Here is a 72,089-nt window from a genome sequence, read left to right on the forward strand (position 1 = left end):
GGCTAAATGATACTCCCAAGGCATTTATTATTAAAAGTATTTACCACTCCATTCATATTCTTTTACATGTCATTCATTTTATTGGCACAATTGGCCATAACGCAATATTATTCTTGCCAAATTGGTCGTACTTCATAATTCATGTTCACTATTCCACTTTCAAACATTAACACGGATTGTCAACAACAAACATTTCTATTCAAGACTATAAGCACACATTTAGGCAATTTAAGGTCTTAAGCACATGTGATTTCTTACACGATTTGATATGATTACTTTCATTTGGGCTTGACTTGAAGCCTCAACATTTTAATACATTCTCATATGTTGAACACGCTCCCGGAGAATAACATAACATGATAATAATACTCTGGAACATATTTTGAGCATATTCATATAAATACATCTTTCGACACCAAACTTATTCATAAAAGTCAATTCATAATGGACAACTCGAGACTTACAAGAACAACGTGGGAATTCAATTCTAAGAGAGAAGTTTAGCCAACATACCTTGCCTCGAGCTTTTTAAATAACTACAATGTTCCGAAAATCTTAGCCATTTTGATCTATTTAGAGATATAGCAAAATTGAACACAAATTAGGAAGAAGTTCATAGTTCCAACTCACTTGAGCACTTTATCAAACACTAGGTGTGTATTAAGGTTTCAAGATCCTCTTATGGTGAATTCTTTCAGCCCACTACCCAAAGTTTACCCAAAAGAGTTCAACAATCCTCCCACTACCCTTTATGGTACATGCAAGTTAAAATAAACAACTCCCACATCCAAGAATTGCTTGGCTTATTACCTATTTTCAATTAGAATCACGAAATGGAGGGTTATGGGGTAGAAACTTACCTATAGGATGAAGACCTTGTGAATTGTTCTTGAAATTTCTTCAACTTTGAGAAAGAATTGGTGGATGATGAGATTAGTAACTTCCCCTATCACTCCTTGGCACCCCCACTCTCTAGAATGTATGTTTTTAATCTTCTAAAATGATCCCCAAGTCTCTTTTATAAGAATGGGGTCAGGTCCACAAATTAGAAAAAATGAAGCCCCGACGCAGGTCTGCGGTCGCATATGCGACCGCATAACGTTTCTGTGGTCTGCAAAATGGGCCGCATAATGGCCCTCCAAAATTAGGCAAGGTTGCCCTACTCTGCGACCCGTCTATGGTCTGTAGACATGTTCTGCGGTCGCATAATGTGCCGCAGAACATCCCTCCGGAAATGTTCATGCTGGGTCTGTGATGAGTTATGCGGCCCGCAAAGCAATTGTGCGGCCCCATAATGGTCCAAAATATTTGCTAAGTTCTCTGCTTCCTCAACTTTTGGACTTGCCTATCAAGGATGGCAACTGGAATTTCTCCATAAGTCAATTCTTCATTAACCTCAATGGTCTCAACTGAAACAATAAACGACGGATCTCCAACCACCTTCTTCAACATGGACACGTGGAACACTGAGTACATTAAAGATATTTCTATAGGTAGTTCTAGCCTGTAAGCCACCTGACCAATCCTCTAAATGATTCTGTACGGTCCGACATACCTCGGACTCAATTTCCCTTTCTTACCGAACCGCATTATACCCTTCATAGGGGAAACCTTTGAGAATACCCAATCATCTTCTTTAAACTCCCAATCCCTACGACGAACATCTGAATAGGACTTCTGATGACTCTAAGCAGTTTTCAACCGCTCCTTAATGATCTTGACCTTTTTCATAGCATGATGCACGAGGTCTGGCCCTATCAACTCCGCCTCCCCAATCTCGAACCATCCAACGGAAGATATACATCTCCTACCATATAAAGCCTCAAACGGTGCCATCTGAATGCTAGCATGATAATTGTTATTGTAGGCAAACTCTATGAGCGACAAATGATTATCCCAACTACCTTTGAGGTCAAGAACACAAGAGCGCAACATATCCTTAAGCGTTTGAATAGTCCGCTTTGTCTGCCCATTAGTCTGCGGGTGAAAGTTTGAACTAAGATTTACCTAGGTACCCAAACTGTCACACCCCGAACCTGGGGGGCTAGACCGACACCCGGTGCCTCGTCTATCTTTGCGTACCAACTTGCAACTAAGGGACTCTGAACATATAATGTCATACTTTGGTCATGGGGCCACATTGCAAGACAATTTGTGAAGCAAAATATAAAACCGAATGGAAACTACCGCTAACTAAACATCAATATAAAGCTGGGCCGACAAGGCCGTCATAGATACTACGGCTGACAAACCAACAAAATATACATACAAGGCCTACAAGCCCAACATATTGCACTAACTAACAGGATATGTCTATAAGCCTCTACTACTGGATATACTGTGATCGGAACAGAGCCCCGAACTACCCATAACCTATATACATGTATATATAGGATGTACACAAAACTCTAGACTCGGCAACTTTGAAGGACGTGGAGCTTATCAATAAAGCTGAACTCAGGCAACACCTAATGAGGAGGTCTACCCGTCTGTCTGTCTGAACCTGCACGCATGAAATACAGCGTCCCCACAAAAAGGGACGCCAGTACGAAATGATGTACTGAGTATACAAGGCAATAAAATATTTAAAAACTGAAATTGAACTGATAATATGATACTGAAGTAACTGGTAGTCAAAAATTATCTGAAGATATGCTTACCTGTTGATAGTGACTCAACTCTCTCAATATAGTAAGTAAAATAGTTGTCTGGCACTATAAGGCTCGGTATATATATATAACTGCTCTGCCGTAGTAGGCTCGCTCGTAGGCGCTCGGCCATATTAGGCTTTGTATCTCGACCAACTAGGCTCACTCATAGGCACTCGGCCACAGCAAGCTCGGTATATAACTTACCATCTGATCAGAGGTTGCCCAATAAGGGCCTGCCCATCGATTATAGCTTGATGGTAATGAAAATACTATAATCTGCTCTCTGCTCTCTTGACTGAAAGAAGACAATGCTCAATTAAATATGAAGTCCCGATAAGGAAAATACTGTAATTTATGAGACTAGGATAATGTATATAAATTCGGGAGTATGAACTTCTCTTTATGCGTCGTTATCAAACACATGTAATTACGAGATCATGCCAACATGAAGGAAGGGCTTAGCCTTAACATACCTGGAATAGGGGAAAATCCGTATGATATTCTTAAAAAGGATTGCACCGTACTCCCTTAAAATTACAAAATCTCTTTGTTATTGCACAGTGCAATTTCGTATGAATTCCTTTACTAATCCAAGAATTGTCGTTGCTATTGTAATACGAAGTTTCATATAAATTTCAAAATTCCCTCACATTCGTTCCTTGTTTTGCCTTTCTGTATAATTCCCTCACCAAAATGAATTTGATATCCGGTGAAGAAAAGTTAGAGATGACTAATATAAACTCCACTTCTTACGTGTTGGCAAGGGATGGCTTAAGAATGTTGTCCATGTGCCTCCTAATTTAGTTGTCTAAAGGCAAGAGTCACTTAAATCTTCTTCCACTTGCTGCCACGTGGGAGGGTGCTTTGTCCCCACCTACAATTATCCATAAATCCTTAATTACATGGTTAATCTCCCGTTAAACCAATAATTAACTAATTACTCACATAATTAAAAATTATCTCAGATTACTTAAAATACTACTCATTTTAATACACTTTATACATTATACTATCATGGTCATATGATACTTTGTATGGTACTAGTCCATAAATATCGGGTATTATAGCTTGGACCCTATTTTATCCCAAATCGACAACCTTCAACGAAACTCATTTTCTTTGATTCGTTTACCCTTTTTTCTTTCACGGCACTTACTTATTGCTTGTTATAAATAGCATAAATTCTTATAATCTCAAGAAAATCTCATCTCCGAGTCTATGTTAATTAACTGAAGATGAAACTTTAACGTACGAAAACGCGAGATGTAACACAAACCTTGTTGAAATTTCTTGCAAAAATTAGTCGTGAACTGTGCCCCCCGATCTGAGATAATAGAAACTGGAGTGCCATGTAACCTGACTATTTCCTTGATGTACAACTGAGCATATTGTTCTGTTGTGTTGGTAGCCTTAATAGGTAAGAAGTGTGCTGATTTCGTGAGTCGATCCACAATCACCCAAATCGAGTCGAATTTGCTAGGAGTGCGAGGTAGCCCTACCACAAAGTCCATATTGATCATCTCCCACTTCCACATCGGAATCTCTATGTTTTGTGCCAACCCATCGGGCCTTTGGTGTTCGGCCTTCACTTGCTGACAATTTGGACATCTTGCCACAAAATCCTCTACATTCCTCTTTATATCGTTCCGCCAATAGAATTCCCTAAGATCATGATATAAGTTTGTAGAGCCCGGGTGCACGAAATACATAGAAGTGTGAGCCTCGGTCATGATTCTTTCCCGAAGACTATCCACATTTGGAACACATAGACGCCCTTGGTACCTTAGGGTACCCTCATCCACGCCAAGAGAAAAGGCCATGGTCTTATGTTTATGAATCCCCTCATTTAGTTGTACCAATAATGGATCGTTGAATTGCTTCTCCTTGACTTCCACCACAAGCGACGATTCAGCCCTATTTTGCACAATCACCCCTCCTTCACTAGAGTTCGCAAGACGAACTCCCAAACTAGCTAACCGATGAACCTCCTTGGCCAACGGCCTTTGATATGCCTCCAAGTGAGCCAAACTACCCATATATTTCTGGCTAAGAGCATCCGCCACAACATTGGCCTTCCCCGGATGATACAGAATATCGATGTCGTAATCTTTGAGTAACTCAAGCCATCTCCTCTGCCTCAAATTCAATTCCTTCTATTTGAAAATGTATTGTAGGCACTTATGGTCCGTGAATATATCTACATGGACCCCATACAGATAATGACGCCAAATCTTCAATACAAATACCACCACCGCAAGCTCTTAGTCATATGTCGGATAGTCCTTTTCATGATTCTTGAGTTGTCTAGAATCATAAGCTATCACCTTACCATGTTGCATTAATACACACCCAAGACCGATCTTTGAAGCATCACAATATACCACAAATCCATTTGTACCCTCTGGTAGATTCAACACCAATGTTGTAGTTAATCTTGATTTTAACTCTTGGAAGCTCCTTTCACAAGCATCTGACCATTGGAACTTAACAGTCTTCTGCGTCAATTTAGTCAACGGAGAGGCAAGAGTGGAGAATCCCTCCACAAACTTCCTATAACATCCAGGTAAGCCTAAGAAACTGCGAATCTCTGTTGTGGTAGTAGGTCTAGGCCAATTTTTCACAGCTGAAATTTTCTGTGGGTCAACCTCAATTCCTTCTCTAAAGACAACATGACCCAAGAACGTGATAGATCCAAGCCAAAATTCATATTTTGAAAATTTCATATATAACTGGTGCTGATATAGAGTTTGTAAAACTGCTCTGAGATGATCGACATGGTCCTCCCGACTCCGCGAATAAACAAGAATATCGTCAATAAACACTATTACGAAGGAGTCGAGGAAAGGTTTGAAGACCCGATTCATAAAATCCATGAAAGTTGTGGGGGCATTTGTTAGCCCAAAAGACATTACCAGAAATTCAAAGTACCCATACCGGGTCCTGAAAGCTGTTCTCGGAATATCCTGCTCCATGATCTTCAACTGGTGATACCCCGATCTCAAATCGATCTTAGAGAAGTACTTAGCACCCTGCAATTGATCAAATAAGTCATACATCCTTGGCAGTGGGTACCTATTTTTGATTGTAACCTTATTGAGCTACCGATAATCAATACACATTCTTAGCGACCCATCATTCTTTCTTACAAACAGAATTGGTGCGCCCCAAGGCGACACACTGGGCCCGATGAAACTCTTCTCTAATAATTTTTTCAATTTTTCTTTTAGCTCCTTCAATTCTGCTAGTGCCATTCTGTAGGGTAGAATAGATATAGGTTGCGTGTCTAGCATCATATCAATCCCAAAATTAATCTCCCTGTCTGGCGGGATCCTAGGGAGATCATCCGGAAAGACCTCCAAAAATTCATTCACAATAGGCACAGACTCAAGTGTAGGTGCCTCCGCATCGGTGTCCGTAACCTGAACCAAATGGAAGATACACCCCTTGTTAATCATCTTTGTGGCCTTAAGGTAAGAAATAAACCTACCCTTCGGCACCACATCATCCCCCTTCCATTCAATCAATGACTCGGTTGGAAATTCAAACCTAACGGTTTTGGTTCGATAGTCAAGCTTAGCGAAACATGAATAAAGCCAATCCATCCACATTATTACATCAAAATCAACTATCCCCAATTCAATGAGATCAGCCATGGTGTCCCGACCACGCATCGTGACAACACAATCCCTATAAACCTGCACGGACATAATAGACTCACCAACCGGAGTATATACAAAGAACGACTCATGGAGTTGTTCTGGTTCTATCCCAAATTCCATAGCAACATAGGGAGTAACATAGGACAAAGTGGAACCGGGATCAATAAGAGCATATACATCATGAGATTGGACAGTCAATATACATGTGACAACATCTGGATAAGCCTCTGAATTCTGGCGACCCCTCATAAGATAGAAACGGCTAGGTCCTCCCAAACTCTATGCGCCACCCCTAGCTGTACCACGCCTTGCGGTTGTTAGGGTGCCTCGATCTGGAGGAGGTGTTGCGGATGTATTAGCTGTAGAACTGGCTAGCTGAGTTGCACCCCTGCCCATGCTCTAGTGAGACGAACAATAATCTCTTTGAATGTGACCCCTCATTCCACACCCTTGGCATATGGGCTGGTCCATGTAGCAGATCCCAAAGCGCATATTCCCGCACCTAGGGCATGGGGGCCTCCGCTGCTGCTGAAATCTCCCACCAGACCGACCCTGCTGGTAGGATCCCCTGTTGCCCTGGCTGGGCCTAAAATGGTTCCCATGTTGCTAACTGGGCCCTGATGGCGGTGAACTGACTGAATACTGAACAAAAGACTAGGATGGCCCTGATGAACCTCCCCTGAAAGTTGACTTACCACCACCACCAAAAGTACCACTGAAGTTGCCCGCTGACCGGGCCTTGTTGCTACTCTCTCGCTCCATTCTATTCTTTAGTTTGCGGGTCTCAATGGCTTGAGCAAATGCCACCATCTTACCAAAGTTCATATTAGAATTCAAGGCAGCTATAGCGGCCTCATTAATAACCAAGGGGCTAAGGCCCTGCACAAACCGGCGCACTCTAGCCTCCAAAGTAGGCAACAAGTAGATGGAATATTTGGACATGTGCGTGAATCTTATATGATACTCCCACACACTCATGCTACCTTGTTTTAGGTTCTCAAACTCAGTGGCATGGGATGCCTTAGTCTCGGCAGGAAAAAAATGATCAATGAATACATCGGCAAACTCACTCCACTTCACCAGAGGGCTCCCCTCCTCATGGGAGTCCTCCCATATCTCAAACCAAGAATAGGCCACCCCTTTCAGGTGGTAGGGGGCCAACTCTGCTCCCCCTGTCTTAGTAGCCCGCATAACTCGGAGGGTCTTGTACATCTCGTCAATAAACTCCTGGGGGTCCTCCTGAGGATCAATACCAGTGAACATTGGAGGGTCCAACTGGAGAAATTTGTTCACCCTGGAACTAGTGGAATCCCCTGGCTGACTAGAAGAAGTGGGTGCAACATTTGATCTCTAGGCCTGGGAAGCCATTATCTGAGCCAACATCTGTATAGCTTCTCTAAAATCCCCATCAGATACACCGTGATCGGAAGCTAGGGATAAGGGTGGAACTGGAATATCAATTGGAGGGATCATTACACCCTCAGTAGGTGCAGGAACTATTGCGGTCTACTCAAGTTTAGTGGAATCAGGCAGTGTAGTAGTCGGGGGAATATTCTCACCCCTCGGGTGCTCCCCCGCATCATAGAGTAAAGGATCAACTGCCACTCCTGGGGTGGGATTGGCTCCTTGGCCAGTTCTTGTTTTTTTCCTAGGCGCCATATACTGAAAACTAGAGCAATGCGAGAGTTAAAGGAGGAACAATCTTACAATCAGCTTTATCGCACGATCTGGAGTGTTGAAGAAGGGTAACATTCCTAAATGTCCATGTAGCCTCCAACTGATAGATGTGGTCGACAACACACTGATAAGAAGGACTCTACTAGACACGGCTCCGAGACATCCTAGGATACTTTAAAACCTTAGGCTCTGATACCATGTTTGTCACGCCCCAATACCGAGGGGCGCGACCGGCGCTTGACAGAGTTACCCCGGTCAAGCAAGCCTGCACAGTGCCATCTACCCAACTCACCCATGAATAAAGAGAAGAATACATTTCATTAATTAGACATTAAGAGGTCATGTGAATAACACCAGTTCATTTCCATTAGTTACGTCATTAACAAGTCTTCAAAATAGTACATTAAACAATCATAGTTGAAGTGGAATAGATGATACAATTACAACATTTTTAGTTAACCTTCCAAAAAAATAGATACAACCCACACTATATCTATGTATCCTCTAACAGGACCTAAAGATGGCTCAGACAGTGCCGGCAACAAGGCCCCGGCTATACCCCAAAATGCTATGTACAAAGGATAAGAGATACATGATCCCAAAATAAAGTGGGGCTCACCAAATCAACTGAGGAGAGAGTTTGCTGCTATCACTGATCAATACTACCTGCTATGGAACCACCTGCATCTATTAAAGAAGCAGCGCCCCTTCAAAAAGGGGCGTTAGTACATATGCAATAGTACTAGTATGTAAAACTAAACACCCTCTCAATAGGATGAATAGCAGTAAATGGAGAATAAACACATGAAAGCAATAATAAACACAGACGGTAACAAGGCGTCAAGTTAGGGGAAAGGTAAATGTCAAGTAAATCTTAGTAATTTAAGTTGGGAGATCTTAGCACTGATACACCACCATGTTTTAGTACGGAGTCCGATCTCACCCCGAGACATATACTCACGATACCATCATGTGCGCGGCATGGCGTCCGATCTCAGCCCGATCGACTAAGTCGTCTCACCATAATGTCGTGTGGGTCGACATTATATCACAACTCGCTAGCAACAATCTCATCCCATTTAAGAGGAAATTTCTCAACACTCCAATCTCATCCCATACAAGGGGGAACAATCTCATCACATTAACACATGGATTTACCCCTGAATCACTCCTACACCGGCACATGTAGTTTCGGGGTTAGGTTGTTCCGACCTACCCTTTCTCGTTGGCTAAACAATACTCCCAAGGCATTTATTATTAAAAGTGTTTACCACTCCATTCATATTCTTTTACATTTCATTCATTTTATTTTCACCATTGGCCATAACGCAATAATATTCTTGCCACATTGGCCGTACTTCATAATTCATGCTCATTATTCCACTTTCAAACATTAACACGGATTGTCAACAACAAACATTTCTATTCAAGACTTTAAGTACACATTTGAGAAATTTAGGGTCTTAAGCACATGTGATTTCTTACACAATTTGATATGATTACTTTCATTTGGGCTTGACTTGAAGCCTCAACATTTTAATACATTTTCATACGTTGAACACGCTCCCGAAAAATAACATAACATGGTAATAATACTCTGGAACATATTTTGAGCATATTCATATAAATACATCGTTCGACACCAAACTTATTCATAAAATCCAATTCATAATGGACAACTCGAGACTTACAAGAACATCGTGGGAATTCAATTCTAAGAGAGAAGTTTAGCCAACATACCTTGCCTCGAGCTTTTTAAATTACTACAATATTCCGAAAATCTTAGCCACTTTGATCAATTTAGAGATATAGCAAAATTGAACACAAATTAGGAAAAAGTTCATTGTTCCAGCTCACTTGAACATTTTATCAAACACTAGGTGTGCATTAAGGTTTCAAGGTCCTTCTATGGTGGATTCTTTCACCCCTTTTATCCAAAGTTCACCCAAAAGAGTTCAACAATCCTCCCACTACCCTAGATAGTACATACATGTGAAAATAAATAACTCTCATGCCCAAGAATTGCTTGGCTTATTACCTATTTTCAATTAGAATCACAAAATTAAGGACTATGGAGTAGAAACTTACCTCAAGGATGAAGACCTAATGAATTCTTCTTGAAATTTCTTCAAATTTGAGCAATAATTGGTGGATGATGAGCTTATGAACTTTCCCTCTCACTCCTTGGCACTCCCTATCTCTAGAATGTATGTTTTTAATCTTCTAAAATGATCCACAAGGTTGTTTTATAAGAATGGGGTCGGGTCCATAAATTAGAAAAAATGAAGCCCCGACGCAGGTCTATGGTCGTATATGCGACCGCATAACGCTTCTGCGATCCGTAAAATGGGACGCATATTGGCCCTCCAAAACTGGGCAAGTCTACCCCACTCTGTGACCCATCTGCAGCCGCATAATGCACCGCAGAACTTCCCTCTGGAAATTTTCATGCTAGGTCTGCGATGAGTTATGTGGACCGCAAAACGATTGGGCGGCCGCATAATGGTCCGAAATTTTTGCCCAGTTCTCTACTTCAGTCTGCAGCCGATATGCGGTCCGTAGTCCAGTTCTGTGACCGCAGAATAGACCATAGAATTGCCCTGTATTTCTAAAAATATTATTTCAACTTCCCAACACACTGTTCAACCCAAAAAGTCCAAACCATTTCAACAATCAACAGCGCATAAGTCTACCCAGGCATTACAAAACCTCGGGTTTTAGGTAAAATTCTACGGGGCCTTACATGGTGACACTCGTTATATAGTGAGGGATTGCCCTAGACTCAGGCAGGGTGCACCTCCACAGACCACTCAGGCACCACGTGCTCCACCGGGTCCTCAGGCTATGGTTACAGCACCAGCTACCACTCCACTTGTACAACCAGCTCAAGGTGGAGGTAGAGCAAGTAGAGGTCGCCCTAGAGGGAGAGGCCAGGCCAGATATTATGCCATTCATGATAGGACGGAGGTAGTTACATCCGACTCTATCATCACAGGTATTGTTCCGATCTGTCGTAGAGATGCATCAGTCTTATTTGATCCATGCTCCACTTATTCCTATGTGTCATCTTATTTTGCTCTGTATTTTGGTGTATCCTATGATTCTTTGAGTTCTCCTGTCTATGTGTCTACACCCGTGGGAGATTCTATTGTTGTTGACCGTGTGTAGCGGTCGTGTTTGGTTGTTCTTAGTGGTTTTGAGACCATAGCCGATTTACTGTTGCTCAGTATTGGATGTTCAGGCCTTGGTCAACCAGTTTGTTAGATTGGATATTTCTGAGCTGAGTCGAGTTTTGGCTTGTGTAGTTTCTCAGTCTTTTATTTATGATCGTATTAGAGAATGTCAGTATGATGACCCCCATCTGCTTGTCCTTAAGGACACGGTTCAGCACGGTGATGCCAAGGAGGTCACTATTGGAGATGACGGTGTATTACGGATGCAGGGTAGGCTATGTGTGCCCAATGTACATGGTTTGCGTGAGTTCATTCTCCAAGAGGCTCACAGTTCGTGGTACTCCATTCATCCAGGTGCCGCGAAGACATATAAGGACCTGAGGAAGCATTATTGGTGGAGGAGAATGAAAAAGGACATAGTGGAGTTTGTAGCTCAGTGCCTAAATTTTCAGTAGGTGAAGTATGAGCATCAGCAGCCAGGTGGATTGCTTCAGAAGCTAGATATTCCGGAGTGGAAATGGGAGTGGATCACTATGGATTTTGTTATTGTGCTTCCACGGACTCAGAGGAAGTTTGATGTAGTTTGGGTGATTGTGGATAGATTGACCAAGTCAGCTTATTTCATTCCAGTGGTGACTACTTACTCTTCGGAGCAGCTGGCTTAGGTTTATATTCGCGAGATTGTCATGCTTTATGGCGTGCCGGTATCTATCATCTCTGACTGGGGTACGCAATTTACATCACAATTCTAGAGAGCTGTATAGCATGAGTTGGGTACTCGGGTGGAGTTAAGTTCAGCATTTCACCCTCAGACGGACGGAGAGCCCGAGCACACTATTCAGATATTGGAGGATATGCTCCGTGTATATGTGATGGAGTTTGGGGGGTCTTTGGATTAGTTCTTTCCACTTGTGGAGTTTGCCTACAACAAGAGTTATCAGTCGAGCATTCACATGGCCCGTACAAGGCTTTGTATGGTAGGCGGTGTCGGTCCCCGGTGGGTTGGCTTAAGCCGTGAGGTAAGACTATTGGGTACATACTTGGTTTAGGATGCTTTGGAAAAGGTTAAATTGATTCAGGATCGAATTCGTACAGCCCAATCCAGACAGAAGAGTTATGCGAATCCAGATTGTGAATTGGAGGTCCGTAGTAGAATTAGGCTTGAAATGGCAAAAGTTAGAATTTTAGAAGTTTGACCGACAGTGGACTTTATGGATACCGGGCTCATATTGGGGTTTCAGGAGTTGGATTAGGTCTGTGGTGTCATTTGTGACTTGTGTGCAAAATGTGAGGTCAATCGGACGTGATTTGATAGGTTTCGGCATCGAATGTGGAAATTAGAAGTTCAAGTTTATTAGGCTTAAATCGACGCGTGATTCATGGTTTTAGCACTGTTTGATATGATTTGAAGGCTCGACTAAGTTCGTATCATGTTTTAAGACTTGTTGGTATATTTGGTTCAGGTCCCGAGGGCCTCGTATGAATTCGGACGATTATCGGATGAAGGTTGGGAGTTTAAAATTGCTGAAGTGCACCAGTTCTGGTGCACCTGCGTAATTTTGATCGCAGGTGCGAGCTCGCAGAAGCGAGCACTAGAGCGTAGAAGCGACCTAGGATGGGGGTGTGCAGTGGTCGCAGGTGTGAGGAAATTTCCGCACCTGCGTAGTCACAGATGCGGCGTGATGAGCACAGAAGCGGAGTTGGCCAGTTGGGGAGTTTGTGTAGGAGCGATGGAAATCCCACACCTGCGATTGCGCAGATGTGGAGGTAGGATCGTAGTAGTGAAGGAAGCCTTGAGGCATGTCCGTAGAAGTGGAGGATTTTTTGCAAAAGCGGAACCGCATGTGCGGTTAAGTTTTCGCAAGAGCGAAAAGGCTGTACAGAACCTTAAATTCGAGGGTTATGCGATTTTTCTTCATTTTTTAATATTCCAAGCTCGGATTAAGGCGATATTTTGAGGGATTTTCAAAGGTATTGTTGGGGTAATAGTTCCTAACTCGTTTTTGATTAATTTCCTCTAATCTATCTTTGATTTTTTCATTTAATTAAGGATTTGGGTTGGAAATTTTGGAGAAAAAGGTGTAGAGTTCTTAGACCAAATTCTTGAGATTGGAAAGGCGAAATGGGATCGAATTTGAATAATTTTTGTATGGTTGGACTCGATATCAAATGGGTGTTCGAATTTTATAATTTTAGTCGAGTTTCGAGACGTGGGCCTGGGTCAACTTTTTGGGGTGATTTTTCCAATTCTTGCTAAAATCATAATTTCATTATTTAGATTAGTTTCCATAGTTATATATATAGTATGTAATTGTTTTTTGCTAGATTTGAGTCCTTCAGAGTCGGAAAGTCAAGGGAAAGGCCTTCTTATTGATTGGTTGAGCGAGGTTTGAGGTAAGTGACGTGTCTAACCTTATGTGGGAAAAATTCCCCTTAGGTTTTGGTACTGTGATGGTAATTTGCAATATGTGAAGGCCGTGTACGCGAGGTGACGAGTGCGTACACGGGCTAAATGTTGAAAATCCGATTTTGCTAAGTAGTTTCCTTTTATTTCCTTAATTGAGTTACTTTAGCATGTGTAGTCATCATGTTTAGCCTAATTTCACATGTTTATGTGTCTTATCTCTTATTTGCAACTTGTACAACATGCTTAGTTGAATTACTTGCTTCCTTGATTCCATATTCATTATTTAACTGTGGGATTCTTTGCTTGAAATACCATTGTTTCAATTGTTATGTTTTGGTTTTCGTGATTATTGTTGAGGTGATTGTTTGGTTGTGGCACAAGGTTTTTGCTGTGCGGATTGTTATTGTGGCACGAGGTTTCTGCCGTGCAGATTGTTATTGTGGCATGAGGTTTATACCATGCGGTTGTTATTGTTTGCATGAGGTTTCTGCCGTGCCGTTGTGATTATTGATACACATGGGTGGTATACGGAAATTTGTGAGACATTTACATTTAGGACTGCGAGGTGGTACCTCGGGAGTTCCCCTGTTGATTTCCTCTATTTGCTATATTGTTTGTTGTTGTTGTTCCTTAACTTGTAAGATTCTTGTTTCCGTACGTGTTGTATTCGTCTTCTTTGATTTCGTGTTGTTACCTTTTGTAAATTTTTATTGTTATACTTCCCTGTCATTTTAATATATTATTATATCTTCTGCCTTGTTTCTTATTATTCTCAGTAGGGCCCTCACCTGACCACGTCACTATTCTATCGAGGTTAAGCTTGACATTTACTAGGTACCGTTGTGGTGTACTCATACTATGCTTCTGCACATATTTTTGTGCAGATCCAGGTACATCTTATCAGCCTCGTTATTAGAGTGTTGTGCTATTGCTTGGAAACTTCAAGTGTTTAGGATATTTGCAACATTGTATCTAGAGTTTGTGACTTATATCTACCGGGTTTTCAGTACTTATCTGTCACGCCCCGAACCTAGGAGCGAGACAAGCACCCCGTGCCTCACCTAACCTGGCGTACCAAATTGCGACTAAGGGACTCTGAACACATAATGTCATACTTTGGCCATGGGGCCACCTTGCAAGACAATTTGCGAAGCAAAATATAAAACTGAATGGAAACTAGCGCTAACTAAATATCAATATAAAGCTAGGCCGACAAGGCCGTCATAGCTACTACAGCTGACAAACCACCAATTTATACAAGCCCAACATACTGCACTAACCAACAGGATATGCCTACAAGCCTCTACTGATAGATGTACTGTGATCGCAACAGGGTCCCGACCTACCCATAACATATATACAGATATACATAAGATGTACATAAAACTCTAGACCTGGCAACTCCGAAAGACGTGGAGATTACCGATCAGGCGGAACTCGGGAAACACCTACTGAGGAGGTCTACCCGTCTGTCTGTCTGAACCTGCACGCATGAAATGCAGCGCCCCCAAAAAAGGGACGTCAGTAAGAAATAATGTACCGAGTATGTAAGGCAATAAAATAACTGAAATCTGAAACTGAACTGATAATATGATAACTGAAATTAACTGGGAGTCAAAGATGATCTGGAGATATACTTACATGCTGATACTGACTCAACTCCTTCAATATAGTAAGTAAAATAATTGTACGGTCTTATAAGGCTCGGTATATATAACTGCTCTACTATAGTAGGCTCGCTCATAGGCGCTCGGCCACAGTAGGCTCGGTATATAACTTTCCATCTGATCAGCGGTTGCCCAATAGGGGCCTGCCCACCGATTATAGCTCGATGGTGGTGAAAATAGTGTAATACTGTATATATATATATAGACCCTCTGCTCTCTTGACTGAATAAAGACAAAACTAAACTGAATATGAAGTCCCGATAAGGAATAATATTGTAACTTATGAGACTAGAATAATGTGAATAAATTCATGAATACGAACTTCTCTTTATATCTCATTATTAACACATGTAGCTACGAGATCATGCCAAAATGAAGGAAGGCTTAGCCTTAACATACCTTATCACAATCTTTCCAATCACCAAGTTGAACTCACCTCTTCACACCTTAATCTACAAGAATGATAAAAATACTATCGTTAAGTTACGAAAGGTACAACTATCGCACAACGAACGACATACCTATTTTGTATTAAAACGGGCAGCATCTCCCCTATAATATGCCCTTCCTCCAAATTCAAGATAACACCAACAATACAAGAACAGAACAATAACAACATATATACATCATTTTCCAGCCCTATATACACCATCAAATACTACAAAACAGCCCAACACACCCCAATCTCTTCATACACAAAACGACCACCGTAGTAGTGTCAAACGACCCGAAAATGTTATGACGAACGACCAGCCAACCACCCTACATTTATATGGTGTTTATAAACCCCCTTCCTCCTCCAAAACTCCACAAAATAGTAGTAAAACACGCAGCCCAACAGCAACACAAAACAGTCCACAAAACAGTCTGCTACAAGTGAATAACTCGAACTCACGGCTTCCGATCACCGTCCCGTGAGTTCTTACAAGTATAGAACGACTTACCATGAATTTACAGCAGAAAAAATGGATGAAAGAGAGCAGTAAACTCACCTTATTTGTTGGATAACTCAGCTCCTATCTTGGTTCTTCAAACTCTAAGTTTTACCTCCAATTGGAACTTGAAAGGGAGAGAAAATCAATTAGGGTTTCTGGAAAATTTTTGGGAGGATTCTTTGCAGAGCTTATGTCTGGTTATTATGATCTATTTTAAGTCTAATATATGAAGAAAATAGGCCCTTAAAAGGCCTCTTTGGACGACCAGAAATGGCCCATTTTTGGGCTTTCATTTAAGCAAGTAGGTGACACACCTACTTGTCACCTAGCAGCTTGCGCAGTGTTGCAAAAATGCCCATATCTCTCTACTCCGATGTCGTATTGACAAACGGTTTAATGCGTTGGAAAATAGACTCATAGATCTTTAATTTTATGGGTGGAACACCCCATAACCCTAAGTATATTGGGAGAAAATCGCAGTTACATTTGACCCAAAGTTTCAGTAAAACTTATGAATGTAACTTGTGATGACTTTCATCGACTTTTGTTCCACAACTCTCTTGACTTCAAAACATAACAAACGGATGTCATACGACTAATATAAATCATAACATAATCTCCTTATCATGTTAATCACCCTAGTCTCACCCCAAAGGTACATGTTATAACATTCCCAACTTGTCGACTTTCGACGAAACATTGTTTTATTCAATTGCTTTAGCTTCTGAACTGTCCAACCCTCTTTGTACTTGTTGTTCATGATCTTCAATATTTGTAACCTCAGAGGTAACATTATTAACTTACTTTATATACTTTTAAATATTATCTCATTTTTGGTCCTACATTAGTTTGCTTACGAAGCATTTTTATGTACGAAAATATAGGGTGTAACATCATTCCCCCCTTGGAAACATTCGTCCTCGAATGTTTACTCTTAGAGACTTTGGAAACTTTTGCCAGAGTATCCTTCGTACACTAGGTTAAAACCAACCTGCACGTAGCCAGAAACATACTATGCATCCACACATGGCCAATCTTTATAAATAGCAGCAATTTGCCTCACCAACCGTAAATCATAAATATTGAAAGTGAAAAATAAAAGCTTACCTGATGACCTGCTAGCCTACATAGAGCTATGTTGTAGCGTCCCATCTCGAACCATATCTTCAGTTTGAAATAGGTGGGGGATTTAGACTTCATTTCTTCCTCCGATTCCCACGTCATCTCTTCTACATTCTTGCTCCTCCATAAAACCTTTACGGAAGCTACCTCCTTATTTCGTAGATTGCGGATTTGTCGGTCTAGGATGGCAACTGGAATTTCCTCGTATGACAAGTCCTCTGTAATCTGTACATCATCTGTGGGCACCACTCGGGTAGGATCGCCAATGCACTTCCGTATCATAAATACGTGAAAAACCGGATGGACAGACTCCAATTCTTAGGGCAACTCTAACTCATAAGCTACTTGGCCCACTCTCTGAATGATCCTATAAGGCCCAATATACCGTGGGCTAAGCTTTCCTTTCTTGCCAAACCTCACCACGCCCCTCATAGGTGATACCTTTAAGAATACCCAGTCATTAATCCTGAACTCTAAGTCTCGTCGTCGCACGTCAGAATATGACTTCTGACGACTCTAAGCTATCAACAGTCGCTCCCGGATAACCTTTACTTTCTCTATGGCCTGCTGAACCAGGTCTGGCCCATGTAACCCAGATTCTCCAACATCAAACCACCCTATAGGAGATCTGCAGTTACGCCCATACAAAGCCTCGTACGGAGCCATCTGGATACTGGAGTGGTAACTGTTATTATATGCAAACTCGATAAGAGGTAGATGTTCATCCCAACTGCTTTTAAAATCCAACACACATACTCGTAACATATCCTCGAGCATCTGAATTGTGCGCTCGGCTTGTCCATCAGTCTGTGGATGAAAAGCTGTGCTGAGATTCACCTGAGTCCCTAGATCTCTCTGAAATGACCTCCAAAAATGTGCTGTAAACTGAGCCCCACGGTCAGATATAATAGAAACTGGTACTCCGTGTAGCCGCACTATCTCCTTAATATATAACTTTGCATAATCTTCTGTTGTATATGTAGATCTGACCTGTAGGAAGTGAGCTGATTTCGTGAGCCTATCGACTATCACCCATATGGAATCGAACTTACGATTAGAACGAGGTAAACCCGTGATAAAGTCCATGTTTATCGCCTCCCATTTCCATGTCGGGATCTTTATAGTCTGCATTAGCCCTCCAGGCTTCTGGTGCTCTATCTTCACTTGCTGGCAACTAGTACATTGGGCGACAAACTCAGCAATGTTCTTCTTCATATCATTCCACCAGTACACATCCTTAATGTCATGATACATCTTTGTCGATCCAGGATGGATGGAATACCATGAATAATGTGCCTCTGACATAATCTTGTCTCGTAGCCCTGCTACATCTGGAACACACAAACGACCCCTGTATCTGAGAACCCCATCTCCCTTGAGCTCTAACAATGGCTTCTTCTACTGCGGAACTCGCTCTCTCAACTCGACCAACTCTGGGTCCTCGTACTGCCTTTCCTTGACTTCAGCTATGAGGGATGATTTTGCAGTGTTTTGGATTACAACTCCACCATCCTCAGAATCTACTAACCGAACCCCCAATGAAGCCAATTGATGAATATCTCTAGCTAATTGTCTTTTCTTGGGCTCTACATGTGCTAAGCTACCCATAGATCGGCAACTTAAGGCATCTGCTACAACATTAGCTTTCCCTGGATGGTAGAGAATGTTAACATCGTAATCTTTCAATAACTCAAGCCATCGCCTCTGTCGCAAATTCAACTCTTTCTGCTTGAAAATATATTGTAGGCTTTTATGATCAGTAAATACATCAACATGAACACCATATAAATAATGCCGCCATATCTTAAGTGCATGGACAACCGCAGCTAACTCGAGGTCGTGGGTCGGATAATTCCTCTCGTGCTTCCTCAACTGCCTTGAAGCATACGCAATTACCTTCCCATGTTGCATCAGGACACATCCTAACCCGACACCTGATGCATCACAATACACGGCATAACCCTCTAGACCCTCTGGAAGTGTTAGAACTGGAGCTGAGGTCAACCTGTTCTTAAGCTCTTGGAAACTCCGCTCACAAGCCTCTGTCCATTGAAACTTAGTTTCTTTCTGTGTCAACTTCGTCAATGATGCCGAAAGGGAAGAAAAACCCTCTACGAACCTCCGATAGTATCCTGCTAAGCCTAGAAAGCTACGAACCTCTGTCGGAGTGGTAGGTCTAGGCCAAGATTTCACGACCTCAATCTTCTGAGTGTCCACCTTTATCCCTTCATCTGATACAATATGCCCCAAGAATGCTACAGACTTCAACCAGAACTCACATTTAGAAAACTTAGCATACAACTTACGATCACGGAGGGTTTGGAGTACCGCTCGCAGGTGGTCCGCATGCTCATCCTCTGAACGGGAATAAACCAGAATATCATCAATAAATACTATCACGAACAGATCTAAAAATGGTCGGAATAGGCTATTCATCAAGTCCATAAATACAGCGGGTGCATTAGTCAACCCGAAGGACATGACAAGGAACTCGAAGTGGCCATATCGGGTCCTGAAGGCTGTCTTCGGAATATCTTTTTCCCGAACTCTGACTTGGTGGTACCCCGACCTCAAATCTATCTTTGAAAAGCATCTAGCCCCTTGCAACTGATCAAACAAGTCATCGATCCTTGGAAGTGGATACTTATTCTTAATAGTTACCTTATTCAGCTGCCTATAATCGATACACATCCTCAGCGAGCCGTCTTTCTTCCGCACAAATAGTACTGGTGCACCCCAAGGTGAGGTACTTGGCCTAATGTAACCTTTCTCCAGCAAATCTTTTAACTGCTCCTTCAACTCCTTCAATTCGGCAGGTGCCATTCTATACGGAGGGACGGATATTGGTTGAGTTCCTGGAAGCAAATCGATACTAAAATCAATCTCTCGCTCTGGAGGAATACCTGGAAGCTCATCTGGAAACACATCTGCATACTCTTTGACTATGGGAATAGACTGAAGTGTAGGTATCTCAGCATCTGCATCTCTAACTCGCACAATATGATAAATGCACCCTTTTGCGATCATTTTCCTCGCCTTCAGATAGGAAATAAACCTACCTCTGGGTGTTGGTGTATTACCTACCCATTCAAGGACTGGCTTACCCGAAAAATGAAATTTGGCTGCCTTTGCTCGGCAATCAACTGTGGCATAGCAAGCTGCCAACCAGTCCATGCCCATGATAGCATCAAAATCCATCATCTCTAGCTCAACTAGGTCAGCTGAGGTCTGACGACTACAAATTGTCACCGTACAACCTCGGTAAACCCGTCTAGCAATAATCGATTCTCCGACCGGTGTAGATACCGCAAAAGGATCACTTAGTATTTCAGGAACTATACCAAACTTCCTCGCGACAAATGGGGTAATATACGATAAAGTAGATCCTGGGTCTATCAAAGCATAAGCATCATGAGAGCAAATGGTTAATATACCTGTCACAACGTCTGGTAAAGACTCCTGGTCCTGTCGACCCGCTAAAGCATAGATACGATTTTGATTACCACCTGAACTGGAACCTCTACCTCTACCTCGACCTCTACCAGCTGAAGACTGAGACTCGCGCCTTGAAGGATGCACGGACATAGATGATCCTGTTGCTGAACTCGCTGGTTGTGCCATTCCCCTGAATCTCTATTTGGGCAATCTCGCATCATATGCCCCGGACGCCCACATATATAACAAGCATCAGAACCAGCTCGGCATTGGCCCAAGTGTCCTCTACCACAGATGTCACACCATGGAGGAAATGACCATGTCTGCGCAGATCCTCGCTGTCGCTGCAAACCCGATACCCGTGAGCTCTCACCTGGTCCTGACTGAGTATAGCGGTCATACCTGTAACCCTGTAACCGAGGTGGCGGAGGCCTAGGTGGCCGTCCGAAGTACTGGGTCCTATAACTACCCTGAGATTGCTCCTGAGACCTGGGAAATCTCATCCTCTTACGTTGCCCTTGCTCAGCCCTCTCTGTACCCTGCTGCCGACGCCTACCCCTTTCTATATTCTGGGCGAATGCCTGAATCCGGGAGATATCCATACTATCCTGCAATGCAGCGGTGGCACATGCCTCGGTTAACTCTGGGGCTAACCCTGCTATAAACCTGTGAATCATGTCCCGCATAGTAGAAACTATGGATGGTGCATATCTGGCCAATGAGTCAAAACAGAGACTATACTCTCGAACACTCATATTACCCTGCTTGAGGGATAGAAACTGATCGACTCGAGCCTGTCGGATCTCCCGCGGTAAGTACTGGTCAAGGAAAGCATCTGAAAAATTCTCCCAAATAGCTGGAGGTGTATCACGTCCCCTGGACCTCTCCCATCCCTCATACCAAAGGATGGCTATATCTCGGAGTCGAAAAGCTGCTAGCTCAACTGCCTCTTTCTCCGTGGCATGCATAACACGAAAGATCCTGTGAAGTTGATCTATGAAATCCTGCGGGTCCTCCCTCTGATTTGTCCCCGTGAACTCTGGGGGACTCAAAGCAATAAACTCTCGGACCCTTGAACTCCCAGACCCCTCAGAAGTTCCTGCACTAGCTGATGCCCTAGCATGTTGCTGGGTAGCTACCAACTGTGTCAACAAATGCACCGCACTCCTTAAGTCCTGATCTAATGGAAGTGGAGGGGGAACTGGATGTGCGGTTTCCCTAGGAATCTCTGTAGTTGGTGGAGGAGCCGGTAATGGCTGAGTAGGGGTCTCCCCTTGAGCCTCAGACTGGGCCCCATCTACTGGGGGTACCCTGCTGGTCCCCTCACCTACTACTGTATCTCTCCTCTGGCTAGCCGTAGTCTTCCTAGTCACCGTCATCTGTGCATGCAAACACCAACACATAAGTTTAATTCAAATTTCCTATAACTCAGTTCTATAGCACGATTTAGATTTCAAAGAAGTGTAACCAACTCCTAAATGCCCTGTAGTTCCTTGCTTATATAATGTGGTGCACAACACATCTATAAACAAGACCCTACTAGACACGGCTTGTAGACTCCCTGGGACAGAACTGCTCTGATACCAAGTTTGTCACGCCCCGAACCTAGGAGCGAGACAAGCACCCGGTGCCTCACCTAACCTGGCGTACCAAATTGCGACTAAGGGACTCTGAACACATAATGTCATACTTTGTCCATGGGGCCACCTTGCAAGACAATTTGCGAAGCAAAATATAAAACTGAATGGAAACTAGCGCTAACTAAATATCAATATAAAGCTAGGCCGACAAGGCCGTCATAGCTACTACAGCTCACAAACCACCAATTTATACAAACCCAACATACTGCACTAACCAACAGGATATGCCTACAAGCCTCTACTGATAGATGTACTGTGATCGCAACAGGGTCCCGACCTACCCATAACATATATACAGATATACATAAGATGTACACAAAACTCTAGACCTGGCAACTCCGAAAGACGTGGAGCTTACCGATCAGGCGGAACTCGGGAAACACCTACTGAGGAGGTCTACCCGTCTGTCTGTCTGAACCTGCACGCATGAAATGCAGCGCCCCCAAAAAAGGGACGTCAGTACGAAATAATGTACCGAGTATGTAAGGCAATAAAATAACTGAAATCTGAAACTGAACTGATAATATGATAACTGAAATTAACTGGGAGTCAAAGATGATCTGGAGATATACTTACCTGCTGATACTGACTCAACTCCTTCAATATAGTAAGTAAAATAATTGTACGGCCTTATAAGGCTCGGTATATATAACTGCTCTGCCATAGTAGGCTCGCTCATAGGCTCTCGGCCATACTAGGCTATGTATCTCGACCATGCTGGGCTCGCTCATAGGCGCTCGGCCACAGTAGGCTCGGTATATAACTTTCCATCTGATCAGAGGTTGCCCAATAGGGGCCTGCCCACCGATTATAGCTCGATGGTGGTGAAAATAGTGTAATACTGTATATATATATATAGACCCTCTGCTCTCTTGACTGAATAAAGACAAAACTAAACTGAATATGAAGTCCCGATAAGGAATAATATTGTAACTTATGAGACTAGAATAATGTGAATAAATTCATGAATACGAACTTCTCTTTATATCTCATTATTAACACATGTAGCTACGAGATCATGCCAAAATGAAGGAAGGCTTAGCCTTAACATACCTTATCACAATCTTTCCAATCACCAAGTTGAACTCACCTCTTCACACCTTAATCTACAAGAATGATAATAATACTATCGTTAAGTTACGAAAGGTACAACTATCGCACAACGAACGACAAACCTATTTTGTATTAAAACGGGCAGCATCTCCCCTATAATATGCCCTTCCTCCAAATTCAAGATAACACCAACAATACAAGAACAGAACAATAACAACATATATACATCATTTTCCAGCCCTATATACACCATCAAATACTACAAAACAGCCCAACACACCCCAATCTCTTCGTACACAAAACGACCACTGTAGTAGTGTCAAACGACCCGAAAATGTTATGACGAACGACCAGCCAACCACCCTACATTTATATGGTGTTTATAAACCCCCTTCCTCCTCCAAAACTCCACAAAATAGTAGTAAAACACGCAGCCCAACAGCAACACAAAACAGTCCACAAAACAGTCTGCTACAAGTGAATAACTCGAACTCACGGCTTCCGATCACCGTCCCGTGAGTTCTTACAAGTATAGAACGACTTACCATGAATTTACAGCAGAAAAAATGGATGAAAGAGAGCAGTAAACTCACCTTATTTGTTGGATAACTCAGCTCCTATCTTGGTTCTTCAAACTCTAAGTTTTACCTCCAATTGGAACTTGAAAGGGAGAGAAAATCAATTAGGGTTTCTGGAAAATTTTTGGGAGGATTCTTTGCAGAGCTTATGTCTGGTTATTATGATCTATTTTAAGTCTAATATATGAAGAAAATAGGCCCTTAAAAGGCCTCTTTGGACGACCAGAAATGGCCCATTTTTGGGCTTTCATTTAAGCAAGTAGGTGACACACCTACTTGTCACCTAGCAGCTTGCGCAGTGTTGCAAAAATGCCCATATCTCTCTACTCCGATGTCGTATTGACAAACGGTTTAATGCGTTGGAAAATAGACTCATAGATCTTTAATTTTATGGGTGGAACACCCCATAACCCTAAGTATATTGGGAGAAAATCGCAGTTACATTTGACCCAAAGTTTCAGTAAAACTTATGAATGTAACTTGTGATGACTTTCATCGACTTTTGTTCCACAACTCTCTTGACTTCAAAACATAACAAACGGATGTCATACGACTAATATAAATCATAACATAATCTCCTTATCATGTTAATCACCCTAGTCTCACCCCAAAGGTACATGTTATAACATTCCCAACTTGTCGACTTTCGACGAAACATTGTTTTATTCAATTGCTTTAGCTTCTGAACTGTCCAACCCTCTTTGTACTTGTTGTTCATGATCTTCAATATTTGTAACCTCAGAGGTAACATTATTAACTTACTTTATATACTTTTAAATATTATCTCATTTTTGGTCCTACATTAATTTGCTTACGAAGCATTTTTATGTACGAAAATATAGGGTGTAACAGGTATACACTTTGAGTTACAATTTTTACTTTATATAGTTGCTAACGTTTTGAGCTTTTAGATTATTATTTCAATTATTTCTCATGCTTGTTAGGCTTACCTAGTCTTAGAGATTAGGTGTCGTCATGATATCTTACGGAGAGAAATTGGGGTCGTGACAATAGCATGAACTAATATCGGATATTAGACATAAAAGTAACATAAAAGAAGCAGCTAAAGAGAACCAAAATTATCATAAATGGACAACAACTGCTAAACAAGGAAGAACAGCAACATGAAACATTCTCACCAAAACTACTTGCAAAATGAGATAAACAACAAGAATCACAACGAGGTACCGCCTTGTGTACAATAAGAATCACCGCCGAGGTACCGCCTCGTATAAATCAAGAATCACAACGAGGTACCGCCTCATATTCACATTTCTCAATTTCAATCACAATCTTTCCTTATACCGCCGCGTGAGCCTTACATTTAAAATAGGTTTTGAAAACAGTTTTTCCCAAAATAGCTACACACACTTTAGCCCACCTTATGACGTCGCGTGGCTTTACGTAGTTCCCCTACAAGCAACACACACATAAGTCCCATCTTATACAGCCGCATGCACATTAACCCCAAGCCTTATACCGTCGCATGCACGTAAATATCACATCACAATAACAACTTGCACCACAAGTGCCCATATATCACAACTTGCCAACGATCAACAATATCAATATTTCCACAACAATAGCCCATGGCTCCACCACAACGGTACAAGAATATCAACAACAACAATGAATGTAAAATGCCCAACAAGGAAGATGTTTTAACAATACCAATTTTGCCTCAATGTGATAACGGCTTTCACAACCTCAACACCAACAACTCAACAATGAGATAATGTATAACCACGATATTAAATAATAATAACTCACAATGGAAAAGATAATGTATAACAATAACTTCAAATAATGAAATCAACAAGAAAAGAGATAACATGAACAATAAATTCAAGTAATGATAATCAAGAATGTAGGAGATAACACGAACAATAACTTCAAATAATGATAATTAACAATGAAGAGGTAGAAGTAACAATAAAAGAGGCAACAAGTTCAACTAAAACATGAGAGCAATTTATCAAGTAGGATGTAGAACAAGTGTTAAACAAGCCAATTAAGCATGTAAGGATACTCTAACATAAATAAGGATAGATTGACTATGAGAATTTAGAACATGGTATGTCATTTCAATTAAAGCATGGGAATAGTTAATTAGCCTAAACCGGTCGAATAGCACGTGCAACCTGTGTACCCACTCATCACCTTGCGTACATGGCTCTCACATAGCACAAATGAATCAATCAATACCAATCCTAAAGGGTAGTTCCTCCACACAAAGTTAGGCAAGACACTTACCTCAACTAGGCCAATTCAACACTCGAAAATAGCTTTTCCCTTAAAATTCGCCTCCACACAGCTCAAATCTAACGAAAATCGACTTAACATCATCAAACAATAATAGTGAAATCAATTGCAATAGATAAAGCTAAGTTTTTTAGACTTTTCCCAGAAAGTCAACAAAAGTCAACCGGGAGCGCCCGGTCAAAACCAGGGTCCAATGGTAGATTCCGACTGCGCATGACCCCACACATTCATATATGTGATTAGTTTCAAAATCCGAGTCCAAATCGACTCTCAAAACTCAAATTATTTTCCAAAAAATTGACAAAGTTTCACAAATTTTCACTTTGATTCACATGATTTTGATATTAAAATCTAAGATATGTTGATGGAATATGATTAGAAATATATTAGAATCACCTACCCAAGGTTTGTAGGTGAAAATTCCCTTTCCAAATCGTCTCCTACCGAGTCTAGGGTTAAAAAATGAGAGAATAAATTCAAAAATCCCGTCTCCCAGCCCTTTAACGAGCTGCAGATGTCGAATTTGTGAAATGCGAACCCTCGCAATTGCGGACCAGGGCTCGCATTTGCAAACTCTGACAGCCTAAGTCAACATCGTATTTGCGAAGCTGGGAACTTCGCAAAGGCGAACAAATGTTTGCAATTGCGAACTCAGTCCAAAATCTGTTGCCTTCGCAAATGCGAAGGGGTAGTCGTATTTGCGACAACTGCCCCCCTTTTGTCACCTTGGCAAATGCGACTTTGGTGTTCGCAATTGCAACACTAGAGCACCAGACACCAGATTTCTGCAATTTCAGTCCAAATCACTCCGGAACATGTTCGAAACTTATCCGAGCCCTCGGGGTTCCAAACCAAAACTCCACACAAGTCTAAAAACATCATACGAACGCCGTGCGATCAAAACACAAAAATAACATCTAAAACTACGAATCGAACACTAAAACGCATGAATTTTAAAGTAAAGTTCAAGATTTTCTAAAGTTACAACTAAACGTCCGAATCCTATCAAATCAACTCCAAACGACACTAAATTTTGCAGACAAGTTCCTATTCCAAGTACCAAAATCAAATTCCGAGTTCGATAGCTAAAAGTCAACCTACGGTCAAACTTTTCAACTTCAAATTGCCAAATTTCGGCAAATCAACCTACGGACTTCCAAAATCAATTTCGGCCATACGCCTAAGTCTGAAATCACGATATGAAGCTATCCGAGTAATCAAAACACAGTAACGGGGTCGTTTTCACAAAAGTCAATGTTTGTCAACATTTTCTAATTTAAACTTCTAAGTCAAGAATCAAAGGTCCAAATCAACCCGAAAGCTTCGTGGAACGAAAATAATCGGCCCCGCAGCATGAAAAGGGGAAACATGATGCAATTACACAAAATGACCGATCGATTCGTTACAGTCTCTAAACTCAAATTTTAATTACTCGTTAAATCGTAAATATACATTGAAATTTACCCCAGCCATTACTCATTTATCAAATACTCGTCGGATATAGGACAAGTGGGTTTTCACCGATCCCCTTGAATCTTTAACTTTGAACTTGAACCCAAAACCAGTTGTATCACGCCTTTGCCATTTCCATTAACATCCTTCCTCTTGTACCCAAAATGAAAGTATTAACATCCCTTTTCTAGGATTGGCTTAAAAATGAAATTGAAATGGAAGGAAAAACATTTCTACCTAAAATACTTTTTTGCCCTTTCTTACCTAAACATTTCTTCTTAGAGATAGAATAGACATTTTAGGCTTTTAGCTTATCGAGCGTTTCTTTCTCTTTCTTTCTTTCTTTTTAACAACAAAATGAGCTCTTAAAAACCTTTCTCTTTCTCGTCTATGTCTCAACCCACCACCAACCCCAAGAAGCGCTCATCAATCTTCATCTCCACAAATCCCTCCTCCTCCACTCCGACCACCGGCAGCGGCAACGTTGGCAGCGGAACCCCATCCTATTCTTTGATGAAGAAGGCTAAGTCACAAGCTGTAAACGGCCAGCACGTTCACTTCGATAACCTTGAAGACCCTTCTGGTAACTCAGCCATGATGGAGGATTCGAACATGGACGCGCCTTCACGCGCCTCAGTTGGTGGTGGGGTTACTGCCAATTTGTCTCGCAAGAAAGCTACCCCTCCCCAGCCTGCTAAAAAACTTGTCATTAAGCTCGTCAAAGGTTTGATTTAGCTCTCTATTTTATTTTGCATAATTCAATTTTATAAAGATTTGAATTTCGTAACTATTGCTGCTCCTTGGTCATATTAGGGTTCTTAGGGTCTAAGCACAAATGGGTTTTTAGAAAAAAATGAGACATTTTACCTTAAATGAATGATTGATTGCCAAACTATGTGCAATTAGGGTTGTACTTCCTAAGGCGGTATGTATTTTTTCCAAATACAAAGTTATCAAGATTAATTAGTTCTGCATTTAGCTTGATAAGAGATAAAATTTAACTAGACTGTGGTATCATGGGGTATCCTAGTCATGATAATTTGTGTGATGCAGAAAAACTATGGTAAATACATGATCTTTTTTTGTTAAAATGTCGGTGGTGTCTAGGCTAGCTTGCGCGCACCTATACTACTTCCCATCAACACAAGTATAGGGTAACTCGGCCCATCAAGGCTTAGGCAGATGGGAAAAAATCACCCGTCATTGAATGTTGTTCCCTGGCACATCTAGTGAAGTTAGGGTTCAATTTATCATTTTATCGTATGATAAATTTTGTTGGATAGTGTGCTAATGAGCGATCTTTTAGAATTTCTTAGGAAAATCATGTGCACATTGGTTGGCAAATTAATTATAGTAATGTTTTCTAAATAATAGAGTCCTTCATGCGATTATGAATGCTATCTCAATTTACATGGATAAGCACGTGCAGTTTCTGATTCTTATTAACATAGCATTTTACCGTGTATTATCTTCTCCACTCTCTAGAGTTTGGACAAGGACTTAATTGTCTTTACTGGTGCATATGCTTAATAGCCATAAGCCGGCGACAAAATCTCTGTTTCTTACATTGTCTTAAGTCTCCGGTGCTACAATAGTTGGTCAATTATCATCTAATTTTTTGTTTTTGGTTTTTTTCCTCACTGCTTTTCGAAGCTTCCGCAGAACTAAGTGCCACATGTTATTTATTACAATTGTAGCAGAAGAATCGCGAAACTTTCTGTGTTTGTTCTTTGCGTTGATAGGCATAGTGGATCAAAATCTTAACAAAAGAAAATCTGCGTATGGATTTCTCCAATCTGAGGGAAAGAAAACACAACCTTTAAAGTATAGACTTGATAGCGTTGGATCGAAGGTCATGCTACTTAGGCCGCTAGAGTTTGGAAAGGAAGCAATAATTTGATATGTATTACTATTAAAAATACAAAATCTTGTGTATGAACCACAAATATTTTGTATAATAGTTGGATACAAGGCTTTTTACCCACCATATCAATGTATTTGTTACTTTATCGAAGGAAAAAAGATATTATGTATGAAATGCTTTGGTTCCCTCAAAGAATTTCTTTTTGTTGGTTAGGAAGGGGTTGAAGTTCTGTTAGAGAAGTTACTAACAAGTAACTTTCAAAACTAGTATATGAGAAGTAAAATATGAAGAAAAGAAGTTGCATCTGCAATTTCTTCGCACTTCAGAACAACCATCTTAATGACAGTGTTATCAAAAGCGAAAAGCGCAAATAAAACGTGGGCTTTAATGAAAAAAGGCGAAAATGGAGAAAAAGTAAAAATATGTATATGTAGTCCAAGACCAATAATTATAAGCATGAATAACAAATATATGGACAAAATATTTACGATAAAGTGAAATATTAATTGTTCGGTGTCGCCTTTTCATGATTACACTCATTGGAAAGGAAAAGTATGCCTTAGAGCCTTGATGTGACATTGAAGCACCCGCAAAGTGAGGCGAAGCGCTCAACATGTTTTGAGCCTCGCTTTAAGGTTTAAGCGCGCCTTTGACAACACTGCTTAATGATGAGTCACCCAAATCTTTTGGCTTCTGAAAGATCCCCTTTCTCCAAGCACCATAGTCAGACAAACCTTTCATTTGCTCCAACTAACATTTATTGAGGCAACTCTCTTACCATTCCTGAAAAACATCTATTTTAGGCAGTATCATCTTGATACTGAACTCATTAGAGCTGAGATCTATTGTCATGTTCTATGGATTTTGGACACTTTGAGTCGGAGACCCTTTGACATTTCGACAAGGTCGACTAATGGGCTTCATACTTTAAGGGTATTAAGTCGGCTAGGCTTGAATAGATGCATGACATAAATATGGTGGTTGGTTAACTCTATCCTAGGCTTACTACGTTTGGCTGCATAAGATGTAAAGCTGCATAGAGGGGAAAGCACGGGAGCGCTTGATGATACCGCCAACCGTCTAATCCACGCATAATGCTAGTTTTGAAAGAAGTACGGTAGCACATCATTATAGTTTTAGGAAAAACGAATAACACATCAGCAACTTATCAAACAAGATAAAGGAAAGTTAAGGAAAGATCATACTTTATGATGAAAGATGCTCTAGTTAAAATCTATTAACTTCATCTGGGGTGTTGTCTTGAACCTACTACAATGCAGTAGAGTCTCTATGTTGTTGCACGCTTTTTGAAAATGGGCTTAAGTTGAAGTGCAACAGTTTCGTAACAGGATTTTGATTAATTAATTAGAGTCATCACCTACAATTACTAGGTTTAAGGCACCTAATGCATTATCTAAGTGTTGTATAGTTTGACTCCTAAATACCCATAACAAAAATGAAAGAAACTCGATTATTTTAAGGGAGGAGTGTGAGGCACCCTTCAAAATCCACATAAAAAGCGGTTACCTTCTGGATTAAATTAATTAACTAAGGCGTCATTAAGTGCTTAAGTCTAAGTATTAATATTTTTACAGATTTATAGACTTAAGAGTCCACGGTGTGGGATAATATCGGGTATGTTGTTGTTGTTGTTGCTAAAGACTTAAGAGTTTAGCTCATAAAAAAGGTATTTGCGGTTCTAAGTGATTAAAAGAGTTACTAACTGTGACACAGGAAAGACGTTAAGGAAAAAAATTATTAACTAAGTATTTGCTAGGGTTTGAATTAATTAACGGCAGTGATCAACTGATTATTACTTCCTAAAGATGAAGGCAACTTTGGCCTAACATGACCTAATTTAAAACCCAAAACAATTTGACTCAAAATGGGCCAATTCTCATTGACTTAGTTTATGGCTACCAAATGGGTCAAGGTCCAAAAACATTTTGGGCTTGAACAACTTTTTTAAATACAAAGATGACTTTTGGATGGTTTGGCCTTCAAAAAGTGATTAGTTTTACTTTTGGATTGCCGCATGGGCCTCAGAACTATTATTCTGTTGTTTGTTCTGTGCCGAAATGGACCACTCCCCGGTTCAAACAAAATACTCTTGCGGATGCAATTTAAACTTCAACCAAATGAATATTGTTCAACTCTTATGAACAATTCTTACTTAAACTAGTTTTTCCAAATTTAAATGTTTACACTTGATCTGTTAACTTGAATAAGTTTCAGGGACATAAGCTCGAATTTAAACTACAAATTTTGAAGACCTCTAAACTAACCATTATCTAGGTGTATTTGATTTGCTTCCTAAAACTTTAATACCATTTGATTTAGTCAAAATACATTTATTTTAAAGTGGCTGGATGCTGCCTGAATTGTTTTAATGTTTTAGGTTCATCTATTTCGAAGTGACTGGATTCTGCATATTTCAGTCAAATTTTCTGTTTCGGTGAATACGAGTTCATGATTCGTTGGCAGCTCAAGGGTTAAGATAGGAAGACCCGTTATCTCCATGCTATTCATTTTGGTAATGGGAGTGCCGAGTAAAATGAGGTTGTGGGAAGGGGTCTTTTGAGGGCCTTTATTACATCGATCGGGGGAATAGAGCGACATAAGGATCAAAAACCATCTTGTGTTTGCAAACAACACTTTACTTTCTATGATGCAAAGGTGCTTTGGTCGACACATACCTTTAGTAGATTCTTATATGGTTTCAAGTTGTTGTGGGTCCCAGGATCAACCCTCAGAAAATGCAATTTTCTTGGAGATCTTACATGTGGTGAGGTGAACAACATTGAATATCTAACACTTCTATAAAAATAAAATAAAAATAGAATAACTAACACAAGTGTTTAGTTGTAGCATTAGGCCTCTCTTTGCTACCTACCTTGGTTTGTCGTTGGATGCTTCAAACAAGGGCCGAGCAGTGTGGAATCAACACTCGTTGGTTGAGAATTGAGAAGAGATTAGAAGGGTGGCAAGAGGTACATGTCGGAAGAGGGGAAGGAAATACTAACCAAGAGCGCTTTGTCAATCATTTCCACATATTACTTATCAAGAAAATTGATGTAGGCACCAATTAGAGTGACCAAAGTTGAAGAGACTTAAGAGGAATTTTTCTTTTAGTGGCTACAAATGGAACTAGGAAATACTACTTTGTGAGTTGGGAGGTCATCATGATCTTGAGGGAATGAGGACTTAGAGTAAAAGATCTCATTAGAGTAAAAGATCTCAGAGTTTTCAGTATTGCTTTGCTTGGGAAGAGGATATGGAGTTTCAGATGGAGGAGCGAGCTTCTTGGTGGGAGCTCATTGTTGAAAAGTACGGTATTGTGGATGGGATAGATGACTAGGAACTTAAATTGCCGTTTAGGTGTGGATTATTTAGGAGCATTATGAAGGCATGGGAAAGCTTCAATGTCACATTACTTTTAAATTATATGATCAGATCAAGATTAACTTTTGGAGACACTAGTTGTGTGGAGAGAATGTGCTGAGGATAAAGATTTTCTAACATATACATTGTGTCGAGGCTAAACAAACATGGCAGTGCAATAGTTCCGATGTGTACAAGATCAGGGTGTTCAGCGGAACCTTAGGTTCTAGTACATGAGGAAGATCAGTGAATTCCAAAGTTTAGTGGAGTTATGTCGAGGTGCGCACAAGCTAGCCCCGACAACATCGTCATAAAAAAGAAATGTCTAGTAGAGTTACATTACAAACAAAATTTATCGAATGCTATGCAGGACTCGTGGAGTTGGTAAATTGGGAGAGACAACATGTTTCAGTTAAATCATACTATTTTTTTGTTTTATATCAGAAAAATCCTAGTGGGCTTTTGGCCTGATTCAAGTTGGCTCACATGTTCTAGACTTTGAGGGGCACTACCCTCACCCCAATTGAAAATCAGGCTTTGTCCCCGATAAGTATTGTATTATTGACGTCTGCCTAATCCACACATCACGTTCAACGTTCTTGCTATTGAACTTAAGCTCTAGGGACAACTAAGTTAAATTATATTATTAGAAATTGTTGGTGAGGGAAAGATGGATATCCCGCATCTTTTGATTTGGATGCCATTTGCGCCTAGAAAAATATGCTTCTTTGCGTGTTTGGCAGCCAGGGCTAGGTGAGCAATACTAACTGTCGGAAAATAGCATAACTTTTCTAGGAAATCAATACTTTACTTATCTACAACTTGAGAATAAAAAAGAAATCCACACTTTGCAAGCTGTACGTAAGTATTCCACAAAATTTCTCATAATTTAAAAATATTTTTATATTTTTGAATTATTTTAAGTCGGATCCATTCCCCGCGCCGTATCTGTACTAGGATCCGTGTCCCCGAATCTTAGAATTTACATCTTGAAGGATCCGACCTCTAGATCCGTACCCGTGTCCGAGCAACTTAGTGGTGAAGGATGTACTGTTTAGTTGGCTTTCAAAATAAGGAAACTAAGATCCACAACATGTGATGTTGTCCCCTAGCTCTGGTTTGGGTTATATGGAAGGGGGAAATAGAATGGCATTTGAGGGGGTTGAGAATGATTTTGTATATTTAAGGAATAGCCTTTTGTCTCTAGTTTCCTTTTGGTGCACCCATGAGATTCTGGTTTGTACAGATGTTTGAGTGACCTTTATGGAGAACCATGTTTTCTTGTAGGCTCTCTATCTCTTGGTTACTGCTTATGGTTGCAGATTTTCCCAGCATCCGTAAAATTATGTACTTTATAAAGCTATTTGGTAAAGGCGAACTTATGATGGTTAAGAGTACATGAAATTTTTGAGATAATTATTGAAGAGAGGACTCGAAACTATTAAAAGAAACTTTGAATAATTATGCTTAAATTCTAGAAATGGGAAGATTTATTAGTCCATTGAAAAAATGGTGAATTCGCTTGGCCATTTTAGGAACTCAAGAATTGGGACTTTTCTTTTGGTAATTGTCTTCTGGAGCCACTTTTCATTATACCTAGAAAAAAGATGCTAATAAACTGCAGTATATCTCTTTCGATAGGTTTACAGCAGTGTCATTGTTGATAATTCTTACCTTGTTTCCCATTGCATGGTTTTTTCCTATATAAATATCTAATTTATCTTGCCATATATTCTTTTTTTTTTGGTGTTTATTGATTCATATGCTCGTCGTCATCATATTGCTAACACCTAGTTATTGGCCCTTCCCGGAAAAAAAAAATGAAAAAGAAGTAGGTTAAGAAGAAGTAGTGATAACAGGGCTTTCATTATAGCTCTGTCAAAAAAAAAGAAGGAAAAGAAGTAGCTATAGAAACCCTGTGAATAAACAGGGCTTTCATTATAGCTCTGTCAGAAAGAAAAAGATTTCAATTGGAAAGCTTGTTCATTAATAACATACTGTAAGAATATAACCAATTAGAAGTTGGAGACTGATATCTCTCTGTGTTGATGATACGTACTAACTTGAAGGGATTCGTCAGATTAACATAATTTATTTTCTATATTAAGTCATATCTCTTTTATTTTATTTTACTTTGGATAAGTATAACTTGATAGCTCTTTAGTTGGAATCTGGACCAATAAGTTATTATTATTAGTAGCATTTTTTATAAGTTATTATTGATTCTATTCTTTCATGACATTAAGCTGCTATGGATTATTGTAGATGAGGTGTCAATATTTTGAAGGCAACAATGTATAAGCTTACCGTTCCATTTGTTTTTTTCTCCCTGAAGCAAAACCTACATTGCCGACAAATTTTGAAGAAAATACTTGGGCAACTCTAAAGTCAGCTATTAGTGCAATATTCTTGAAGCAGCGTAATCCGTGTGAATTAGAGGCACTTTATCAGGTGCATGTTGCAACATTACTTTCTAATACTGTAGCTTATGAAAGTTCACTGATTGAGTTTTCTGTTGTAGGCTGTGAATGACCTTTGTCTACACAAAATGGGTGGAAGTCTATATCAACGAATTGAAAAAGAGTGTGAATCACACATAGCTGCAGCTCTACGGTCTTTAGCTGGCCAAAGTGAAGATCTTGTCGTTTTCTTATCACTTGTTGAGAGGCGCTGGCAGGATTTTTGTGACCAGATGCTGATGATTCGTGGAATAGCTTTGTTTCTTGATAGAACATATGTGAAACAAACCCCAAATGTGCGTTCACTGTGGGATATGGGCTTGCAGCTTTTCCGCAAACATCTCTCTCTTGCCTCAGAAGTAGAATACAAAACTGTATTTGGCCTCCTACAGATGATTGAGTCTGAGAGGTAATTAAGTTTTCTTATTGATCTTAATGATTTTGAGATTGGTCGGTTCATCTTTGGTTGTTTGTATATATGCTTTTATTGGATGGGGAATGTTTTTTGCTTAACTAGTTCAAGTGATTGCTCCTCATATGTAAAGTAGTAGAAGAATGAGGTCTTAAGTACATAAAACCTTCTATCTATTATGAAAACAAAGAGGTCTTTTGCTGAGGTGGGGAATGAGCAGGGTCTGACCTGCCATGCATCATCAGGTTATTTTGCCTCTTCAATGCCATGTTTGACAGTATTGGAGCTTCTCTCTTTCATTTGGGAGAGAATGAAAAGAAGATAGCTTATCTTTCTTCTCTTTTCCTTTCTTTTGGGTCTATATGGGAAGGTAGCTTTAGTAATTACTGTTCGAGACATAATTAAGTTGTGAGAAATAATACACGGGAAAATATTATGTTATTGATGTACCCTAACTATAATACAAGTATCCCTATTTATAACAATACACAATACCTGTGCTACTCCTATTTCATGTAGGACTATGCTTATTTACATAACAACTAACTAACTAACACTACCCCTCAAGCCGGTGCATACAAATCATATGTAACGAGCTTGTTACATATATAACTAATGCGAGGACCAGTGAGCGACTTGGTGAAAATATCTGCAAGCTGATCATTCGACTTCACAAACTTTGTAGCAATATCTCCTGAGAGTATCTTTTCTCTGACGAAGTGACAGTCAATCTCAATGTGTTTAGTTCTCTCATGGAACACCGGATTTGATTCAACATGAAGGGCAGCTTGATTATCGCACACAAGTTCCATCTGGCTGATTTCACCAAATTTCAACTCCTTGAGCAATTGTTTGATCCAAACTAGCTCACATGTTGCCATAGCCATTGCTTGATATTCTGCTTCTGCACTAGACCAAGCAACTACATTTTGTTTCTTGCTCTTCCAAGATACCAAATTGCCTCCTACTAAAACACTATCCAGACGTAGAATGTCTAATCTGAAGGTGATCTTACCCAATCAGCATCTGAGTATCCAACGATCTGCTCATGGCCTTGATCCTCAAACAATAACCCTTTTCCTGGAGCCGATTTTATATATCGAAGAATGCGTTCAACTGCATCCCAATGACTATCACAGGGAGAATCCATAAATTGACTTACAACACTCACAAGAAAGGAAATGTCAGGTCTAGTCACTGTGAGATAATTTAATTTACCAACCAACCGCCTATATCTTGCAGGATCGCTAAGCGGCTCCCCCGTCTTGGCAAAAGTTAGAATTCGGATCCATCGGAGTGTCAACAGGTCTACATCCTGTCATTCCTGTTTCCCCAAGAATGTCTAAGGCATACTTCCGTTGTGAAATCACAATACCTGAGCTAGACTGTGCGACCTCAATACCTAGAAAATACTTTAATCTGCCCAGATCCTTAGTCTGAAAGTGTTGAAAAAGATGTTGATTCAATTTAGTAATACCATCCTGATTATTGCCGGTAATAACAATATCGTCAACATAGACCACCGGATAAATACTGAGAGTTGAAGCGGAATGCCAATAAAACACAGAGTGATAAGCTTCACTCCGAGTCATGCCAAACTCCTGGATAACTGTGCTGAACTTACCAAACCAGGCTCGAGGAGACTACTTTAGACCATAAAGTGACCAGCGCAAGCGACATACAAGGCCATGAGACTCCTCCTGAGCAACAAAACCAGGTGGTTGCTCCATATAAACTTCATCCTCAAGGTCACCGTGAAGAAAAGCATTCTTAATGTCCAACTGTTAGAGAGGCCAATGGAGAACAACATCCATGGATAGAAAAAGGCGATCTGATGCTATTTTAGCCACGGGAGAGAAAATATCATTATAATCGAGCCCAAATATCTAGTATATCCTTTGGTAACAAGACGGGGCCTTAAGTCGATCAACCTGGCCATCCGGACCAACTTTGATTGCATAAACCCAACGACAACCAACAATAGATTTACCTGTAGGAAGATGAACAAGCTCCCAAGTACCACTCGTATGTAAAGCAGACATCTCTTCAACCATAGCCTGTCGTAATCCTGGATGAGACAATGCTTCACCTGTAGACTTAGGGATGGAAACAGAGGACAAAAAAGATATAAAAGTATAATGGGATGCCAGACGATGATAACTTAAACCAACATAATGAGGATTAGGATTAAGTGTGGTCCGTATACCTTTCCGAAGTGCAATCGGTGTACTAGGAAGAGACAAGTCCACAGTAGGAGCAGAGTCGGGTGCAAGACGTGAACCAGCTAGGCCTGATGCTGGGCGCGAACGACGACGATAAGTCAAGAGTAGTGTTCCTGTGGTTGGGGATCTAGGAGGAGCAATACTAGACTTTTCAACGGTTGGTATGGGTAAGACTTTTGTGGCTGAAGGTGGATGAGGAGCTATAGTAAACTCCTCAAAGGTCGGTATAGGTAAGACCTCAGATATATCAAGGTGGTCAGAAGAGGTAAAGAAATGTTTAGACTAAAACAATGTGACGTTAGCTGACATAAGGTACCTACCTATAAAGATCAGGTGAGTAACAACAATATCCCTTCTAAACACGATAATAACCAAGGAAGACACACTTAAGAGCACGAGGAACTAACTTATCTTTCCCAGGGGCTAAGCTATGAACGAAACATGTGCTCCCAAAATCACGAAGGGAAGAGAGTATAAGGGTGACTGGGGAAACAATACTGAATACGGAATTTGATTCTGCATCACCCCAAAAACGCAACAGAACACGAGATTCAATGAGAAGCCTGCGAGCAGTCTCAATGAGGTTCCTATTCTTTCTCTCTGCAACCCCATTTTGCTGAGGGGTATAAGGAAAAGATGTCTGATGAATAATTCCTTGCTGCTGAAACTGAGAGGATAAATATTTTAAGGCATTATCACTACGAAAAGTGCGAATAGAAATACCAAATTGATTTTTGATTTCAGTACAAAATTTTTGGAATATAGAAAACAACTCAGAACGATCTTTCATTAAGAAAAGCCAAGTACATCTTGAATAATCATCAACGAAACTAACAAAATAACAAAATCCTAAGGTTGAACTGACTCTACTAGGACCCCATATATCAGAATGAACTAAAGAGAAAATAGACTCTGCACGACTCTCAACACTACGCGGAAAGGAGGCTCAGGTATGTTTCCCAAGCTGACACGACTCACAATCTAATGTATAGACAAACTAGACAAACTAGGCACCATCTTCTGAAGTTTGGATAAACTCGGATGTCCTAAACATCTGTGAATTAGGTCTGGAGGATCTGTAACTAGACATGCTGTAGAGCGATTTAGTGAGTCAAGGTAATAAAGGCCTTTTGATTCACGCCCTGTGCTAATAGTCTGTCCCGTATTGCGGTCTTGCATAATAAAAGAATCATCAATAAAATATATACCACAACGGAGTTTGATTGGAGTTTAAAAGAATCATCAATAAAATGTTTAGTTGAAAGTTTAGATCAATATATGGAGTTCTTGGATATGTTAAGCAACTTGTAACTAGAAGTATGCTGTTATTGGTGTTGTCTGATTTTGGTGTAATCTTATGTACCATCTTGGTGCTTTTATCAATAAAATCTTTACCTTTTAAAAAAAAATAAAAATATACCACAACGGAGGGCACAAGTCAAACGACTAACAGATGCAAGACTAAAAGGACAGTCAGGGACATAAAGAACGGAAACTAGAGTGACAGAAGATAGGGGATTATCTTGTCCAACTCCTTTTGCTTTAGTTTGAAAGTAATAGTGGGAAAAGACTGTGAATGCACAATATTCGACAAAAGTGATTTATTACCAGAGATATGATCAAAAGCGCCTGAGTCCATGACCCATGGCCCAAGAGTACTAGACTGGGAAACACAAGCAAAAGAATTACTAGCAACAGAAGTATCAGTCTGAGCAATCGAGGCTACTTGTGGAGATGTCTGCTTACTTGCTCGATACTGAAGGAACTCATTATATTCCCCTTCAGATAAAGAAAATCCCTGGTTACCTGTAGTCTCGGTCTGAGCAACATAAGCATTTTTATGTGGTCGACCATGTAAAGAATAGCACACTTCACGAGTGTGTCCAAGTTTATGACAATAAGAACACTTGGGTCTAGATCTTCCAAAACGACCTCCTCCTCGTCTCTTCTCCATAGTTTGAGATGCCCGATTTTCCACTGTCTGGGATGCGAGAACAGAGGAGTCAAGTGTCTGTGAGGAGATCATTGGGTGACTTGGTGCCGCAGCAAGACGAAGTAATCGAGAGAACAATTCACCAACTGTAGGGACAGTTGGACTAGCCAAAATCTAGTCACGCACTGAATCAAGGTCATTAGGAAGTCCAGCGAGCGTAAGACTAGAACATCTTTTGTCGTTGCTCTTGTTGCTTTTCAACACTAGCAGAAATTGGCATCAACATCTCAAATTCCTGCATGGTTGCCTCTACTTGTCCCAAGTAAGTTGACATATCCAATTCCCGTTTCTTCAAATTCGTCATCCGCGATATCACATCATAGAAACGAGATATGTCATTAGTGTATAAAGTACGAGCCTTTCCCCAAACTAAATGACATGCGTGGAATGGACGAAATAAATGCATCAATTTGGAATCAATAGATCGCCACTAGATACTACATAACTGGGCATCGATCTTTTCCCATTGTGCTTTGGCCTTTTCATCTCCCTCACTAGCCTTTTTGGTTAAGTGATCTTGAACACCTTGACCTTTACACCACAACTCCACAGACGAAGCCCAAGATAAATAATTTGAACTTCCAAGTAGGGATTCAGAAGTAATAATAAAGGCTGAATTTCCAACTCCACTGTTCTTGGAATCAAAAACATCAAATCAGAGAGACATGATTGGATCAAATAATTACGAAGTCACAAAATTGGTGGCAAAGTTGGTCCAAAATTGTGTTAGGTCACAGAAACAGTTAACAAGCAGCAGAAAAAAACACTATAGCCGCCGGAATCTGCCAATAGTCGCCGGAAAATAAAAAAGGTTGTCGGAATATGATGAACCTTGAATGTATGGAGTCGGAATTAGTAGGCGAGCAAACTGTCCTCAAGGAACTTCTCCAAAAAATGGCCGGAAAAGGTCATACTCGCCGGCGCGTGGGCTCACAGCTCGATCGGAACCCTAGCTTCTGACGGTGCGTGAGAGTGCGTGAGGCTACTTTTGCCGGAGAGGTTGAGTGGGGTTTGGTCGCCGGACGATGACGGATCTTGTGGTAGTGTTGGATTTTGCACAACACTGACGGAGAGAGATGACGCAAGACAACTGTGAAAAGTCACCGGAAAGTTGAGGCACGGTGACTTTCTGCTGTATTCTGGTTCCCAGATTTGTCTCACCACCACGACTCTGATACCATGTGAGAAATAATACACGGGAAAATATTATGTTATTGATGTACCCTATCTATAATACAAGTACCCCTATTTATAACAATACACAATACCTATGCTACTCCTATTCCATGTAGGACTATGCTTATTTACAGAACAACTAAGTACCTAACATAAGTAAATAAAAGTGTGTTCTTTCTAACGGCTTAAGCTTTTTGATGAGATAGTCACATGCTTCACCAATTGTAATGTTAGCCGTCTGGTTCTCTTATGTTTAACATATTTCATTCTGGTTACAGATTAGGTGAGGCAGTTGAAAGGACACTGCTCAACCATCTTCTGAAGATGTTCACTGCCTTGGGGATTTACGCGGAAAGCTTCGAGAAGCCATTTCTTGAGCGTACTTCCGAGTTTTATGCTGCTGAAGGTGTCAAATACATGCAACAGTCAGATGTTCCAGATTACTTGAAGCATGTGGAGGTATGCTTCTCCTCTCCATGTAACCTGCTGTTTTAAGCAATTAATGTTAATAATGACATTGTTTTGCCGTCCCCTTTGTTAATAATACTTCCTCCAACCAGAACTTCACCTTGTAATTATTTTCACAAAGATTTTTTTACTCTAGAAGTTTGTGGTTATTATACTTTTTGTAATTTTTAAATAAATTTAGTATCAAGAAAATAACTGAATCTAAAATCAAACTAAAAGCTGGTCAATTCCAAAATCAGACTACTTTTCTAGGATGGGGATATTGCTTTTCACAAGCATCCCTTGTTTAGTCAACAACTGAAGTTCCCTCTTTGCTACAGGTGAGGCTGCATGAAGAACATGAAAGGTGCTTACTCTACCTGGATGCAGGTACAAGAAAACCACTGATAGCAACTGCAGAGAGGCAACTTCTAGAGCGACACATTTCTGCCATTCTTGATAAGGTGTTTCTTCTGAGAACTTCCTGACGTCCTGTCTGTTTATCTCTTGCTAGCATGCCTACAATTTCTTTAATGAATCCTTCAACTATCTTTCCAGGGATTCACGTTGTTGATGGATGGTAATCGTATTGAGGATCTCCAGAGGATGTATGTGCTATTTTGCAGGGTGAATGCCCTCGAATCATTAAGGCAAGCCCTTAGTTCATACATCCGAAGAACTGGTCAGAGCATTGTGCTAGATGAAGAGAAAGACAGAGATATGGTTTCCAGCCTCTTGGAATTTAAGGCATCCCTTGATATAATATGGGAAGAAAGCTTTTCTAAGAATGAAGCTTTTAGTAACACTATCAAGGATGCATTTGAGCATCTCATAAACATACGCCAGGTATAGTTTTTTTTAGAATGCATACACCAAGTATAGTTACTACTCACTAGCAGTGTCTGCCATATATATGGAATGTTGATATGGTCAAATGTCATTTAACTAGTAAATTAGAGATGATCATATTTGGAATAGGGTGCAACTAGCATATTACACTAGATTATAACATGATGGCCTATGTGAGATGCTACAATGATTGAAGATGATAGAAGTGTATTAGGTAAATCTAAAATCACATAGAGGGAGTTATATCGAAAGCTAAGTTGCTCCGACATGGCAGTTTAGGTGCCGCACCCGTGTCGACATGACACTAGTATTGGTGTGGGTATGGGATCCGTACCGGATCTGGTCAAATAATTTTGGGTATTTTGACCACGACGGACGGAAAAATTCGAGACAATATACAATTTAATTTCCGAAATCAAAACCAAAACTAGGGTAAATTTGAAGAAAATAGCATACCTTATCTAGGAAATCAATCCTTTTCTTATCTACAATTTGAGAATAAAAAAGAAATCTACGCTTTACAAGCTATACATAAGTATTCTCCAAAATTTCTCATAATTTAGAGATATTTTTTATATTTTTATTTTTTGAATTATTTTTAACCGGATCCTCGCACCCGTATCTGTACTAGGATCCGTATCCCCGAATCTTAAAATTTACATCTCGAAGGATCCGACCTTTAGATCCGCACCCATATCGGACACCTGCACCCGTGTCCGAGTAACTTAGGTCAAAAGACCTGTATGCTTTGAGAATTATACCATAGCTAAGAATAGATTGTAATGGAAACAACGAATCCACATAGGAAATACAAGTTGGGTTTAAGTTTTAGCTGCATTGAAAAGAGTTTCATGTTTGCTACGATTAAGAAACTCAAGTTAGGTGATGATAGAAGAGGAATTACAATTGTATTTCGCCTACTATTTACTGCTACAACGTTAATCCTTTGTTGGGCCACATATCAAACAATTTCAATGTCTATTTGGAATGTTACTGTGGTTTGAAAGCATGCCAGGATTATGTATTACTCTCTCTGTTCCAATTTGTGTGAACCTATTTGACTGAGCACGAAGTTTAAGAAAGAAATGAAGACTTTTGAAACATGTGGTCCTAAACTAGCCATAACATTTATGTGAATATAATTCTTTTAAAACTTGTGGTCTTAAACATATTATAGTATTTGTGTGGCTTTAAAAGCCTCTCATTAAGGGTATAGTAGGAAGTTTAAGTTAAATTATTTCCAAATTTAGAAAGGGTTCATTCTTTTTGGAACAGACTAAAAGGAAATAGGTTCCCATAAACGGGAACAGAGGGAGTAATATATATAGATTGCAGTTGGTACCGATTTTTTTTTTTTGGGGGGGGGGGGCGTGTGTGTGCACAGAAGATCCATCGTTGGCATGGATGTGGGGTGCAAGGTTGCATTACCAACAATACATTTGGGCTTACTGCTTCGAAGGAAATTAAAAAAATAAAGAGCTGTAGCAGCCTGTGGTTGAAAGATCTAAGAAAACTTTGACTCAGAAGAAAATATAATACCTATCTAAGGGAAGGAATATTATTTAATGAAGTCGACGCTCTTCAATATACCCACTTACTATGGAATTTTGCTTTGTAGCTGGCAAAAGTTGCAAGTAGTTTGTAAACAGACGGTGAGATACTTTTTGTGAGAGAAAAAAGCAGGAGAATTTTTTTAATAGAATGAATCTTTTCCTGCTTGAGGTTGGAAGTTACAAATCCGGAGGTTGCCCACTTTCAGCATAGCATTTTTGAAAAGTAGTAGTGGAAATTTGCTCTAGAAGATAACAGTTTATAGAAAAGGTTAATATGTGCTAAATATGGAATAGTAGAAATTAATGGATCTTAGGTGAAGGTGTGGATTCTTATGGAGTGAGTTTGTGGAAGGCATTCTAACCCGTTACGAGCGCCTAACACACACATATCACGTGCGCCTAAAATCAAAGTTGTTTCTGATTCTGATGATCAACAACCTTCAGTCTCTTCGAAATCACACAAGTATGCACTTTTCTAGCTTGTATTTCTCTTCCTCCGCCTGCTACCACTATGCATGACCTGCTAAGATTCAGAGAAAAGCACTACTTCAAAAGTATTACCTACTGATTTTTCCTGCCAGTCTTATGTTATTTCCTTGACAGAGGCTCCTCCTAATCTTTCTGTGTATGGATTTAACCTCCAAATTTATCTGAACCTATCTCACAAGTTATATGGCATTCTTCTTGCTTCGCGCCCCTGGCATTTGCATGCAAAGGTTGTTTTTTGTGTGGTAAACAGATACCTTAGCTACAAAAAACCCCGATTGGAAGAAGAAAATTGTGTGGTCATAAAAAATTCTCTTCTAAGAGCTGTCCTTGTGAGCATGTGCATGTGCATGGTCATCCAGTTATTTAGGCTACATTGCAAAGTCAAGCTTGCCTTATCCTTGCCTAGGAGTTGGTTATTTAACTTCCTTTGTTTTGTCTCTAAATTTTCTTTATGACATGTAATCTATTGGTTCGTAGAAAATCATTCAAGAGTCATAAGGACCTCTAGATCGTCCTACTAGGCTGTGCTATATCCTGGATATAATTTGGGCTCGTTACACTGGTTTCACTCCCTTGTTATTCTTGTCTCTGCAGTCTTTCTCTGTACTTTCCAGGTAGCTGACCGGCTGATTGTAGTTGATGATCATATTCTGAATGCGAATTCATCTAAGTTTCCCTTTTGATGTAGTATTTACTTTATTCTCAGAACTGATTGGGTCATATTTTGCTGTGAAATAGAATCGACCTGCCGAGCTAATTGCTAAGTTTTTGGACGAGAAGCTTCGTGCTGGGAACAAAGGTACATCAGAGGAGGAATTGGAGGGGACATTAGATAAAGTCCTGGTGTTATTCAGGTTTATACAGGTATGAGAGCACGATCAGCAGTAGCAGAAGATAACTTATGTAATCTATAGCTGGATAAGTTTATTTCTGTTGTTCACGGATAGTTCTTTTATGTTTTTCACCTGAAAGTATGCTGAGACTTGTCTGCTATTTCATTTTTGTGCAGGGTAAGGATGTATTTGAAGCATTCTACAAGAAAGATCTTGCGAAAAGACTGTTGTTGGGAAAGAGTGCTTCAATTGATGCTGAGAAGTCTATGATTTCTAAGGCAAGCCTTTGATTTTGAACTTCCACTGTTTCTGGTTTTCTATGGTGGCAGTTACTGAATTTTACCATTGTTGTTACAGTTGAAGACCGAGTGTGGTAGCCAGTTCACTAACAAATTGGAGGGAATGTTCAAGGTATGTTCGGCTGTGCTATCTTATTGAACCAAATTCCAAAACGGAAAAGGGTCAAATATAATATACCCATATACTATTCGAAATAGTTTAAATATACCCTCCGTTTGAGTATTCGTTCAATTAAACCGTTATACTATTGCACAAATTTACCCTTGATCTAAACGGAGGGACACATGGCAACTCAGATGCAAATAACCCATCCTAAACCCACCCATGACCATTTCCTGACCCAAATGACAGAAGAATTGTTAAAGAGTTATGAGTGATTAAGGGGAATGAGGGATGTGTTAAATTCGTTCAGAACCCCACATCGCCCGTTGGCATCGTCATCGGAAAAAATATTTCATTTATTTTTTTATTTATCTTCTCTTTTCTTTCTTTTTTTCTATTTTAATTTATTTCCTTAATTCTTCAACCCATTTCTTACTGTTAACCTTCAAAGTTTCATAGCACTAACTCCAGCCAAAACTTTGCTTCAGTTAACAAAAATAATAGCAGAAATTTCAAAAACAATCTATTCCCCACAAAATATTTAATTCTCGGACATCATACAATACCAAGCTCTTTCAAAAGAGACAACTTTTCCAATTTTCTTTATAAATACTTGAGTTCAAACGAGCATATAGAGAACAAATAATCTTACATTTTTTTTCAGTTTCCTTGTTAGATAGTTATGTAAATAACGTGAATTAGTCCTAGTCCCACATAGAATAGGAGTAGGATATGTATTGTATAAATATGGCTCATTCTATTATAATTGAATAGAATATCAATAATATATTTTTCTCCCGTGCTTTCTTACATGGTATCAGAGCTAAGGTGAGAGATTCATCGTTGTGCAAAAATACCAACTACTCCGGGATGAAGAAATCAGTCCGGTTTAAAAGTTCTTTTTTGTCGGTGTTATGCAAAAACCAACACTACCTCGAGGTAGATCACCCTCCGGCGACCAGCCTCGAAAAACATCTCCGCCAAAATACCTGTTACGCGCCCTCACGCGCCGCTGACCGGCGACATCTCCGACCCACTCGCCGGCGCGTGTAGACTGTTCCGGCCACGTTTTGGCCCAACTTCAGGACAACTTTCTCGGGAGGTGATTCCGAGCTTGTCCATACAATTTTCTTTCTAATCCGACAACTTTGGAATTTTCTGGCGTGAACAGTGTTTATTTCCTGTCGTAAACAGTGTTTTCCCAGCTATTTCTTCAGTTTTCTCGCAGGAGTTATTGATTCAAACTATTTCAAGTGAAGACCTTGATTTTCAATTCCATCTAACTAAGAGAAAAAAAAATAAGTGTTCTGATTTGGCATTCCAAGGTTAGCCATACAACTTTTACTCAAGAATTTGAGAAATTGGTTGTAGGAAAATGTGGTCCAATACTATGAATAGTTGGATGGTTTCTCCACCGGATCATATTGAGTTCCTTCAATACAAAGCATATAAACATACATCTTCAGAGATAGCTTCCGTTGTTCAAACAGGTAATAGCGTGACTTGTGTCTCCCAATCTTTATCCTACGAGTCTTGGGTTATTGATTCAGGTGCATCTGATCACATTTTTGGCAGTAAATCTCTTTTCACTACTATTTCATGTTCCCAATCTCTCCCCACAGTCATAATGGCCAACGGGTCTCAAACCATGGCAATTGTAATATGTCAAGCAAGTCCACTTCCTTCCCTACCTTTAGATTCAGTTCTTTATGTTCCCAGTAGTCCTTTTAATCTCATAGCTGTTAGTCACTTAGCCAAATCACTTAAATGCTTTGTTTTATTTCTTGATGACCTTGTTTTTATACAGGAACGCAGTACAGAACGGATCATTTGTACCGGGCGTGAATCAAATAGACTTTATTACCTTATCCTTGCTATATCACATGAACTCACAACTTGTCTTTCTTCAACAACTTGTCTTGTTTGATTTACTAGATTTATTACATAAACGGTTGGGACATTCCAGTTTGTCAAAACTTCAAAAAATGGTACTTGAATTATCTCACTTGTCCACTCTCGAGTGTGAGTCATGTCAGCTCAGTAAGCATACTTGCTCCCATTTCCCTCGACGTCTTGATAATTGAACAGAGTCACCTTTCACTTTAGTCCATTCATATGTTTGGGGTCCTAGTCAGGTCAGTTCTACCTTAGGATTCCGCTACTTTGTGAATTTCAGTGATGATTATTCCCGGTGCACTTGGATATTTTTTTATGAAAAATCGATCTGAGTTGTTTTCTATTTTTCAGACCTTCTACGCTGAAATTCAAAATCATTTTGGGGTTTCTATCCGCACATTTTGTAGTGATAATGCCCTAGATATTTGTCTTCTCCATTTCAGCAGTTTATGAACTCTCATAGAATCATTCATCAAACATCTTGTCCGTACGCATCTCAACAAAATGGGGTATAGCTGAAAGAAAGAATAGACATCTTATTGAAACTGTTTGTACCCTACTCATACAATCTCATCTTCCGTTGCGTTTTTGGGGGATGCAGTTCTCACATCTTGTTATCTTATTAATCGTATGCCATCCTCAGCTATCCGGAATCAAGCTCCATTCCCTGTCTTGTTTCCCCACTTACCTTTGTTCTCTCTTCCATTCCGTATCTTTGGGAGCACGTGTTTTGTTCATAACCTTACTCCAGGAAAAGATAAGTTAGCTCCTCAACTCTTAAGTACATATTTCTGGGTTACTCGAGAACGCAAAAGGGATATCGATGCTATTCACTTGACCTCCAACGGTACCTTATGTCCGCTGATGTTACCTTCTTTGAAACCTTATATCGGTTGCGCCGGTCCCTCTATGGTCTAAAGCAGTCTTCTCGAGCTTGGTTTGGTAAGTTCAAAATAGTAATTCAAGAGTTTGGCATGACTTGTAGTGAAGCTGATCACTTTGTATTTTATTGGCATTCTGCTCCAAATCTCTGTATTTATCTGGTGGTTTATGTTGATGATGTTGTTGAAAAACCATTTCTTTCTGCACTTTCAGACTAAGGATATGGGCAGATTAAAGTATTTTCTAGGTATTGAGGTCGCTCAGTCTAGCTCAGGTATTGTGAGCTCACAACGGAAGTATGCCTTGAACATTCTTGAGGAGACAAGAATGATAGGTTGTAGACTTGTTGACACTCCTATGGATCCGAATTCTAAATTTCTACTAGTACAGGGGAAGCCGCTTAGTGATTCTGCATGATATAGGCAGTTTGGTAAATTAAATTACCTCACAGTGACCAGACTTGACATTTACTTTCTTGTGAGTGTTGTGAGTCAGTTTATGGATTCTCCCTGTGATAGTCATTGGGATGCAGTTGTCCGCATTCTTGAGTATATAAAATCAGTTTCGGGCAAAGGATTATTGTTCGAAGATCGAGGCCATGAGCAGATCGTTGGATACTCAGATGCTGATTGTGCAGGATCACCTTCTAATAGACGTTCTATGTCTGGATATTGTGTTTTAGTAGGAGGTAATTTGGTATCTTGGAAGAGCAAGAAACAAAATGTGGTTGCTCGGTCTAGTGCAGAAGCAGAGTATCGAGCAATGACTATGGCAACATGTGAGCTAGTTTGGATCAAACAGTTGCTCAAGGAATTGAAATTTGGTGAGATCAGCAAGATGGAACTTGTGTGTGATAATCAAGCTGCCTTTCATATTGCATCGAATCCGGTGTTCCACGGGAGAACTAAACACTTTGAGATTGACCGTCACTTTGTTGGAGAAAAGATACTCTCAGGAGATATTACTACAAAGTTTGTGAAGTCGAATGATCAGCTTGCAGATATTTTTACCACGTCCTTCACTAGTCCTCATATTAATTACATATGTAACAAGCTCGGGACATATGATTTGTATGCACCGGCTTGAGGGGGAGTATTACATAGTTATGTAAATAACGTGAGTTAGTCCTAGTCCCACATAGAATAGGAGTAGGATATGTATTGTATAAATAGGGCTCATTGTATTATAATTGAATAGAATATCAATAATATATTTTTCTCCCGTGCTTTCTCACATTCCTCACTTTTAATTTTCTCCCTCTATAGCTGTGCAGAAACAGAAAATGAGTTGAAAGTAGAAAAGGGTGAGAGTAGAAAGAGACAGAAGAGAAATTCTTGTTCTGATTACTGGGGTAAACATGTGAACTGCAACCTTATGAGACGTTTTCCTCTAGAGAGCAACATGACTGAGGGTGGTGGTGGGGTTGGTGTGTTTCTTCTTCAATGAGGAAATCAAAACGAAATTGAAGTTTGAAGGGGAATGGGTTGGGTAATGAGTTTACAAAAAGGGGTGGGTTCCGTAAAAATCGGGTATTAAAATTGGGGGTGGGTTATTTGCATCCGAGCTTGCCACGTGTCCCGCCGTTCAAATCAGGGGTAAATTTGTGCAATAGTATAGCGGTAGGGTTTTAATTGAACGGATACTCAAATGAAGGGTATATTTAAACTATTTCGAATAGTACGAAGGTATATTTGACCCTTTTCTGATTCCAAAATGACCAATACATGAACCTTTTGTTCAGCGTTTTGAGGTTGGAGTCGGGAAATACTGTTGTATCAATTGAGAAATAACATGGAAGCAGGTTTAACATTTCCCAAATGTTGTTATCTAGCAAACAACATTTTCCAACTTTATGCCTGCCATAAAGTGGTTTCTCTGAACATCAGATCGTCTTGTTCGTCTTTCCTTTTTTTGTTACTGACAGATCTTTTGATGGCCTTGGAAACCTATTTCAGCACTATCCTTTCTCCACTTCATCCCCATAGTCCTAGTCTGATACCCCTGCAATTTTTCTGTTTACAATGCTTAACTACAATAGTTTGACTGATATCTGAAATAGTTTTGAGAATAAATGCATCAATAGGTTCTAATAGAGACGAGTGTACGGAATTCTCTTCCAATGGAGAAAATCGCTGGCAGACATGCATAATCACGTGTATTCAGATCATCATTTTTGTTTTTCTAATGCTTCAAAACCATTTATCCAGGACATTGAATTGTCAAAAGAGATAAATGAATCCTTCAGGCAATCTTCCCAAGCCAGAACTAAACTCCCAACAGGGATCGAGATGAGTGTCCATGTTTTAACGATGGGGTAAGCTGATAACTCTGCGGAACATTCCATCACTTTTTATATCTAGGAATTTTGAGCTATCTGTGGTCTGTGCCTTCACAAAATTTGAAGTTCATTTATGCTGGTTGTGCTACAGGTACTGGCCAACCTATCCGCCTATGGATGTTCGGCTTCCCCATGAACTCAATGTCTATCAGGTTTGCCACTATTTTGCTTATATTTAGTTCCTCTGACACCATTTAGTGTTTCTATCACTTCACATTGTGTTATACTGGGCTCTATGCTGCAGGATATTTTCAAGGAATTCTACTTGAGCAAGTATAGTGGTAGGCGTTTGATGTGGCAAAATTCATTGGGCCACTGTGTTCTGAAAGCTGAATTTCCAAAAGGTAAAAAGGAGCTCGCAGTTTCTCTATTTCAGGTTGGTATTTTCTTGCGTTGTTAGTATAACAGTGTTCCTTACTTCCTTTGCATATCACTACGGGTATCTTATTTGGTCATTTTATGACTTTGTCCGTTCTTTCTGCAGACTGTTGCTCTAATGCTTTTTAATGATGCGGAAAAGCTTAGCTTTCAAGATATCAAGGAAGCAACTGGAATTGAGGATAAAGAGTTGAGGAGGACTCTACAGTCTCTTGCATGTGGTAAAGTTCGTGTTCTCCAGAAGGTGTGTGGTCAGTGTTAGGTGGAGATTTTTCTTATTTTTGGTATTATTTTTCTTATGTGTAGATGTTTTTCCGTATGGTTCTGAAAATAAAATTGATCTTATAGATTCCAAAAGGAAGAGATGTCGAGGATGACGATACCTTTGTGTTCAATGATCAATTTACTGCTCCGCTTTATCGTATAAAGGTATATTCTTTTTGGTGTTTTCAGATAAATGATAATTGATTATGATGCCCACCTCAAAGCCTGAGGTGTTAAAGTGTCTTTTCTTCAGAAGGAGAAGAAAATAAGTGCGCTCTGCAGCTCTTGACAAATATATGAGATAAAGATGTGATTGGTATAAGTCATTTGCTATTCCTGCTAGACACAAAGCTAACAATCAATATATTTATACAGGTAAATGCCATCCAGATGAAGGAAACAGTAGAGGAAAACACGAGCACCACTGAAAGAGTATTTCAGGACCGACAATATCAGGTTTGCTCGTTTATTTCTCCCCTCTCTACTTTGATATTTCTGCAATCAGAGCTAGTGGCAGTCAAATAGAACTTGCTGTAGCATTTTTAACTGACAAGCTTGGTGCTGTCTTTAATAGACTGCATCACAAATTTGTCTTTTCACTGAAATGTTGCTTGGTTGAACAATGTATTCTTCATATGTTGTCATTTTCCTGCACTAAATACTCTTGGTATTTCGACGTTGCTATTTATCTCTAAGGCCAAAATAGTCAGGAAAACAAAGTTATCTGACATGGCTCTTGGCCAAAATTAATCAGTACAATAAAATTGTCAACATGGACTGTTGAAACATTGAAGGGAAATTTTGAGATTTATGTTCTTTGCTGTCCATTTCATCCAATCTTTTCTCCTGTATGCAGGTTGATGCTGCAATAGTTAGGATAATGAAGACCAGAAAAGTGCTGAGTCATACCCTTTTGATAACTGAACTTTTTCAGCAGGTAATGAAACTTTTGACCCTGATTATGTTAACTGAGTACTTGTTAATTCTTTTGCTGGAGAGTGAATCTGCTGCCTAATCCCACTCCCACCCAGTGGATTTTGATGCCCGAACTCTGCACAAGGTTGAGAACTATCACTAGCATACTGAATGTGGTCTGAATTCGGACATAGGATTAACTGATAAGAGCTTGAAAACTGAGCACAATAGGGGATAACTGATAGGTATTGGAAAGCTGAGCACATCTTTTAACTAAGTCTTTCACTAATTTAAAGTACAATTATATAGTATATGTGTGGCCTAAGGGTTGAGAAATTGAAGTAATAATCTTGGGAACCGAGGATCGAATCGCAACAGAGGTGACAATAGGGGAATTTTTCCCTTTGCCTAATTTTGTGTGGTAGAGTGATGCGTACCTGTCCAGTAAGAGGTAGCAGGTAACCGATAGATTAGTCGAGGTGTGTGTAAGCGTGCCCGAGGATCACTATTATCCAAAAGAAACTACCTACCGTTTTCACCTCAAAGGAAATGTCATTCTATTTTTTTGAGAAGACAAGGTTTTTTAATGAAAGCATAATAGGAAAACAACACTGAATCTTCTAGTTTAAACCTACTTATTATCTCTATGGTTTCTTTATCTATGGTGGGAACCATCCCATTTCGTACTCTGGTGCCAGACAGGTATTAGAAATCCGAGCACAAGTTAGCTAAAAGATTTTCCTGATGATCTTAAATAATGAAGCCTTCAGTTTAAAGTAACAACTAAAATTATTTTATTCAAGTCCAAACAGTTACCTATATCTTGTTCAGTAAAGCAAATATAATTACGGTTTCTTGGAGGCAAATAGTTATTACTGAAAAGATAATTGGTAACATTGAGGATGAGAAAATCTACTACCAATAGAAAGCATGAAGCTAGTGATGTACCTAACTGCCGCTTCTAAACCACTAAAAGGCGTTATTGTCATGTTGGAATGCGATAATGTATGTGAGAAAATATCACTTGAGACAATTGTACCAAGTTGGTGTAGAAAGAAAGGACGATATCAGTAGTACCTTATTATTTGCCAAATAATGTAGATAACTTTTGTCTATTAAAGCTTTATTTTATTTCCTATTTTGATTCAACTGTTTTCACCTTTATGAATGGCGAGTTTACATTTGATCCAATTCATCTTTAGCTGGTTAGTCTGCACCTTTTCTGAAGTTGATGAAGATAAAGACTTTCCTTTCTGCTTATCAAGACTTTATTGTTGTCAATATGATTCAACGAGTTTACTGCTAGTTAGGCATGCACACTTAAAACAGCAATACTATGAATTCTTTTGACTCTAATAGTTAATATCTTCAAGTTTGTACTCTTATCTTTCCTACTCAAGTAAATCTTGTCAAATCATTTGTACTCCATTTACCATAGTCAAGTTTCTATTAACTGATTAATGTTTGTGGGTAAAATATTTTGAAGTGTTAATCATTGCAAGAATACTATACTGGTGCTTTTGATATGAGTTGCTCAGATGCAAGTAGTGCAATACGAGAGACACCAACTCCTGATAATTGAAAGAAGATTTTAAGCATTTCGAGTAGTTGGAGTACAAGTAAAGCATCTATTGTCATTTGCAGAGTGATTTGTACCATACCATGGTTGAATCGTTTCGATTCATGAAAGCTCTTAGCTTTTTGTACTGGGCCTAAGGGTCGGGGGATTGATCTGTTTTTAACTAATTGCATGTTTCATATTTGTTGGAGCAGCTTAAATTCCCAATAAAACCAGCTGATCTGAAGAAAAGGATTGAAAGCCTCATAGATAGGGAGTACCTGGAACGGGACAAAAACAATCCTCAAATATACAACTACCTTGCTTAAAATGTTGCAAGTCATTGCGTTTTTTTCCCTTGTAAATGACTTGGGAGATTTCCTCGTCAGGTTCTGTACAGTTGACTTTGTAACCATTAATTTTGTTGTCGTACGCAGTGTAAAGCTTATATTTGATTTTATTTCGTAAATTTACTGTTTTTTTGAGCATATGAACAAGTGCCCTCTGCATCTTTGTTTTAACGTCATCTTGAGGAAAAAGTTTATCGTCTGCGCAGATTTGTTCTCCTGTCAAATAGTACAGGAATTTTGTTTAGTTTTTCGCACTTGCAGAATGGCGGTAAACAGACTCATTTAATTATAGCAGTAAAGCGATTTAATAGTAGGATTTCAACACAAGATGTCGGAGACTAGATGCTTAAAACTGTCGCTGATTGGATTACAAGGATGGAATCAAAATGAAGATAGTACCATCTCCCAAAATTGAGAATCAACTCTTCTTGAGGTACTATATCTCATGCATTTACGGATGAAAGTTATCTCATCAGCTAAACAACTATCTTAAATGTATCTAATTACACAAAGAAACTTTTTCCTGATGGACAAAATGGTACAATTTTTTTAGGAACAGGAGCACACTAGAAAGACCAGAAACCATATTTTCCTCATACATTAAGCTTAGAATTCTTAAAAAAAAGAAGAGCTGAATAAAAAGACAAACGAAGGAATACATAACAATAAATGTTCCTATTAGCGTAATTAAGCAAGTTTCAAAGTGGTAAGACAACAAGAAAATGGCAATTGAAAGCGCTGATCAAAAGATTACAATCAAACGGAAGAAGCGGAATCGGACTCTTCGGATTGGTCCTAATTGGGGTTGGGGTTGAGTGGGGCACGTTAGATAGATTTGGAGCGTGTTCAATAGATTCAATTAAATCGCTACGTTGATCTTGATTCATAAGCACATATGCAAAATAACTACGCGTGCGTGTATGTGTGTTCGTGCGTGTAGATATGTATTTATGTATGTATATGAGTATGCATGCATGTATGTATGAATGTACATAAGTACATTATTATAAATACTCCATTAGGAAGAGTTTTCTTTTTTACGCCGTCCACTATATATATATATATATATATATATATATATATATATATATATATATATATAAAGTCATGAAAATTGTACCTGAACATCAAGTTTCAAGTTTATTCAATTGTTTATTTTTCTTTTTATATCTTGATTTCCACCAATGATATTTGAAACTTCATTACGATACACTATTCCTCTTCATATTCCTTCCAGATTAACGTGTTAGAAAAATTTATAAAATAAGTATATAAATATTAATACATAAAGAAACAATAAGCAATTAAACAATTAATTTGACTCTGTCTATAAAAGGTAGTTCGATGAATATTGATATAAATGAACTACATATTACAGGAACTAGCTTTCTTCATTTTATCTTCTTTACCTAATATGCCTCCAAATTCTCGTACAAATGCTGATGTAATTCATATTAGCAACCATTGTTGATTGTTTTTAAAAATAAAATAAAAATATAATGTCAATCTTGTGTAACATATATAAATTAAAAGAAAATGCATAATCTTCGTAATATCCAATTATCTACATTGCTTCTCCTTCTCATTCATTTTATAATTACCTAGATTTGTGACTTGTTTAATTACTCAATTACAAATAATGATTAAGTAATGTTAGGGTTTATCCTGATTTGTTTTTAAATATTTGGATTTACCTGTTACTTAAAGGAGGAGTAAAATATTTACTATAATTGATTTTACTTTTCTTAAAAAATAATATAGATCTCTTTCATATTTGACAAATCCATTTGTTGGAGGAAAAAGTTGTGTAAATTGAAGATCCTTCCTTCATACACAATATAATAGCATCTACAATGTTGTCCGGGGGAGAATTTATTCTATCGATTTTTTTTCACTCTTTTCATATTAGTAGATTGATTTAGGTCAATTGACCAACCATATTGAAGTATATTATGTCTCTTTTAGTGTAATTTGTCATCTGATTTATCGTCGCCAATGTTTACTTTGTTAGCTTCCAGCATGACGTCTTGTTATTTCGATCCCAACAAGTAATACTTGATGAATACAATAGTTTCTCCAATAAGTTATGTTGCAATGGTGACAATGTTTTCCAAATTATTATGTTGGAATTTTTTTAACTAATAATAATTATATTCATTTAGCTGAAATAATTTTTTCTATCTCTTATACTAAATAAGAAAAGTAGGGTTAATGTTGACATATATAAAACAATAACAATATATAACTGGTAAAAAAAATGAACTACAAAAAGTTTCTCTAGATGATTAGATTAAACTAATTCAAATTTAGCAAAATCCATAGTATTACAAGAAAGAATCTCTTCAACAAAGAATACGATCCAAGAAAATCAACATATGTATGCCTACATAAAGAGAGAACACATGATGTGCATAGAAAAACTAACTCACGGTGTTCCTACTTGTATACGGTCAAAACCGAGTTTTGCCCTTCGTATAATTAATCGAAATTGGAACACGATGGTCCAAGGTTCATCTTTATAATATCAAGCCATAGTGCGAAGTATATGTTGTTGAGATCGAGACCCAGAAACCGATCAAGATCGAGGTCGACCAAGATCGAACTCGAAGACCCAGAGATCGATCAAGGTCGATATCGGCCAAGATCGAGATCGGCTAGGATCGAGATCGAGGTTGGCCAAGATCGAGCTCGAAGACCCAGAGACCTGTTACGCCCCATATTTTTTGTATGAGAAAGTACGCCATAAATAAATTGATGAAAGCTCGGAAATGAGATGTTACATCTCGCATTTTTGTACGTTAAAATTTCGTCGTAAGTTAATCGACGTAAGCTCGGGAATGAGATTATTTTGGGATTATAAGTATTATGCTATTTCAAACAAGGGATAAGTAAATTCGTGAAGGTTAAAGGGTAAGCAAATCGAAGAAAATAAATTTCGTCGAAGTTTGGCATTTTGGATAAAATACGACTCGAGCTAAAATACCCGGTATTTATGGACTAGTACCATACAAGGTACCACATGGCCATGATAGTAAGGTGTATAAAGTGTATTAAAAGTGAGTAGTATTTAAGTAAATTGAGATAATTCTTAATTATGTGGATATTTAGTTAATTATTGATTTGAGTGGGAAGTTAACAAATTAATTAAAAGTTTGAGGATAATTATTTATGTAAGATCTTTGATAAGTATTAGGGCACAATCACTTGAGATTATGGGAATGTGGCATCCAAAGAGGTCTTGAATAATGACTCTTAAATCACTTAATAAGGTAGCAAAAATTGAAGGATGTTTGGTGGCCAAATCATTCCCTAAAGTGGGGCCCACACCTAAAAGACCAAAGAGAGCTCTTAATCTTATTTTTGAATCTCTACAATTCAAAGAGAGCTTCAGTAAGGATAAGGTTGCGATAGTAACGTGAGTCACTTCAATAATTCATACGAAGAGGTTATTATGTAATGGCAGCGTGGGTTCGCAAATTCGAAGGGAGCACGGTATAATCTTTCTCAAGAATATCTTACAGATTTTTTCCTACTTTGATCCGCCGTCACGTGTTTTCGCAAAAGACGTGTGTTAGAGGAATTGTCAAGAGAATCGATTCAGGTATGTTAAGGCTAAGCCCTTCCTTCATTTTGGCATAATCTCGTAATTACATGTGTTTGATAATGAGACATAAAGAGAAGTTCATACTCCCGAATTTATATACATTATCCTAGTCTCATAAATTACAGTATTCTCCTTATCGGGACTTCATATTTAATTGAGTATTGTCTTCTTCCAGTCAAGAGAGCAGAGAGCCTATATATACAGTATTACAGTATTTTCATTACCATCGAGCTATAATCGATGGGCAAGCTCCTATTGGGCAACCTCTGATCAAAAGGTAAGTTATATACCGAGCCTACTGCTGCCGAGCACCTATGAGCGAGCCCAGTTGGCCGAGATACAAAGCCTAGTATGGCCGATAGCCTATGAGCGAGCCTACTATGGCAGGGCAGTTATATATACCGAGCCTTATAAGGCCGAAAAACTATTTCACTTACTATATTGAGAGAGTTGAGTCAGTATCAGTAGGTGAGCATATCTTTATATTATCTTTGACTCCCACTTACTTTCAGTTATTATATTATCAGTTCAGTTTCAGCTTTCAGTATATTGCCTTACATACTCGGTACATTATTTGTACTGACGTCCCTTTTGCCTGGGGACGCTGCGTTTCATTATCGCAGGTCTCGATAGATAGGTCGAGAGTCCTCCAAGTAGGCGATCAGCTCAGCGGAAGATGTTGGTGCACTCCATTTTCTCCGGAGTTGCTTGTTTGGTCAGTATGATTTAGATGTGTATTGTTTGGTATGGCGGGGCTCTATCTCTACCTTTATGACAATTATGTATTCTTAGAGGCTTGTAGACAGATGTCATGTACATAAAGGATTGTATGGCCTTGTCGGCTTATGTTTAGTGTACGAGTGGTTAGTTTGGTCTTATAAGCCCATAAGTCTTATGTATAAGTTGGTGTTACATGTTGTATTCTACCTATCTCATGGCAGCCTCTCCGGCTCAGTTATCTATGATAGTATGATACAAAAAGATATGTTATGTTGGTACTTGGTTGAGTAAGGTACCGGGTGCCCATCGCGGCCCATCGGTTTGGGTCGTGACAAAAGTTGTACATGAGCAGTTATGTCCTAGGGAGTCTACAAGCCGTGTCTAGTAGAGTCTTATTTATGGGTGTGTTATGCACCACACTTATAAGTAGGAGGCTACAGGGCATTTAGGACTGTCACTCTTTCTTCTTACTCTAGATCGTGTGGTAGAGCTCAGTTGTAGGAACTCAATTTCCTAAACTCTATCTTATTCATAATACGACGATGCCTACATCTAGAAAGACTGTTGGTAAGAGATTGCATGTGGATGTGAAAGAGTTGAGTAAGAGGAACTCGATTTTGCATGATGCTTATGATGGATAAATGTAAGGTCTTCAGCAAATTATGGGTGTACTAAGACGTGTAAGCCTTTTTATAAGGAGCCTTAAGGCAGGAATATCTATCTACCTCTATGGTGAAAGGCAATGAGAGATTCAGAAGATAGATACAAGTTTCAACAAGTAAAAGAATCAAGATGAAGGAGGGTACGAGGTACCCAGCTAGTGAAGATTATCATTATTTACCATTCATGAAGAGAAATATAAGCCTTTTGAGTTACCTTCAACAATAACAGAGGTATGTATAATTGGCCATACCCATCAATTATACCCTATTGAGGGCTAACGGGTGTAGTTTAAGAAAAGGACAGGATATTAGGATCCGGCTGGGTTAGAGTAACCCAAAATGGTGAATAGATTGTTTGTGTTAGTTGACATTTCTGAAAGATATTACAAAGGTGATGATAGATCTCCTTGTGAGGCACCCAGATGATGCACTATAAAATATTACAATTAGATGTGGATACTAGCATGATTAAATTTTTTTTTCTCAGAAGATAGGCACTGAAAGCCTGGAAGGGATAAATATTACCTTAGTGTGTCTCGCGTCCCTAGTAGAGCGAGAACGTTAAGCAGCTCGAAGAGCCACTGGATGGAGCAAAGGGGAGCTAAGAACAAAATAATGTCTTGTTCGAGTTTTCAGAATAAAGTGATAGACATAAATATTAGCGGGAAATAAGAAAAGAGTTAATGAAGCATTACGAGTAAGATATGATACATGGATGACAACGGTAGATCAAAAGATGACAGTATTACAGAGTCTATAGTCAAGTGAAGGAAAAGATGAGAGGTGACAGGCCTTGAGACAACAAAAGAGTATAGGCCATAAAGTCATATCCTCATTTCAAGAAATAAGTTTGTGACTCCAATACGACTACCAGAAGGAAAAGTTAGACCCTAGAGTAATAGAAATCAGTATAGATTGATGAACAAGGTAAACTAAACATGAACTAGGGACTGAGTAATAGTCGGCATCATGAAAATTTCAGAGATTGCGTCCCGACGATAATAGAATGGAGGAAAGAAGAATACCCTTTAAAGGTCATTCAGGAAGACGCTTCCCTAAAGCAAGCAAGGTAAGCAAAGTTTAGCTTAAGGGACTGTATGTGCCGGTTACACTAAGTGTCACCCTCGCGAGTGAGGAATTTCGTTATCCTTGGTACATAAGGATTACCGCGAGGCGAGTAAGGATCATCGATGATGTGAAAAGATGCCAAAGATGAAAAGGTAAAACATCTATACGTAGATCATCGTAGCACTAAATATTAGTTCTCCCCTAAGGGTTTGGGGGGGGGGATATTGTGTGATGTGGCATTAATTCAGAATTAAGTGGTTCTAGTAACTATGGAATGGTAAAGGAAGAATGCGATAAAAAAATGAGAAAAAGGATGAGATTGCACTCATTCAAATCCTACATATATTCTATGATTCTAGAATATTATGCAAGCACGATGTCAAGGAGAGGAAGTAAGGGTTCCTACCCGAGATGTTATTGATAGATAAGGAACCAGTGTGAAACGTAAGTTAAGACAAAGGAAATAACCCAAGAAAGATTACGCGAAATATTGATATGAGAATGGGCTAACGAGTAGTTAGTAGTTGATTCAAGAAGAGCCTAGTTATGTCTAAACAAGAGGATACCAGATTGTACAAGACGAACATAGTGAACCCCAACATGGAGAATTCAGTCTCACAGATACGACATCGTGACCCTTGGGAAATATTTAGATAAGAGTTGGGGTAGTTGAAGGTACCGTATGAATGTTGTGGAAATAAAAGATAGTCTCACTGGGAAGACAACAAAAACTTTAGTTCATAACAACCCTACAAGCACAAGTGCGTTGAAATAAGTAACTACGGATAATTATAGGTGAGGAAGAGCATCAAAATTTCGTCAAGTATACGATGTAATAAGCTCGCAGCTTTACAAGAGTCAGAGGGTCCTCCCTAAGTACGACAACGAAAGACTAGTTGAGGAAATAAGGAAGAAGGCTTCAACCTAAGCATAGTAACTTGAAGAAGAAATGGTCTTGTAATAGCAGTCTTACTATAACATTTTATGCACTCCATAAGAAAGTGGCACCTATCGGATCTAATGAGCTGGAAATGAAACCAAAAGTAATATTCGAGACCATGTGAGTTGCACAAAAATTCCGGCATGCGTGGGAACTAAGATAAGCTAAGTATACACGCAACAGAGGGGCAGAAAGACTAGGAAAAGTCATAGTTTATGTTTAAAGGAAGCTCAAAAGGAACAAAAGGGATTATGCATTTAAGACTTCGGAGTGATATCCATGCAACATATATGTTGACATTCATACAGTCGTAGAAGACTCCGGTATAATTTAAAAGAAGGAATTGAGCCTAGGGCATAGATAAAGGATTGAATGGCCAGAAGATTGTATCATGGATATTCCATAGCGCCCATGAAAGGCTAAAGTAATAACTAATACCAGGATCCGTAAATCGGAAGATAGCTTAAGCCTACATAAAGGCTGATCAGAAGGAAGAGGAAACTAAAGAGTTACATCAACCAAGTAAATCAAGAGTCTGATTATTGGACCTAGAAAATTATAGAAATCGTGATTAAAAACATTGCAGAATCACCCTTAATATCAGAGGTACATGAGAGATAGTACAACAACCATATTCCATAATGGCTCTACGAGAAAGCCAGTTAGAAGAGTACCAGCCTCATAAGAAGTCAGTATGAAGCTCCCACCGAATTGTGTATGCACCAGAGGTGCAATAATTATAATAGATCTTCAAGTCATAGATGTGAATTATACCTATGTGGAAGGGAGGTCATAAAAGATATAGAATATGTGAGGCGAGATTTTAAGGTAAGTAAGGTAAAGGTGAACAACGTACGAGATACTCAAATACAGAAGGTTGTGAATAGTCCGTACTTCAGACAAAAGGCTAGAGGCACTGGGATTCAGTATCCGAGAATGATAGCGGTGTCATTGATGGCATATCTTCCAACCTATGGTTTTTAGCCACCGAGAGACCTAGTCAAGAGAGTAAATAAGAGTTAGAGACGATGTGATGTCTCGCTTGATGTTCCAGAATAACATAAGGAAATCTATGTTACAAGCAAGTTGAAGGAATGTTGCGAGTAGTATAAATGGATATGTGTAGATTGCAAGCTAAAGTATGATAGAGCGACAAGATTTTAGGAAGACAGGAGTAAGGACAAGAAAGGGCTAATGGGAAGGTAACGAGAAACGGATGAGTCCTCGGGATTAAGCTCATGAAAACAAGAGAGCTGATGGCTTTTCTAAGTCATAGAAAGCTTAGTATAGCCTGAATGAACTCAAAGGAATCTAAGACTAGTATCATTTAGAAGAGATGGAATGCTGGGTTGGTAGTATAATGAAGGTGTAATTGTGTTAGATGAAGGATGACGTTTAGGCCTTCGATTGAGTAATGATTTGAAGAGGATTTCATAAATTGTACAGAATTAAAATACCCATGTAAGGTGAATCACATTGGGATGCTATAAAATACGATTATTGAAGTACAATATCGCCCCTAAATGGATCAGGAAAATCACTTCAAATATTCCTCGATGCAACATAAGCCCTAGTGGAAATATATTATGTAAGAAGTTTCAAGTTATCAGTGGTATATGGTAGATCAATATTGAGGCGAATCATAATAGATGGACAAAAGTCACAAAGTATGAGCGGAGATTAGGTCGTCATTCTTAAGATGAACAGTAATGAGGAAGCATTAAAAGACCTAGCTTTATGCATATAGGATAAGCAAAGAGAGTAACCTGAAGTTTGATCACAAACCTCAGTAACAATAAATCGAAGTAAGAGTTATGGTATAGTATGGCCTACTTAGATGTAGTAAAGCTAATGACGCCCAAAGGGACAGCTTGACGTAATTTTGTATATGTTCACAAAGTGAGGCCTAGAGTTTGGCTAAGAGCTGGAGGAAAGTCATGGTATGAGAAAGAGGAGTAAAGGTGGGAATGCCCTGGCCTTTGGATTTATTCAAAGAACAGTTGCCTAAATGGAAAGAAGAATATTAAAGTATTCGCAAGAGCTATGGGTTATGAGAATGGTAAGTGCATCAGTCAACATTCAACGACGAATGTTCCAAAGGGGGGAATAATGTTACGCCCCATATTTTTTGTATGAGAAAGTACGCCATAAATAAATTGATGAAAGCTCGGAAATGAGATGTTACATCTCGCATTTTTGTACGTTAAAATTTCGTCGTAAGTTAATCGACGTAAGCTCGGGAATGAGATTATTTTGGGATTATAAGTATTATGCTATTTCAAACAAGGGATAAGTAAATTCGTGAAGGTTAAAGGGTAAGCAAATCGAAGAAAATAAATTTCGTCGAAGTTTGGCATTTTGGATAAAATACGACTCGAGCTAAAATACCCGGTATTTATGGACTAGTACCATACAAGGTACCACATGGCCATGATAGTAAGGTGTATAAAGTGTATTAAAAGTGAGTAGTATTTAAGTAAATTGAGATAATTCTTAATTATGTGGATATTTAGTTAATTATTGATTTGAGTGGGAAGTTAACAAATTAATTAAAAGTTTGAGGATAATTATTTATGTAAGATCTTTGATAAGTATTAGGGCACAATCACTTGAGATTATGGGAATGTGGCAGCCAAAGAGGTCTTGAATAATGACTCTTAAATCACTTAATAAGGTAGTAAAAATTGAAGGATGTTTGGTGGCCAAATCATTCCCTAAAGTGGGGCCCACACCTAAAAGACCAAAGAGAGCTCTTAATCTTATTTTTGAATCTCTACAATTCAAAGAGAGCTTCAGTAAGGATAAGGTTGCGATAGTAACGTGAGTCACTTCAATAATTCATACGAAGAGGTTATTATGTAATGACAATGTGAGTTTGCAAATTCCAAGGGAGCACGGTATAATCTTTCTCAAGAATATCTTACAGATTTTTTCCTACTTTGATCCGCCGTCACGTGTTTTCGCAAAAGACGTGTGTTAGAGGAATTGTCAAGAGAATCGATTCAGGTATGTTAAGGCTAAGCCCTTCCTTCATTTTGGCATAATCTCGTAATTACATGTGTTTGATAATGAGACATAAAGAGAAGTTCATACTCCCGAATTTATATACATTATCCTAGTCTCATAAATTACAGTATTCTCCTTATCGGGACTTCATATTTAATTGAGTATTGTCTTCTTCCAGTCAAGAGAGCAGAGAGCCTATATATACAGTATTACAGTATTTTCATTACCATCGAGCTATAATCGATGGGCAAGCTCCTATTGGGCAACCTCTGATCAAAAGGTAAGTTATATACCGAGCCTACTGCTGCCGAGCACCTATGAGCGAGCCCAGTTGGCCGAGATACAAAGCCTAGTATGGCCGATAGCCTATGAGCGAGCCTACTATGGCAGGGCAGTTATATATACCGAGCCTTATAAGGCCGAAAAACTATTTCACTTACTATATTGAGAGAGTTGAGTCAGTATCAGTAGGTGAGCATATCTTTATATTATCTTTGACTCCCACTTACTTTCAGTTATTATATTATCAGTTCAGTTTCAGCTTTCAGTATATTGCCTTACATACTCGGTACATTATTTGTACTGACGTCCCTTTTGCCTGGGGACGCTGCGTTTCATTATCGCAGGTCTCGATAGATAGGTCGAGAGTCCTCCAAGTAGGCGATCAGCTCAGCGGAAGATGTTGGTGCACTCCATTTTCTCCGGAGTTGCTTGTTTGGTCAGTATGATTTAGATGTGTATTGTTTGGTATGGCGGGGCTCTATCTCTACCTTTATGACAATTATGTATTCTTAGAGGCTTGTAGACAGATGTCATGTACATAAAGGATTGTATGGCCTTGTCGGCTTATGTTTAGTGTACGAGTGGTTAGTTTGGTCTTATAAGCCCATAGGTCTTATGTATAAGTTGGTGTTACATGTTGTATTCTACCTATCTCATGGCAGCCTCTCCGGCTCAGTTATCTATGATAGTATGATACAAAAAGATATGTTATGTTGGTACTTGGTTGAGTAAGGTACCGGGTGCCCGTCGCGGCCCATCGGTTTGGGTCGTGACAAAAGTTGTACATGAGCAGTTATGTCCTAGGGAGTCTACAAGCCGTGTCTAGTAGAGTCTTATTTATGGGTGTGTTATGCACCACACTTATAAGTAGGAGGCTACAGGGCATTTAGGACTGTCACTCTTTCTTCTTACTCTAGATCGTGTGGTAGAGCTCAGTTGTAGGAACTCAATTTCCTAAACTCTATCTTATTCATAATACGACGATGCCTACATCTAGAAAGACTGTTGGTAAGAGATTGCATGTGGATGTGAAAGAGTTGAGTAAGAGGAACTCGATTTTGCATGATGCTTATGATGGATAAATGTAAGGTCTTCAGCAAATTATGGGTGTACTAAGACGTGTAAGCCTTTTTATAAGGAGCCTTAAGGCAGGAATATCTATCTACCTCTATGGTGAAAGGCAATGAGAGATTCAGAAGATAGATACAAGTTTCAACAAGTAAAAGAATCAAGATGAAGGAGGGTACGAGGTACCCAGCTAGTGAAGATTATCATTATTTACCATTCATGAAGAGAAATATAAGCCTTTTGAGTTACCTTCAACAATAACAGAGGTATGTATAATTGGCCATACCCATCAATTATACCCTATTGAGGGCTAACGGGTGTAGTTTAAGAAAAGGACAGGATATTAGGATCCGGCTGGGTTAGAGTAACCCAAAATGGTGAATAGATTGTTTGTGTTAGTTGACATTTCTGAAAGATATTACAAAGGTGATGATAGATCTCCTTGTGAGGCACCCAGATGATGCACTATAAAATATTACAATTAGATGTGGATACTAGCATGATTAAATTTTTTTTTCTCAGAAGATAGGCACTGAAAGCCTGGAAGGGATAAATATTACCTTAGTGTGTCTCGCGTCCCTAGTAGAGCGAGAACGTTAAGCAGCTCGAAGAGCCACTGGATGGAGCAAAGGGGAGCTAAGAACAAAATAATGTCTTGTTCGAGTTTTCAGAATAAAGTGATAGACATAAATATTAGCGGGAAATAAGAAAAGAGTTAATGAAGCATTACGAGTAAGATATGATACATGGATGACAACGGTAGATCAAAAGATGACAGTATTACAGAGTCTATAGTCAAGTGAAGGAAAAGATGAGAGGTGACAGGCCTTGAGACAACAAAAGAGTATAGGCCATAAAGTCATATCCTCATTTCAAGAAATAAGTTTGTGACTCCAATACGACTACCAGAAGGAAAAGTTAGACCCTAGAGTAATAGAAATCAGTATAGATTGATGAACAAGGTAAACTAAACATGAACTAGGGACTGAGTAATAGTCGGCATCATGAAAATTTCAGAGATTGCGTCCCGACGATAATAGAATGGAGGAAAGAAGAATACCCTTTAAAGGTCATTCAGGAAGACGCTTCCCTAAAGCAAGCAAGGTAAGCAAAGTTTAGCTTAAGGGACTGTATGTGCCGGTTACACTAAGTGTCACCCTCGCGAGTGAGGAATTTCGTTATCCTTGGTACATAAGGATTACCGCGAGGCGAGTAAGGATCATCGATGATGTGAAAAGATGCCAAAGATGAAAAGGTAAAACATCTATACGTAGATCATCGTAGCACTAAATATTAGTTCTCCCCTAAGGGTTTGGGGGGGGGATATTGTGTGATGTGGCATTAATTCAGAATTAAGTGGTTCTAGTAACTATGGAATGGTAAAGGAAGAATGCGATAAAAAAATGAGAAAAAGGATGAGATTGCACTCATTCAAATCCTACATATATTCTATGATTCTAGAATATTATGCAAGCACGATGTCAAGGAGAGGAAGTAAGGGTTCCTACCCGAGATGTTATTGATAGATAAGGAACCAGTGTGAAACGTAAGTTAAGACAAAGGAAATAACCCAAGAAAGATTACGCGAAATATTGATATGAGAATGGGCTAACGAGTAGTTAGTAGTTGATTCAAGAAGAGCCTAGTTATGTCTAAACAAGAGGATACCAGATTGTACAAGACGAACATAGTGAACCCCAACATGGAGAATTCAGTCTCACAGATACGACATCGTGACCCTTGGGAAATATTTAGATAAGAGTTGGGGTAGTTGAAGGTACCGTATGAATGTTGTGGAAATAAAAGATAGTCTCACTGGGAAGACAACAAAAACTTTAGTTCATAACAACCCTACAAGCACAAGTGCGTTGAAATAAGTAACTACGGATAATTATAGGTGAGGAAGAGCATCAAAATTTCGTCAAGTATACGATGTAATAAGCTCGCAGCTTTACAAGAGTCAGAGGGTCCTCCCTAAGTACGACAACGAAAGACTAGTTGAGGAAATAAGGAAGAAGGCTTCAACCTAAGCATAGTAACTTGAAGAAGAAATGGTCTTGTAATAGCAGTCTTACTATAACATTTTATGCACTCCATAAGAAAGTGGCACCTATCGGATCTAATGAGCTGGAAATGAAACCAAAAGTAATATTCGAGACCATGTGAGTTGCACAAAAATTCCGGCATGCGTGGGAACTAAGATAAGCTAAGTATACACGCAACAGAGGGGCAGAAAGACTAGGAAAAGTCATAGTTTATGTTTAAAGGAAGCTCAAAAGGAACAAAAGGGATTATGCATTTAAGACTTCGGAGTGATATCCATGCAACATATATGTTGACATTCATACAGTCGTAGAAGACTCCGGTATAATTTAAAAGAAGGAATTGAGCCTAGGGCATAGATAAAGGATTGAATGGCCAGAAGATTGTATCATGGATATTCCATAGCGCCCATGAAAGGCTAAAGTAATAACTAATACCAGGATCCGTAAATCGGAAGATAGCTTAAGCCTACATAAAGGCTGATCAGAAGGAAGAGGAAACTAAAGAGTTACATCAACCAAGTAAATCAAGAGTCTGATTATTGGACCTAGAAAATTATAGAAATCGTGATTAAAAACATTGCAGAATCACCCTTAATATCAGAGGTACATGAGAGATAGTACAACAACCATATTCCATAATGGCTCTACGAGAAAGCCAGTTAGAAGAGTACCAGCCTCATAAGAAGTCAGTATGAAGCTCCCACCGAATTGTGTATGCACCAGAGGTGCAATAATTATAATAGATCTTCAAGTCATAGATGTGAATTATACCTATGTGGAAGGGAGGTCATAAAAGATATAGAATATGTGAGGCGAGATTTTAAGGTAAGTAAGGTAAAGGTGAACAACGTACGAGATACTCAAATACAGAAGGTTGTGAATAGTCCGTACTTCAGACAAAAGGCTAGAGGCACTGGGATTCAGTATCCGAGAATGATAGCGGTGTCATTGATGGCATATCTTCCAACCTATGGTTTTTAGCCACCGAGAGACCTAGTCAAGAGAGTAAATAAGAGTTAGAGACGATGTGATGTCTCGCTTGATGTTCCAGAATAACATAAGGAAATCTATGTTACAAGCAAGTTGAAGGAATGTTGCGAGTAGTATAAATGGATATGTGTAGATTGCAAGCTAAAGTATGATAGAGCGACAAGATTTTAGGAAGACAGGAGTAAGGACAAGAAAGGGCTAATGGGAAGGTAACGAGAAACGGATGAGTCCTCGGGATTAAGCTCATGAAAACAAGAGAGCTGATGGCTTTTCTAAGTCATAGAAAGCTTAGTATAGCCTGAATGAACTCAAAGGAATCTAAGACTAGTATCATTTAGAAGAGATGGAATGCTGGTTTGGTAGTATAATGAAGGTGTAATTGTGTTAGATGAAGGATGACGTTTAGGCCTTCGATTGAGTAATGATTTGAAGAGGATTTCATAAATTGTACAGAATTAAAATACCCATGTAAGGTGAATCACATTGGGATGCTATAAAATACGATTATTGAAGTACAATATCGCCCCTAAATGGATCAGGAAAATCACTTCAAATATTCCTCGATGCAACATAAGCCCTAGTGGAAATATATTATGTAAGAAGTTTCAAGTTATCAGTGGTATATGGTAGATCAATATTGAGGCGGATCATAATAGATGGACAAAAGTCACAAAGTATGAGCGGAGATTAGGTCGTCATTCTTAAGATGAACAGTAATGAGGAAGCATTAAAAGACCTAGCTTTATGCATATAGGATAAGCAAAGAGAGTAACCTGAAGTTTGATCACAAACCTCAGTAACAATAAATCGAAGTAAGAGTTATGGTATAGTATGGCCTACTTAGATGTAGTAAAGCTAATGACGCCCAAAGGGACAGCTTGACGTAATTTTGTATATGTTCACAAAGTGAGGCCTAGAGTTTGGATAAGAGCTGGAGGAAAGTCATGGTATGAGAAAGAGGAGTAAAGGTGGGAATGCCCTGGCCTTTGGATTTATTCAAAGAACAGTTGCCTAAATGGAAAGAAGAATATTAAAGTATTCGCAAGAGCTATGGGTTATGAGAATGGTAAGTGCATCAGTCAACATTCAACGACGAATGTTCCAAAGGGGGGAATAATGTTACGCCCCATATTTTTTGTATGAGAAAGTACGCCATAAATAAATTGATGAAAGCTCGGAAATGAGATGTTACATCTCGCATTTTTGTACGTTAAAATTTCGTCGTAAGTTAATCGACGTAAGCTCGGGAATGAGATTATTTTGGGATTATAAGTATTATGCTATTTCAAACAAGGGATAAGTAAATTCGTGAAGGTTAAAGGGTAAGCAAATCGAAGAAAATAAATTTCGTCGAAGTTTGGCATTTTGGATAAAATACGACTCGAGCTAAAATACCCGGTATTTATGGACTAGTACCATACAAGGTACCACATGGCCATGATAGTAAGGTGTATAAAGTGTATTAAAAGTGAGTAGTATTTAAGTAAATTGAGATAATTCTTAATTATGTGGATATTTAGTTAATTATTGATTTGAGTGGGAAGTTAACAAATTAATTAAAAGTTTGAGGATAATTATTTATGTAAGATCTTTGATAAGTATTAGGGCACAATCACTTGAGATTATGGGAATGTGGCAGCCAAAGAGGTCTTGAATAATGACTCTTAAATCACTTAATAAGGTAGCAAAAATTGAAGGATGTTTGGTGGCCAAATCATTCCCTAAAGTGGGGCCCACACCTAAAAGACCAAAGAGAGCTCTTAATCTTATTTTTGAATCTCTACAATTCAAAGAGAGCTTCAGTAAGGATAAGGTTGCGATAGTAACGTGAGTCACTTCAATAATTCATACGAAGAGGTTATTATGTAATGGCAGCGTGGGTTCGCAAATTCGAAGGGAGCACGGTATAATCTTTCTCAAGAATATCTTACAGATTTTTTCCTACTTTGATCCGCCGTCACGTGTTTTCGCAAAAGACGTGTGTTAGAGGAATTGTCAAGAGAATCGATTCAGGTATGTTAAGGCTAAGCCCTTCCTTCATTTTGGCATAATCTCGTAATTACATGTGTTTGATAATGAGACATAAAGAGAAGTTCATACTCCCGAATTTATATACATTATCCTAGTCTCATAAATTACAGTATTCTCCTTATCGGGACTTCATATTTAATTGAGTATTGTCTTCTTCCAGTCAAGAGAGCAGAGAGCCTATATATACAGTATTACAGTATTTTCATTACCATCGAGCTATAATCGATGGGCAAGCTCCTATTGGGCAACCTCTGATCAAAAGGTAAGTTATATACCGAGCCTACTGCTGCCGAGCACCTATGAGCGAGCCCAGTTGGCCGAGATACAAAGCCTAGTATGGCCGATAGCCTATGAGCGAGCCTACTATGGCAGGGCAGTTATATATACCGAGCCTTATAAGGCCGAAAAACTATTTCACTTACTATATTGAGAGAGTTGAGTCAGTATCAGTAGGTGAGCATATCTTTATATTATCTTTGACTCCCACTTACTTTCAGTTATTATATTATCAGTTCAGTTTCAGCTTTCAGTATATTGCCTTACATACTCGGTACATTATTTGTACTGACGTCCCTTTTGCCTGGGGACGCTGCGTTTCATTATCGCAGGTCTCGATAGACAGGTCGAGAGTCCTCCAAGTAGGCGATCAGCTCATCGGAAGATGTTGGTGCACTCCATTTGCTCTGGAGTTGGTTGTTTGGTCAGTATGATTTAGATGTGTATTGTTTGGTATGGCGGGGCTCTGTCCCTACCTTTATGACAATTATTGTTTTGTAGATAGATGTCATGTACGTAAAAGATTGTATGGCCTTGTCAGCCTATGTTCAATGTACAAGTGGTTATTTTGGTCTTATAGGCCCATAGGTCTTATGTATAAGTTGGTGTTACATGTTGTATTCTACCTATCTCATGGCAGCCTCTCCAGCTCAGTTATCTATGATAGTATGATACAAAATATACGTTATGTTAGTACTTGATTGAGTAAGGTATCAGGTTCCTGTCGCGGCCCATCGATTTGGATCGTGAAAAGACCGATCAAGATCGAGATCGGCTAGGATCAAGATCGAGCTAAGAAAGAAAAAGCCGTTATAGCCGCAATTAATGGGAGAATCATGGCGGAAATCACGGCACGTATCAAAAAGAGGCCGATTAATTAGCAAATAATGAGAGTCCTTACTGTCTTTAGAATTGTATCAAGGGTAGGACTCCCCTACTATATAAAGGGGATCTGGTCATTTGTAAAAGAAGACCCGAGCAGTAAAAAAGCAATATACTACTCTTTTCTTTAGGTTCTCAATATT

The 72,089-nt window shown here is 39.2% G+C and overlaps 1 protein-coding gene across 1 annotated transcript; it reads left to right on the forward strand.

Moving 5' to 3' along the window:
• The first annotated feature begins 27,742 nt into the window (after positions 1-27,742).
• LOC107825351 (cullin-4) lies at positions 27,743-54,510 on the forward strand. Its single transcript, XM_016652200.2, has 17 exons — positions 27,743-28,435; positions 35,292-35,407; positions 35,478-35,824; positions 41,497-41,677; positions 42,007-42,129; positions 42,224-42,511; positions 45,295-45,420; positions 45,566-45,667; positions 45,747-45,800; positions 50,777-50,883; positions 50,999-51,059; positions 51,152-51,283; positions 51,392-51,529; positions 51,634-51,714; positions 51,925-52,005; positions 52,406-52,486; positions 54,238-54,510. The coding sequence occupies exons 1-17, from the start codon at positions 28,102-28,104 to the stop codon at positions 54,349-54,351; spliced, it is 2,466 nt and encodes an 821-aa protein (XP_016507686.2). The 5' UTR covers positions 27,743-28,101; the 3' UTR covers positions 54,352-54,510.
• The last annotated feature ends 17,579 nt before the right edge of the window (positions 54,511-72,089 follow it).

The sequence above is a fragment of the Nicotiana tabacum genome, chromosome 17, assembly GCF_000715075.1.
Source record: "Nicotiana tabacum cultivar K326 chromosome 17, ASM71507v2, whole genome shotgun sequence".
NCBI lineage: Eukaryota > Viridiplantae > Streptophyta > Magnoliopsida > Solanales > Solanaceae > Nicotiana > Nicotiana tabacum.

What these genes read in the sequence shown, in the direction of transcription:
- LOC107825351 (XM_016652200.2), top strand. Translation starts at nt 28,102, where the DNA reads ATGTCTCAACCCACCACCAACCCCAAGAAGCGCTCATCAATCTTCATC. An exon ending in TTTCTGCCATTCTTGATAAG is followed by an intron (nt 42,130 to 42,223) that starts GTGTTTCTTCTG and finishes CTATCTTTCCAG; the next exon opens with GGATTCACGTTGTTGATGGA. An exon ending in TAACTGAACTTTTTCAGCAG is followed by an intron (nt 52,487 to 54,237) that starts GTAATGAAACTT and finishes TTGTTGGAGCAG; the next exon opens with CTTAAATTCCCAATAAAACC.